Source organism: Castanea sativa, chromosome 4 (assembly GCF_040712315.1).
Source record: "Castanea sativa cultivar Marrone di Chiusa Pesio chromosome 4, ASM4071231v1".
NCBI lineage: Eukaryota > Viridiplantae > Streptophyta > Magnoliopsida > Fagales > Fagaceae > Castanea > Castanea sativa.
In genome coordinates, this window is record NC_134016.1 from 45,662,157 (window position 1) to 45,734,245 (window position 72,089).

Here is a 72,089-nt window from a genome sequence, read left to right on the forward strand (position 1 = left end):
AGTTTATAGAATCAATAGTCAATAAAATCCAATTGACACAAAATTTTACATCTGTGTTAAGAACATAAATGACATGCAATCCAACCATGGTTGTCAAAATTCCGATTTGAATCTTACGATCTTATGATTTTATGATCTCACTTGCCCAAAACAATCTGGATCTTTTAAGGATCTTTGCGATCGTTCAAAATCGGTAGGATCGTACGATTCTGACGATCCCAAACGACTTTAGTTTCTTGTAATCTTTTTTAACTTGACAGAAGGCTCAATTGGACCTAAATGAAAAATAAAATCCCAATAGATCAAGTTTTTCAACTCTAATGTAGAGAGAGTATCAGTTTGACCAAAATAAAATAAAAATCTCAATAGTGTCACATCTTGAGGTTTTTGGCCTCTTTAAATGATGCTTACAAATGGATGTAGTGATATATAGTAATTATATCAATGAATGTATACTTTATGTGATTATTTAACATACCAATGTGTGTTTTTTTGTTTTTTTCTTAAATAATGTAAAATCTTACGATCTATGATCCGATAATACGATTTATGATCCCACTCAACCTCCACGATCTTGGGTAGAATCCCGATTTTGATAACCTTGAATCCAACAATTAGATTTTTCGGAATATATAGCAATTACAGGGCCAAAATGGGCAAATGCCCTATTTGCGCAAAAAAAAAAAAAAAACAGTATTATATCACCTTTCCCAAACTAATTAGGGAAATGTCCCTCTTTTGAAACTCGATTTTCTCAAAATCGAGTTAAGCCCTATAATGGCATTTTAAGGAGCCTATAGCAGCATTTTTGAACTTAAGCACCATGAACTAGAGTTCTAGGTAAAAAAAAAAAAACTTGCATGGAACTCGAGTTACAAAATGCCGTTATAGGTCCTTAAAACGTCACTATAGGCTCCTTAAAACGCCACTATAGGGCTCCATAATTTTTTTTGAAACTCGATTTTGAGAAAATCGAGTTTGAAAAGAGGGGCATTTCACTAATTAGTTTGGGAAATGTGGCATTGGCCTTTTTTTTTTTTTTTGCGCGAAATGGGCATTTGCCCATTTTCACCGCAATTACTGTGCTTCATAATTGCTCTACCGTTTCAATCTTATAGGTTTAAATATACTATGGTTGATATATTTTCTATTGGTCCAACAGATATATTTTTATTTTGAATGCCGATAGGCATAAAAGTATTAAAAAAAATTGCTAGACTACTTATGGTTGTTGATGGTGTTAATATGTGTGCCCTTAAATTCTATTGTATAATGCTATGTATAACATTATGTTGTGATTAATAAGGTTGTTTTGTTATTATCTAAAATAATGGTAATATGAATATTTGGACATTATCATATAGTCTATGAGATGCATAGTATGTGATTTAGTCACAGAAGATATAAATCACAAGTTCTTTATAAACTCAGAATTTTAGTTTGTAATTAGTGATGAAATTGAGCATTTTATCTGCGAAGACTATAACATATCAACTAAGATGATTTGTCTTGATCATGAAAGTAGAGACTTCTAGTTGATGTGTTGATATGTTTAAAGAATTAAGACATATTGAACTAAACCTCTGTGAGATTTATTATTCTCCTAATGACTGTCTAATAAATAAAAAATCTTACGACTACTATTTACGTCAACTCTAAATCTTGAGAGAATAATGGATCTGATCATGAAGTGTAGATTACTTTGATATATCAGGAGTGAGATCTAAAGTTACAATCAAAACCTTAGTATGTTAGGTAATCGCATTTAATATTGATAGAACATATATTCTCAAGATGGAATTCGTAATCTCTTAATGAAGATATAAAATATTCTCTTGAGATAAGTTTAATGGAATTGGTTATTCAGAGTGTTAGACCTAACCATTTTAGTAAAAAGTTACTAAAGTATATATTTATGAAATTGGATTTCATAAATGTATGATGAATAACTTAAAGGATTAAACCGAGTACTCAAGGATTAAGATGTATTAATCTTCAAAGTGTCAGTCAATATTCATGACTTTGTATTGCAACAAATATTTTAATGAAGGGATTGCATATATAATAAAGTCTTGAGATATAATTTATAAATAAGGCCTAGAGTGCAATTATATTTATATAATGGTATTAAATATAATTAATGGTAACTTTAGACTTGTCAAGAGTTGACAAAAAAGCTCAAGACCCATTGGAGTTAGAGTCTTATTTGTTCCCTTTTGGTCCCACTCCAAGCCATATACTAAAACTCAATTGAAATGACCCAAAAGGTTAGCTCAATTAGATAATCAGTTGGATATAAGGGAAGAGACATACAAAATTGTAAGAGATACTATTGTGGAATGAAATGGTATGTATGTGAGTGTAAGCCACTCCCTTATTTTCCCTTGAACACATACGTGTAAACTGATTAAGAGGCCACGCTTCTTAGGCGTAAAGTGGAATTGGAGTGAAGATTAAGAGTGTTCTCAAGTACTTCTAATCTTTGGTTTTGAATTTCACCACATTAAGGTACGCTCTCTTATTTTTAAATCTTGAAATTTACATAGTACATGTTATCAATTGTAAATGAAGTAGATCCGTTAATTTTTTTCGATGCGTATGTTTTGTATAAGATACCAATCATATTTTTCCAATAAATGGATCAAGGCTAATGTACTACAGCCTCATTAGTCACTACCACTAGCCATAAGCCCCTTATATGAATTGTGGAAGCCCAACCCAAAAGCATAAAGGATTAAGAAATTAAAATCCATTCTAGTTTGGCAATGGACCAATGGTGCACCTTGTACTACCTTTCTTTTAAAGGTGGCCCGGCCTAGGCAACATCTCTAATGACGAGAAGCCCAAGCTGTATCAGATGGTGATACTAGTCCCCATGCATGTTAGCTGTTACAGGCCCAAACTGTAAGTGACTTAGTCAAACACAAATCATCACTGAACAAGGACCATCAACCTTTTGTATTAAAGCACTAGCTTAAAGTTCAACTACCTTGTGGCTGGTCCAAATTTACTCACTCCGGAAGCTATGTACCACGTGGAAAGCCCACACACTGTTTCTCAAGTACCCCCCATTGGTGGTCCAAGATAATTGTGCTTTGAAAGGCCTGCTTAGATGGTCAAAATTCAAAACACAAGTTATGTTTTGAGTTACTACTCGAGTGAAAGGTCAATCATAATGGGACTTTTTATCTATTCTATTTTTAAGCTTACACTTACCATCACATTGCCTTTACATAAAGAAAGGGTGAATTCTCCTTAATTTTGTCTTAAAACTCTAGAAAAATTTCTTAATTTTAAAAACTATACAAAAACATCTATCAAGACCTGCCAAGTACTTAAGGGTAATTTTGGTTATTTTATATGTAAAATGTACTTTGATCATTTTGAAGCTCTGAGGGATACTTTGATCATTTTGTAGGTTTTGGGATGAATTTTGGTTATTTTAGAAGTTTATGGGTATTTTAGTCATTTCTTAGCTTTAATTTGGGGGGGGGGGTTGGAGGGTGTATTTTAGTCATATTTGATGCTTTAGTAGTTATTATTGGTTATTTGGTAGTTTTTATCAATATATGAGATAATGACACGCATCCATCATGCACCAAACTCATATTCAAAGTTTGACCATTGTATTGAAAGAGTGAGGAAAGATATTGGGTTTGGCGAATTTTGAACTTAATTGGATGGTTAGATTGTGTGAATAGGGTTAATCAAAGCTTCTTTGTAAGTGGGTACAACAACACGTGGCCATCATGTAACAATTTGAGCTCCAAAATCTGACCGTTGAATTGATAGAATGTGGTGAAATATTTTTATTTGTGAAGTACAATGACAATCAGAAGGTCAGAATGTTAAAACAGAGCAATCAAATCTTATGAAACTTTGTCAAAGATGATTAAACATGGTCAATCTTTGGTCAAACTTCAAATTTGGTTCTAGGACCACTAGATTTGATCAAATTACATTGATCAGGAAGGTTTTAAGTGGGTTTTAGGTTTTGGTAAGTGTTTTAAGGTTTTCTTGATTTTCATGCTTTTATCGATTTCAAGTTTTAAAAGCATAAAACAAGGCAGTCAAAAGTCACATACAAATCCATTAGAGTCATTTTGTAGGTTTTGGGCGGTATATTTTAGACCGTTTTCTTGATTCTTAGTAATGTATATATAGTGTATAACTCTCTTGGAAGAGTATTGAATATTTTTAGTGATTGAAGTTTCACATTAGGTGGATACAACGACATGTGTCCTTGTGCCAAAATCATATTTAAAAATTAACCATTGGATTGAAAGAGTGTGATAAAATGCCGATTTTGATGAATTTTGAGCTCAATCAAATGTTGGATTATAAGAACGTGATCAATCAAAATTTCCTGGTGTGCTGGTACAATGACACACGTCCATAATTTTGTAGCCCTATATTCAAAATCTAACCATTAGATTGGAAGAATATGGTAATATATTGGTATTTGTGAAGTATGACAACAATCAGATGGTTGGATTGAGAGGAAAAGTTTACAAATCTTGGTCAAAATTGGTATATATTAGGTCAAACATGGTCAACTAAATATTTTAAACTACTCTTTGAAGTTGGGTCTAAAACCCGTTGAAAAATAGAAAAATAAGAAAAAGTCATTCTAAATATTTTAAAATATTCTTTAATTAAAAATTTAAATAAATGAATTTTAATTATGAAATAAGATCATTTTGGAAAGCAAAGGGTATGTTAGTTCACAACATTTTAAATAGTAATTTAATAAAATTGTGTCAATCAGATGTCAAGGGTGGAAAATATTTTTTCCCTTCAAATTTAGGGTGGAGTATAGTTTCTCCAAACCTCAAATTTCAAAGTGACAACAACCAAAAAGTGGGATGATTTTGCCAAGTAAAATATACAAAGTTTACAAATTGAAATTTAAACATTCAATTAGTTTCTTCAAATTTTATATAAAAAAAAGTTTCTTCAAAGTTCAAATTAAGGTTTTAAAATTTTTTATTTTTTCTGACTTTCATCGTATGTTGGAATTAAGGTTTGAAAATTGCCCAAATTAATTAACAAAATACCAAACAGATTAGAGATATAAACTTATCGATTTGAGCCGAGGCTCAGAACTTAATCCGCTGTCCTAAAGAAGCGATTTCACCCCTACTGGAATGACTCCATCAGTGTAAATGGCTCAGCCTATTGCTCTCTAGGATACAATGGTAGCTCTGTTAGTGTGCACTCACAAACAGAATTTTGAACTTGTCATTGGATGCCCAATATAAAGATTGAAGAAAGATAGAGGAAATAGTATATTAGATGAACTCTATTTTTTTCCTTCTGCTTCTCACATGTTTGGAAGAGGAATGACCCTTTGGTTATATAGAATAGCCAATGGAATATTTTCAGCAAAAGAGTTGACAAAACCCAACACAAAATTTGAAAATCTGCCTTTATATAAGCAACTCCATAATTATTCCTTTCATTTCCTTCAACATCTACTGGTATTATAGGGATTTTTGATAGGGATTTGAATTGGTTAAGGCAAGATAGGTGAAAGTAAGAAAGGAAAGTGATGATATTGTGGATGGGCTGATTTTGTTTGTGAATAAAGAGAGAAGATTGTGGGTATGGGTAATCTGATGGTGAGTTTGGCGAGTTTAATTCTCACCAACCTCATCCACTAATTTTGGTCAACAACAATCCAAGTGGCACTAAAAAGTACCCACCATTTAATAAAATTAGCTTCCTTTTAAATTTTAAAAACATACCCAACAATCTATACCACCATTGTGATCTTCTCTCAATTGGAAATCCTAAGAAAAAAAAAAAGATATTTTCCACAATAACAAACGATTACAGGCATGTTTTGGGAGTTGAAATACCACTCACGGTCCCCAAATCTCAATTCTCCCAAAATTTTATTGCCTACTTTCTTACTTTATTCTCAAGCTGCCTTCACTATAATATCTTCAATGTAAACCTACGCAATTTGTTTATTTGGGTGAGGAATTAGTAATTGCTATTTTGCTGTGACTTGCCCCTAAGATACATTAGCAATTTTAAGCTCTATCCTTTGGCCTACTGATAATTTAATCTGTCAAGGGAGGGTGAATATCGAAGGTTACTTTGAAAATGCGAGAAGTACAAGTAAAAGTGGATAGATTTTCTTTTTGTAAGAGGTATTGGTTCCGATATATAAATTTTCTAAATAGATTTGCGAATTTCGTCCTATGTTTTCACTTTCATGTTATTATTGATTGATTACTACTACCTATAGTGTTTGATGAAACCCATAAGCTGTTTGATATTTGTCTCATAGGATATTTGAATTAGCAATTGAAATGTCTCAATAGTTTTTGTGAAGAGAAACACTGATACACCTTCTTTATCTATTTTATTTTGTATGATTAACCTTCTCTTTTTTATCATATTTGTAAGACAAATTTTAGCTACAAAATGGGTTGTAGCCTTAAGCTATAACCTTACTCAATAAAATAAAAATACTAAATATTTTGAAAATTTAACTATTGAATTGTCATCAGATATTATTTATGATATAATCTATAAGCTTATATTTTATGCATAATTTTAAACTACAAAAACTTGCAATTTAAAAAATTTATTGATGATACAGCTATTGATTTTTTATTTTCTAGAAATTTTGTAAGCATGGAGGTTATAAGAAGAAGATTTAATCCAATGGTGAATTTTGATCACCTCCAATAAAAAGATATTGCGCAAGGTTATAGTCTTATGTTACAACCAATTTTATAGTTAAATTTTGTCTATATTTGCAGGTTCCCTTTTAGATCTCACTGAAAACCATTCATTAACCTTAATGCAACCACAATGAATCCACACAGAGAGACAAACAGTTTGAGATACAAGTGCCACCATCCAAAACCAACAAAGATTGTATCTACTCCTCATGGTTACGCAAATGATCCGATTCATTTTCGATCTCTAAGATTTTTTTTTAGGATGCATGCATATATTACAAAAATATATGTTTGTGTGGAACTTTTTTTTATTGCTTATATAATTTGGCGGGTGTTGGTTACTTTGAACATGTTTTGTAACTTTGTTGTTACGTACATATGAAAAAAAAAATAATAATAAAATAAAAAAAAAAAAAAAAAGAGGAAAAAAAGAGGATAGAGATGGGTGTCGCCGGAGAATCTTCTATGTGCTGAAATTAAAGAAATAGGAAAAGATAAAAGGAAAGTGAACTTCTTGTGTGTGTTTTTTGATTGGTTGGTGAGGATGTTTGGGAAATAGGGGATTCAATATTTAGTTTGTCACATTAACTTGTACATAGGTGATCCACAACTCTGCGCTCAGTTGGCATTGAAATGAGATAGAGACAAGCAAAAATAAATAAATAAATATTGTTGATGAGAAAATTTGAGAAATTAAATGATGGTTGTTTTTTTTTTTTTTTTTTTTATTAACGCAACTTAGTGATGTTGATTTTAGGTGCACCTCTTGTGAAAATATTGAATAGGTATATTTTAGAAATTTAATGCTCACGAATATTCAATTTTTGATTTCTATACTTTCAATAGTTTATCATTTGAACCACCACATATTATTTGTGCGATGGTCACTCCACAAGAACAAGTGCTTGTGAAGTAATAGAGTTTGTTGAGTATGCATTTCAACGTATCAAAGAAGAGGATATGAAGATAAAATGTCCTTGTAATAATTGTAACAATAGGTATAGAAGAACACGAGTTGAGGTTACAGGAGTCCTCATATGGAAAGGGATGATGAATGACTATACTAGATGGCATCTCCATGGAGAGGGAAATAGCAATGAGGATGAGGAAGACAGTGATCAGGAAGATACAATGTACCTAATGTAGAATTTATGTAGTAGAGAATATTTAAACAATCCTAGACTAAATACAGATTAACATGAGGTTAAGTTGCTTATTCTACAAGTACATGGAACCTATAATTAGTTTAGGTCACTTGGGCTACAATATGTTTAACATATATTAACTTGTTAAGTTTGAGAAGATTACGATTCTCATGAACTCTTTTGCTTTATAATAGACATTATTAGCATTATTGGTTAGGTTTAATCTGCAAGTTACCTCCAACAATCTTGAGACATAAAATTTTGAAAACTAATGTATCTTGTAATGCTCTGTGCATAAGCAAAGTTTTATTAGTGAAGAAATGTATCTTCAGTATCACAATTTGTTATTTTAACAACTAAATTTTTTATTTTAACAAATTGGAAAATTTTGGGAAAAAAAATATTACTACTCTACTAGAGAAAAGTAGAGAGATATCACAAATCAGCATGCAGATCCCTTCTTGCATTTAAGTGCACCCGCATTAGCTGTAAGTTTGGGAACAAGAGTAACTGCTTTTGCACTTATGTCAGAAGCGCTTAAGGAAGAACTAGATCTAGAGGAGGATGTGAAAAATGCAACATTTGAGGAATTAATAGCTCTAGAGGAGGATGTGAAAAATGCACCATTTAGAAATTCATCTCCTTCAGATTTCCAATTCCATTTCTGCCATTCACTTTTTGGTGCATCTTCGTATTTGGTCACCTGCACAAGTTCACAATAGGATAAATTTTAGTAAAAATTATGAATGCAATAATCTTGGACCAACTCGATTCAAGAATATGATATATTGTAATTGGTAGTAAAAAATAAAAGTGAGAAACCCAAGTTAAAAATGATGCATTTACTTTTGCAAAAAAGTAAGCAATTGAATAATAAATAAGGGGATTTTACCTCTTTGCTTTTTACATCATCTGGTGCTAGAAATCTGTTCCCTTGGCTAAGGATGGTAGGGGCAGCACTCCCACCTATGGCATACATTTTCCACTTGGTGTAGTCATTATTCACCACATGGACGTACCCGTGCCTAATCCTGCAAATTATTGTGAAAAAGTATATGTTAAAACATCACAATGTACCAACTAGATAACAAACAAACAAACCAAACCAATTAAATTGACAGGTTAATTTACACTTTTTTTTTTCTTTTTTCCTTTTGGCACTTTACCTTGGAATTCTTTGAGTAAGCCCTTCTCCAAAGTGATTGAAGGCAATAGTGACTTGCATGCTCTTGTCTACAGTGTTGGCATCATTGTGTCCCAATAATATAACCTTATCATGTTGTGTAAATAAACTGTTTGAAATGGTAATCAAGGATGAACCTTCAACTGCATCAATCAGACCGTCATCACAGTTTGAAAGTGTGACATGGTCTACCCAAATATGTTTACTACCAAAGATGTTTACAGCATCACCATCTGAAATACCCCTATGCCCAAAGTGACCTGGGGAACTTCTCACATTAGTATTCCCTGCTGGCTTACATTCATGTATGTTTATCCCATGAATTATAATGTTAGTTATTGACTGAATAGTAATGCATCCACCACCAGTTATGTGCACATTAGCTCCCCTACCATCAATGGTCTTATACGAGTTCATAATCAATTCCACCTTCAATTTGATCACCATATCACGTTCAAATATAATCCACAATGGTTCATCTTGGATCACAGCATGTCTTAGAGTCCCATTCTTGGGATTTACAACATCATTATCACTGGGATCTGTAACCACATAAATCTTACCATCTTTACCACCAACAGCATTCTTGCCGAACCCGACTGCACAATCAGCAAGCTTCTGCCGATTCTTATCCCATGTGGAGTCACACTTCCAACAATCATCAATTGGATTCCCAGTTAAGCAAGAGGAACCCTCCTCCAAATTTCTCCTAATCAAAGAGGCATTGATGCTCCTGCCATATAAAAAATGACACAACTTAACACTATAGAATTTAAACTGTAAAAACTAAGGTAACTAACTTTTTTTTCAAGGTAACATTGTAACATTTATGGTTTTTTACCTTTGTACTGCTTGTACTGTAATTTTGGGGTCTTTAACTGGTCTGGTGGCAATGAGGTTTGGGATTAGGAGAGAGAAGAGAATGGTGATGAGAGAGAGTGAATAATAGCTTGTCATTTCTTATTCTTTGCTAGGAAATGTGTGTGTGTGTGTGAGAGAGAGAGAGAGAGAGAGAGAGAGGGAGAGAGTAGAGAAAAACAAGTTTGATGAAACTACAAAGTCTATGCAAAAAAACTAAAAGGAGTCAAGTGGGATTTATAGAACGAGAGATAGTCGGAACTATAACATAGAACCTTTTAAATCTAAATGTAGAATTTTATCTAGAATCAAGGATTTTGAAAAAGTAGTTATGTGACTTATTTAGGTCTTCTTTCTAAGTTTAACCTATTGTATAGATTGTGATAAAAATAGTAAGTTTTTTTTTGGAAGGGGACTCAGTAATACATTTTGAAAATTAGTTACTTTCGACCATAAGATGATGCGATAATGCATGTTTATCTTTGTCTTTTCTTACATTTCAATCTATGAATTTGAACTCAGCAATGAACTTAAGCGGTATTTGACAAGGCCAAGCTACAAATAATTCTTTTTTATTGAGAAAAACAACTCGCAATGAAAATTGGTATATGATCGTTAATGGTCTGTTTGGATTGAAGGGAAGAAAGAGGAAGTAGAGTAGAGTAGATAAGAATTGACCCAAAATTAGCCTATTTTCAGTCAACTCTACTCTACCTCCCTCTACTCCCCTTCCCTCCCTGCTCAATCCAAACAAACCCTAATAGAAATATTGAACCAAAATTTATGGCCTCTTCTAGTTGGTTGCAATTACGTACAATACTTCATAATTACTCTACCATTTCCGTCATATATTTGTAAATTAACATATAGTTGATATTTTTTCTCTTGTTCCAATAGATATATTTTTATTTTGAATACCAAGAGGTATAAAAGTATAAAAATTTGCTAATTTACTAATGCCTCGTTACTACTAGCTATTAGCCCCTTATATGAGTTGTGGAAGCCCAAGCCTAAAAACCCAAGAGCCAAAGATATTAAGAAGAAGTGTAAATCCATTCTAGTTTGGCAATGGTGCACCATGCACTACCTTTCTTTTAAAATTGACCCTAGGCAATATTTCTAATAGCCAGAAACCCAAGATGTATAAGAGTGTGATACCCATGTATGTTGACCATTACAGACCCAAAATGTGAGTGAATGAGCAAACACAAAATCATCACTAAACAAGGAACACCATCTTTTTGTATTAAAGCACTAGCTTAAAGCTCAACTACCATGTCGTTGGTCCAAATTTAATCACTCTTGAAGCAAAGTAGTAAGCACCATGTCGAAAGACCAGACATGGTTTCTCAAGTACCCTCCAAATTGGTGGTCCAAAGTTACAAGATAATTGTAATTTGAAAGTGTTGAGAAATTTAGACCCCGGTTGATAGAATTAACAAGTTTTAAACCCAAGTTGTTAAGTAGATTGATTATGAATAAATCTTGTTAAAACAAACTAACATCGATATCATGTCAATATCATGCACAGCGGAAAAGTAAATAAGACAAGATATGATGACCCAAAAAAACGAATGAAACAAACTAGTTTTACAGTAAAAAACCTGGGGGGAAACTTCTCGTAAAGCAATTCACTATAGTAAAGAGAAGTTTCAGATCTAGTACAAAACCTTTGTCCCTAAACTCTACAATCCTTATAGATGAACTTACAACAGAAACCTTCTACCGCTTCAGAACCTTTGAACTCTTCAGTATATGAACGCCACCCTTTTGCACAGATCCTAATACGTGACTAACCAATGATACACGGATCCCAGTACGTGACTAACTCACCAACTTGAAGAATATGTTGGCTACAAAGTTCTTCACTTCATCAACAATGAAGATCAAGAAGCACTTGATTACAAAATTCTAAAGCGCAAAGACGCAGTAACATATTTCAGAGAGAATAAGCACTCGGTCACTTTTTGCATATGCTCTCCTTGTATTTTCTTATGTGACAGCCTTATAAATAAGCCTTATATATGTATAGAGTTGTGAGAAAAAAAACCCTACACATATATGTCAGCATGGGCCGAAAATCATATCTAGAAATTCTGATTTCGTAGATCTCGATAGATATAGCTATCGAGATATCTGTCAAGAACTCGATAGATATATCTGTCGAGACCTCGATAGATAAATCTGTCGAGCTATCTGTCGAGATTCATTAATCTTCAATAGATATTATTTATTGGTAGCTGTCGAGAATCTGTCCAGTTTTAATGAACAACTTTTCTTCACTTGTTTCTTGGTCCAATCTTCATGGCTTTAATACTTGGCTTGAACAACATGTTTCTTGAAGTACTAAACCCATCCTAGATCTACCCAATTACAAGTAAATGTGTTTTGTCAAAAGATTAGCTAATTACATAAAATATTTCCTTAACAAAAAGGCTTGTTAAGGGTCCAAAATCAAAACACAAGTTAGGTTTTGAGCTACTAGCTAGCCTACTACTCGAATGAAAGGTCAATCATAATGGGATTTCTATTTCTTCTATTTTAAGCTAAGACTTCCCTTCACATTGCTTTTACAAAAAGAAGGTGTCTATTCATATCTCCTATTAGAGATACAATTCATTGTTAGGTATTAATCAAATTTTATTCTTTATACAAAAAAAAAAAAAAAAAGAACAACACGCACACACACACATACACTTTCTTTACAAAGTTGATACTGCAAGGTTGAATTTATTCAACCATGTGTTAGTTTTATTCAACCATGTGTTAGCTTTATTCTGTGCCAAATTTGCTTGTAATTTCAGTAATTAAATACCATGTATTTAAGTGGGAATAATCTAAGAGTTGTGTGTGAGAAAGTATGAAGAAACTCAAGTGTGTGAGCATTTAGAGGATTCTCGCGACTGGATCTTACGAGTGACTTGCGACTGGCAACTCGCCAAAATGCCACACATATAAAGAATGCTGGAAGTTGAAGGGTCACAACAGCTAGAGCAATACAAAACAAAAAGTACAATCTGGCAGGACAGTTATCTCACAACTCAAACTCGCAACACGTTCCAATCGGGAGAGTGAGTCGCCAGAATGCCCTGTTTTACAAAAAAATGACTTTTCACATTCCTCTCATACCCTACTATAAATACTCTTATACCCACGAAATGTAGAAAGCTTTTAGAGAGATTTTGAGAGAGAAAACCAAGATTGACTCATCTACAATCATAGACTTTTGATTCTCCAAATTTCTCTGCTCTCACACTCTCCATTGACATACCCTTGAGATGATTATTAGCAAAATCTTTATCTCACCATACCCATATCAGTGAGGAGGTAGTTTGGCGCTTGGGAAGCAGTTTAGAGATGACCAATTCACTTGGTTGATGCAATGAGCTTATTGCATGATCTAGAAAGCTAAAGAAGACACGGTTAGGCTTAACCTTGTTAGAGCGAGAAGTTTGAAGGGCTTAGGTTGGATAGATTAGGCTTGAAGGGTCTATTATTATTCGTGTATCCCAACTTTATTCTTTAATAGATCATTTCACCGCTTGGAGGGTGGCGGAGAGGTGTTTTTCGTCGAGTTCTTTGGTTTTCTCTTTGATAACACGTGCCAGTGATATCTTTATGTTTGCATCTCTCTAACCCTTATTCTTACCTTTTAATTACTGCTATGTTGTGATTAATTATGGTATTTAACTTGTACTTATCATTCCGCACATCTATTATTTGAGTATAAGCTTGTATTGGTTAAATTTGAAATTGGGGGTCTAAACATTCATTAGCGGTTTACACACAGTGAGCTTTCAGATACTTTTTTTATTGGTTAGAAATGCTCCTACTACCACCTGAACCCCCTCTTCAATCTTCCCTACTACGTTAATACCTTTAAAACTTCTAATAGCGATACTTGGATTAAATATACTCAAAGAGAAAATGGCAACGGTATAGTTCAACTTAAGTACTGGGATAGGAAAAACTACCTATTTAGGGTTTTGATTCATTTTCAAAGATCAATATTTTCCCTCGCAAAACCTTTCGTTTAAACAGTAAACACTCCAACTCTAAAGAAATATAATTAGTATTTTAAACGTTATGTTCTCAGATTTTTTTTTTTGGACAAATATATGACATATATTTGTTACAAGTATTATACCTTAGACTCTAGACCCAATCAATTGAATTATCATGTTCAACCTTAATTCAGACAATCGAGCATCTATCACATGGAATAGAAAACCTTGCTGGTTTGTTTCTCGCGTAAACTGGATTCACACATGTGACTTAAGAATAAAGATCATGTTAGCTCTTCCTTGTCCCTTATAAACATTCTTCTTCTTTTTAACATTTTTATTTATTTTGAAGACTGAAATTGGCTTTCAGGTAATAATCAAAGAAAAAATAAAATTGCAAATTGTTGAAAATGACAATTGAGCTGAGTCAAATTAGGTTCCGTGTAACTAAAGGAATCATTGATAGCTTGCAAAGATTCCATATTTGCCAACTTACACTTGGAAAATATGGTGGTCTCATTTCATCATTTCTATAGAATGAAAAGGAATGACTCTTTCATTCAAGTAAGAAAAAAAAATGCAAAAACACCATTTTGGTCCCTACATTTTGGGGTCATAGTCAATTTGGTCCTTACATTTTGGTAGCAATCAATTTGGTCCTTGCTATTTTCAACTTGCGGTCAATTTAGTCTCTACTGTTAACTTAGTAACGGAAAATGCATACCTGGCTAACCGTATGCACAGTTGACACATTTGATACTAACGTGACAAATAAATTAATAGAAATGATGTTTAATAAATATTTTAAAATTTCATGTTGGCATTTTCCCCTAATTTTACTAAAAATAATTTTAATATTAATTTCACAATTTTAAAGATGAAAAATAAAAATAGAAATCTCAAATTTTCTTTGCATCTTCGTGTACTCTCTTGGCAACCAAACACAAAAATACAAATATTAGATTAGTACATCAACACAAACCCATTTCATTTAAGACCACCTTTAAACCCATAGTTTACCCCTCACAATCTCAATTACAAATGTAAACAACCAAGACTACAGCTAACAGACCCACTCTCTGTTATCACCAAACCAATTTTGAGACTAGAAAACCCCACACGCCAATTAGAGCCAAGATTACTAGATTAAAGAGAGATATAGCAAAAGCTTAGGGATGCGGGTTCAGGGTTCTAGGTTTGTGCCGCTGCCGTTCCTACCTTGCGCTGTCACCAACCACCAAACCCCATCGCTGAATGGAGATCTCATCACAGCCACCAAATGATCAAGTTTGTTTCCTTTTTAATGGATTTTCTTTTGGTTGTTAGGGTTTGGAAAATGGGGTTTTGAGGTTGATTTTAGATTCCCTGGGTTTGGTGTTTTGACTTGGTTTTTTGAGGTTTCAAGGGGATATTTGGTCACCAAATTATCTGGATTTTTTGTAAACAAATTTAGCTAGACTTGTCCCCATCAAAGCCATAGGATTGGACTCAACACAAAGATACCAACCTGAAATGAGAGGGTTTCCATCTGGGTTTGTTCTTGTTCTTTTTCTTTTTCTTTTTTGGTTTTTGTTTGGTTACCAAGAAAGTTTGCTGGGAATAATTTTTTGAAATTTTTTGTATTCTAAAATTCCAATTTCTTATTGGCTATTTCTAATCAGGATGTTTCTCAATTGTATAGAGGTGAGATGTTGTGGAATATATTCATGAATTCAAGGATTTAAGATAGAAAAATAAAGAAGGTGATTTTGTGTTTGGGAGCCATGAAAATTTGAGATTCCTAATTTTTTTTTCTACTGCAAAATAAAAATAAAAAATATTTTTATTAAAATTGGGAAAAATGCCAACGTGGAATTTTAAAATATTTATTAAACATTATTTTTATTAATTTGTCACGTCAGTATCAAATGTGCTTAATGTGCATACCGTTAGCCACGTATGCATTTTTCATTACTAAGTTAACGATAGTGACTAAATTGACCGCAAGTTGAAAATAGCAATGACCAAATTGACTTCTACCAAAATGTAAGAACCAAATTGACTATGACCCCAAAATGTAGGAGACCAAAATGGTGTTTTTGCCAAGAAAAGTCATTTAAATAATATAGTTTTTATAAGTGAAAATGATGTTTAGTTGAGTGACTTGTTACGCCTAAGTTATTTGTATGATACTGCATTAAGAAATTAAACTATCAAATTAGCATTAATTCCTACATTTCAGCACTAATTTTCAATTTTCAACCAGTGTAGCCTTCATCTGCTTGTTGGTAAAATAATTATAAAAACCGAAACATATAGTAAAAGATGCACAGTCTGTTTGATTGGAAGACAATGAAACTAAAATGGAGGTGCTAAACCTAACTATGATAATGCTCTATAGCCCGTGCTTTACTTCATACAACAATACCAAACGAATCTTAGTCCAATTAATGTTTTTTTTGTTGAAAGTTGATTAAAATATAGTTGCAAGTTGCAACTAAAAATAACAAGGATAGGTCTATTTCCATTGTTTCTCGGAATGTAATTTTTTTTTCTCACTATGTGCGTGGCCTGACGATGGCCTATCCTTTGTGATTGGAATGATCGATCACTATATTTTCTTTTCCTCCTTAGGTGTTATATTCAAAAGTTGGAGATGGTTTAGAGCCCTCCTTTATTTTTCATATATATATATATATATAACCTAAAAGTAATGAGGTATAAAAATAATGTACGTAAAAAAAGAATTTGAAAATTAAAAGAGAAAATAGTACCCTTCTACTTGATTTTTTTTTTTTTTGGATAAACACCTTTCTTCTAGAAAGTCGGCTACCTATTATGGAATTAGTCTTTTCCTGATTCTTGAGGGAACATTGTCTTCTAACTATTTGAATATATTAAGGACACCACTTACTTAGAAGTTAAACCATCATAACCAAAATTCTGGATAGGCTACATGTTTTCACACTACACCGCAATTTATGCTTGACTACTTTGATTGTTGCATGCATAATAGGGTAGTTAAGCACATATAACGGAGATTCACAGTTTGGACCAATGAAAAATCAGCTTTAATTAGTTATAGTTATTGTTAAAGTAGTTGTGTGTGATTGTGTAATTTGTGTGTGATAAGCGTAAGTGATTTTGCATTGCATGTCTTCACGCTTGACTGCAATCTATGCTTGACCACTTTGATTGTTGCATGCATGATAGGATAGTTAAGCACATATAACAGACGTCCACAATTTGGGCAAATGAAAATCAGGTTTAGTTACTGAAGAAGATAAAATTAGAGACGGATCGCTTCTTGAAACATGACGGTACGGTATTGACATGTGGATGGTCAACGGGTCGATATTACAAGGACACATAGTGGACGGTTGTAACATCTAGCCTCCATTTGTGTTGATTAGGCCTTAAGGATTCCTAACTGGAATCAACTTGCATCTCACGATAAATCTGATAGGGCTTTGCTTGATCTCCACGCAAACTTGAATAAGGAGAGTTCTTGCGTCACACGTTTAACCATAATCAAAAGACTCCTATAAGGAAAAGAATTCTATAAGGTATGCAGAATAGAAGAGGTGCTATCCTAAAAGAAAAGGGTTTCCTGGCCAAGGCATGGATGTTAACCCTACACTAATATAAATATCCCAAAACCCTCATAAATCAAGGTACGCATTATTGACTCAACTCTGGCACTCTAGGGTTGTGAGAAAAGTTCAAACTTGACCTTCGGAGGATTTTTGGCCGGCACCACACCAGTACTCTCTGTTAGGTCTTCTTTCTTTTTGTTTTGCAGGTGTTGTCGCGGTTCGAGAGCGCGTGTAGCTTACTGGTGATTTTTTCGGCATCATCAGTTGGCACCGTCTGTGGGGAGAAGCGACTGATCAGCCTTGGCTTTATCCCTAAGACAAAAAGTTGCATGGTACTCACCCGATCAATGGCAATAACCAACAATCAGGGCAACGAACTGCACGCCACTGCCTTGGAGAAGCAAGTCCAAACGCTCGCACAGCGGTCGAATGCCTAACTAAGCAAAATCATGATTTGGAGGAGCAGTTGCGACAAAGAAATGCGCATCTTGGCACACAAGAGGAGGACCAGGAAGGAACGAGTGCTGAAAGGAGAAATCAGGAAGGACCCGAAGGTAGCCATGCTCCGAGCAGACTGGAGAGGCAGGACACCAACCGACCATCTTTCTCGGACGCTCTCCCTCCTCACGTAGCCGCTGAGATGCGGATGATGAGGGAATGGATGGATGTGATGATGAATTCCCTCAAGGGTCGAGTATCCAACGACCTCGATGACTTGGTCAAACGAACCGATTTGCCTTTCACAGCACTTGTTAGTTCATGCCCCCTTCCCCCAAAGTTTTGCGTGCCTTAGGTGGAGAGTTATGACGGGTCCAAGGACCTCTTAGATCACCTAGAATCTTTCAAGACCATGATGCACCTTCAAGGTGTTCCGAATGAGATCATGTGCAAGGCCTTCCCCACTACACTGAAAAGACCTACGAGGTTATGGTACAGCAGACTGACACCGAATTCGATCAGCACTTTCAAGGAGTTAGGCGCTCAATTCGTTTCACACTTTATTGGAGGCCATCGATACAAGAAGTCCACAACCTGTTTGATGAGTATTAAGCAACTGAAAGACGAGACGCTAAGGTTATACATATCCTGATTCAACAAAGAGACTCTTTTAATAGACGAGGCGGACGACCGACAAGATACTGGTAGCAGCTTTCACAAATAGGATGCGGAAGGGTATGTTGTTATTCTCCTTATATAAGAATGAGCCGAAGACAATGTCAGATGTGCTCTACAGGGCAACAAAGTACATGAATGCAGAAGATGCATTGCTGGCCCGAGAAGAGAAACCTAGGAAAAGGGAAAGGCAGGAAGACGCATGATTGGATAGGAGATGAAAGATGGCTAGAACTGGAGAGCGACGGGAAGATCGAGGATCCAAACCATCCACGAGTAGGTTCATGAACTTCACCCCTCTCACTGCCCCGATCGACCAAGTATTAATGCAGATTAAAGATGAAGGAGCCCTGACGTTCCCTGGCAAGATGAAGGGAGATCCTAACAAGAGGCCAAAGGACAGATACTGCCGTTTTCATTGCGATCAAGGCCACGACACGGCGGATTGTTATGACTTAAAACAGCAAATTGAAGCCCTTATTAGGCAAGGAGGGTTGCAGAGGTTCGTAAGGAAGGAAAGAACGGACCAACCCCAGAAGCAAACCCTTCGACGGGAAAACGAGCGTCCAAGACCACCTGTAGGAGACATACAGATGATTGTAGGGGCACTACTTTTGCAGGGTCGTCTAAAAAGGCCCGAAAAACGTACTTGCAGATGGTTCAAAGCGTCCAGTTGATGGGTTCCTCACCAAAAATGGTGCGACTTGATAACCCCAGCATTGGGTTTTCGAAAGAAGATGAACGACACCTTCACCACCCACATGACGACGCACTTGTCGTCAGTATACGGGCAGGGGACTACATTATGCATCGAGTTTTGGTTGATAACGGGAGCTCGGTGGATATTCTCTACTACCCCGTGTTCCAGCAGATGGGGATTGGTAGAGAGCAACTGGTCCCAACAAATGCACCCCTCGTTAGCTTCGGAGGGACAAGAGTCTACCCTTTATGCGTCATCACATTGTCTGTAACGGTCGAGGATTACCCACAGCAAATAACCAAGGATGTGGTTTTTCTCTTGGTCGACTGCTCTTCTGCTTATAACGCCATCCTCACACGGCCCATTCTCAATGCATGGAAGGCTGTAACCTCGACCTACCATCTAATGGTCAAATTCCCCACCAAATACAGAGTTGGAGAGCTGCGCGAAAATCAGGTGGCTGCACCGGAATGCTACGTCACCATGATGGAAATAGACGACCACCTACAAGCAATGAACATCGAGGAAGAGCGAACGGTAGCAGAACTGGTGGAAAAGTTAGAAGTACACCTAGATGATTCTAGGCCCGAACAGACCACAAGAATCAGCACCTTGGCCAGCCAAACAGTCTAACAAGCGCTTGCATTATTCCTCAAGAAAAACCAAGATGTTTTTGCATGGAGTCACGAAGACATGCCGGGGATAGACTCGTTGGTCATGGTTCATAGGTTGAATGTGTCACCCTCTTTCTCTTTTATCTGACAGAAGAAACGAGTGTTCGCCCTTGAACGAGATCGAGCCATAGCAGAAGAAGTACGGAAGCTACAAGAAGCAGACTTCATACGTGAGGTGTACTACCCCGATTGGTTGGCAAATGTAGTAATGGTCAAGAAAGCCAATGGGAAGTGGAGAATGTTTGTTGACTTCACAGATCTGAATAGGGCTTGCCCTAAGGATAGTTACCCACTCCCACGTATTGACACCCTAGTAGACTCCACCGCAAGACATGAACTCTTGAGCTTTATGGATGCCTTCTCCAGCTACAACCAAATTAAATTGGATAAGGTTGATCAGGAGAAAACCTCATTCGTAACGAGTCAGGGGCTTTTCTGCTACAAAGTAATGCCTTTCGGGCTTAAAAACGCAGGAGCCACATATCAGAGATTGATGAACAAGATGTTCATGCACCAAATTGGCAGAAACGTGCAAGTTTACGTAGATGATATACTGGTAAAAAGCGTGCGGGAGTCTGATCACATAAGGGACCGCTAGGAGACTTTCGACACTCTTCGGTCATACAAAATGAAGTTGAATCCGAGCAAATGCACGTTCGGAGTAATCACAGGAAAATTCTTAGGATTCACGGTATCCCAAAGGGGCATTGAGGTCAGTCCAGAGAAGGTGAAGGCAATAATGGAACTAGCTCCTCCAAGGACGGTAAAGGAAGTACAAAGTTTGAACGACAAGATAGCAGCCCTGAATAGATTCGTATCAAGGGCGACGGACAAATGCCTCCCCTTCTTTCGCACGCTGAGAAGATCATTTGAATGGACAAACGAGTGCCAAAAGGCATTTAAAGATTTAAAGGGGTATCTCTCCGCTCCACCGTTGCTCAGCCCATCTATGCCGGGGGAAGAATTGTTCCTATACCTTTTCGTCTCTTCAGTAGCCGTCAGTGCGGCTCTTATCAGAGAAGAAGATAAGATACAAAGGCCCGTATATTTCATAAGCCGGGCACTGAGAGGAGCAGAAGAAAGGTACCCTTAGATGGAGAAACTCGCCTTCGCATTAGTGACCGCGGCACGGAAGCTCAAACCATACTTTCAAGCACATACCATAAATGTCATGACAGATAAACCCTTACAAAGAGCAATGAGTAGCCCCGAAGTTGCCAGACGAATGGCATTGTGAGCAATCCAGCTGAGTGAGTTCGACATTCGATATCAATCACGAGCGGCTGTGAAGGGACAGGTATTAGCAGATTTCGTCACTGGGTTCACTATCATTAAAGACCACGGGGCAAAGGAGACTTCCTTATGGAAAATCTATACAGACGGATCTTCCAATAGACATGTTGGAGGGGCTGGAGTGGTACTCCACACCCCGGAAGGAGATAAGATCGAATGTATGATCCGTCTGGATTTCTCTACTTCCAATAACGAGGCAAAATATGAAACCTTAATAGCAGGACTGACCTCGCGATAGCTGCAGGAGCTAAGAGTATGATCATAGACTCCGATTCTCAAGTTGTGATCAGTCAGGTTAATGGGAGCTACGAGTGCAAGAATGAAAGAATGAAGAGGTATCTCGAGGAAGTGAAGGGTCGAGCAAACAATCTCCAGATCAGGTTGGTTCAAATCCCAAGAGAAGAGAACCAAGATGCCGACCGACTCGCAAAAGCAGCTTCAGCAGAACCTATGATCATCCCCGACCAGGTATTATCCTTTGTCCAACTATCATCATTATTAGATGGCACTAGCATGCAGGAGGTAAGAAGTGAGCATTGTTGGATGGCTCCGATAACAGCGTATCTCAAGGACTGCAAACTGCTAGACAACAAAGAGGTCGCAAGAAAGTTGAATGTTAAAGCTGCCCGGTTCGTTTTGATTAAGGATGCCCTATACAAAAGAGGATTCTCCCGACCGTACCTAAGATGTCTTGACCACGACGAAGCAGACTACGTCATGAGGGAGGTCTACGAAGGAGTTTGCGGCAACCATTCTGGATCTAGGTCTTTGGTGCACAAACTACTCCGTGCAGGATACTACTGGCCAACAATGCAAAAGGATGCCAACACATACGTTAGGGCCAGCGACAAGTGTCAACGATTTGGCAATCTCATAAGGCAACCAACAGAAGAACTCACCCCTATGACGACTCCATGGCCATTCGCACAATGGGGATTTGACATCATGGGCTCGTTCCCAACAACGTTAAGGCAGTTGAAGTTCTTAGTAGTTAGCATTGATTACTACACCAAATGGGTGGAAGCAGAGGCTTTGGCCACTATCACGGAGAAGAATATCCGAAGTTTTGTATAGAGGAATATTATTTGCAGGTACGGTATTCTGAGGGTACTAGTTTCGGACAACGAAAAACAATTCGACAACGACGCATTCAGACACTTTTGTTCCCAACTTGGGATCAAGAATCACTACTCGTCACCTGCCCACCCGTAGGCCAATGGACAAGTTGAAGTCACAAACAGGTCCTTGCTCAAGATTATTAAGGCCCGGCTCGAGGGGGCAAAGGGCATATGGTCAGGCAAATTATTAAGCGTTTTATGGGCGTACAGGACAATGACGAGAACACCGATAGGGGAAACGCTGTTTCGATTGATGTATGGTAGTGAGACCGTCATACCGGCAGAAGTGCGGCTAACAAGTTACTGGGTGGAAAAATACAACGAGAATAAAAATGATGAAGCCATGCGTTTGCAGCTCGATCTTATGGACGAAGCAGGGCACAGCGAAGCAGAGACTAGAGCGATACCAGGACCTAATGGCAAAGCATTACAACTCCAAGGTCAGGCACAGGGACTTCCAGGTGGGAGATCTGGTCTTAAGAAGGATACTCGGCGCTACAAAAGATGCCTCCTAAGGGAAGCTAGGACCTAACCGGGAAGGACCATACAAGATCATTTCATGGCATAAGAAGGGAACGTACTACTTAGAGACACTAGACGAAAAAAAGCTAAGTCACCTATAAAACACGGAGTACCTGAAGAAATACTACCAGTAGGCGAAGGACAAAGATGACAGCATCGTTTACCTCCTCATTTCCAGTTTATCTTTTAGTTTTTATTTCCTACAAGGATGAAATAGTCAAATTGTGAGGTGGTCGGACCTCACAAGTGAACGATAACTCAATCGTACATACAAGTCCACATTTGGATTGACCCCTGCGACTTGATTAGAATACCTATTGCACGAGCCATAAATTAAGAAATGCATGTCGGATAAGAGCCATTCAAGGGTACAAGCAAACGGATAAAAACAAGCAAATAAGCTAGTTAAACCTTACAAGAGGGATTATGTGCATAAACAAAATACGACGGTTAAAAGCTGTCCTTAACATCTTAAAAAAAAAAATACTGCTGCTGGTGGGGAGTGCTTTCATGCTTCTGTTCGTTATCTGGTTGATGGACGATATCGTCCACAGGCTCTTCTTGATTTTGAGCAGGAGTCTGGCCTTCATCCACAAGAGGAGCATTAACAGCAAATAAGTCTTCTGTACTTTCTGAATGGACGAAATGGGCTAACGTCTGCCCTTGGACGTCTATAGAGACGTGGGAGACGTCCAGATCTGGATACAAGGCCTTAACCTGATGGAGGGCATCATCAAATCCTTCAGCAAAGGAGCTCCCAAGTTCTGCTATAAGAAGGTCGGAATCATGATACTCCCGTATCGCCTCTTCTTTGGCTTCACGGAGCTGATTCTTGGCATCCGTAACCTCCTTTTCTTTATCCATAAGATTTGTGTCAGCTGCTCCGTCTGCTTCTCTATCTCTCCTCTGACCTGCTCAGAGCAGGTAAGCTTTTTCTCCATGTTGATCTCCCAAGCCTTCAGATCATGAAGCTCGTCTTCCATCAAATTATTCTTCTTCCTGAGACGGTCCAAGGTTGTCTCATGATTCAGACAACGACCCATCAACCCCTTCATCATCAACATGGCCTGAAAGCAAAGTCAATATGAATTCGGCAAAAATGATGAATAAGGAAGGACGGGTGTAAAATACTTGAGAAATGGTAAAAAGACCCGTCTCTCCCATCGCCTCTGTAGCATGGTTACCAAGATCCTCATAGTTGTCAACAGTTATGATGGACGAGAGCTTTTCCAAGGCATACTCAGAATCTTCTCGCAGGAGGACGGGTGGTTTCTCACTAATAAGAGCTGGACCTTTCATTAAACCTTTACCCTTTCCTAGCCCCATGGGAGTGATCGTTCTTTTGGTCTCAGCTTCCAACGCTATGACGGGCTCAGGGGTTGTTTTCTGTTTCTTTTGATGACGGTCAATTTTCTCCGGTTGCTTCCGTTTGGATGAAACAAATGAACCCGTCCCCTTGATCTGTTAACTGGCCTCCTATTTTTTCTTAGCTGCTCGTTGTTTGATGAAGGCTCTTATTTTAGCATCGTCCATTTCTACAAAGAAAAGACGGATGTGCAGCATTAGAAAAGTATGAGAAAAAGAAATTAAAAGCATTTAATGACGGGCTTACGTTTGCGAACTCTAGTGTCGTAACAACGGACAGCTAAAGTAGGTTTGGGACCTTCACAATACTAGTAGAGTGTGTCGAGGGTAATAAATTTAGCCCATGTCCTCTCTTCAATCTTGGGCTTATTAAAAATCCTCTCCAAAAAGCTCCACTGCTCTAGTGAAACTTGTGGACGGTCTCAAGCTGCAAAAGAAGACGTTTAGAGTAACTTACAAAAAATAAAAGCAAGGTTTGAGCACACACGGGAATACTAAACTAAGTGCATACCCGACGGAGGCATTATGCCCCATGTTGTGTCGACAGGCATATATTTGTTATCACCTGGACGACACATCCACTCGTCCCCTTCCATGAAAAAATACCTACTCTTCCAGTCCCTATTAGAGTCGGGTGTATTACACACGAGCCTCAACAACGGGCTCCTAGCCACGAAACTATACATATCCTTTGACTTTGTAATCTCATTGGGACGGTAACAGTGAAAGAATTCTTCCACCGTCAACCTTCGTGCACCGTCAGACATGGCCCCGTACAAGACCTCCGCGTCTATAAAAACCCTCCAGGCGTTTGGGGAGATTTGTGCGACGGATAAACCAAGACACTGAAGGAGTCGACGATGGAGAGAGCTTAGAGGAAATCTGAGCCCTGCCTTTAGCAGTTGCTCATAAATCCCAACACCTTTAGCACCCTTATAGTAACATTTCTCGGATTTATAGGGGAGACGGAGACGGATGTTGTCAGGAATTTGGTACTTGGCCCTAATAGTTTTGAAATAAGATTCTTTGACCGAGGACCTAAAGTCATTGACCATCCGCAGGGGTAGCATTACGAACTCCCTAAAGCTGTCTGGACCAATAACAGATTGGACGGGAGATCAACGCCGTCTAGGCCATCACTTGAAGCCTCCTCTGAACTATTCAACTCCAAACTTTCATCATCTAAGGAAGGAGAAGTAGTGGACGAATTCCTTTCTTCACTTGTTGAGTCCCACAAAAATTTATTGCAGAGCAGGTTTACAGAACCGCAATTTTGCCTACCCGCGTTGTCTCTCTCTCCTCTTCACACCCTTTCCACAACTTCAACACTCTGTCCACAACTTCAACACTCTCTGACCTCAGCAGAGTCTCTACTCTCTGACCAACACATTTTACACTTCATAAATTAATGAACTACGTTAAAACACAGATCAGTGAATATATATTTGGTGTTAGAAATTACACTTCATAAATTAGACTTCATATATATTTGTTAGAAAAATAAACTATAAAAGAGCCATTGTTGTACCTTGCAAGGGAGAGAAGCTGAAGGAATGTAGAAGATCGGTGAATATGAAGCAGATCTGAAAAATATAACCAACAGCAAAGGGTAAAAAATATTTGTTAGCAATTTGCTTATGTGAAGTAGTAGAGAGAGATATGATCAACTTATAAAATGAGAACCAGATTCGGCAAAGAAAAAAAATATTTATATATAAAACCGGACCCAGATGCGTGAGGTACAGCAATATGAGCAAACTTCTCTCACCTTCGGGTACGAGAACAGAGCAAATGTTAAGAGATATAGTTTGATTTTCTTCCATTTGTGTCTGTGAGAGAGAGAGAGAGAGAAGAATCGTTGTTGGGAAGAGAGAGAGAGAGAGAGAGAGAATATGAGAAATGAAATGAGCGTGGGTTGGGAGGCTGTGGTTGTTGTTGTTGCTTATATTTATAGACAGCGGAATGAGAAGGAAGTAAGAAGTAAAGAAGTGAAAAAGGTTAAATTGACTAATGCCCGAATGTTTCGCCGAATCCTCTCTGCCACGCACGCGCTTTCATCACTGTCTTTATTTCATTTTGTATTATTATTTTTTTTTTTTATGAGATTTCATTTTGTATTCTGATTTTTGTGAGTACAGTTGTTTCTATTCTTTTTCTTTTTCTTTTTTATTATTTTTTGGGTAAGGAAAAGTGGAGTACAGTTTAGTTCTTTTGTTGTTGTTGTTGATATTCAGAGTAGAGTTTTAGTTCAGGTGATAAAGTGGAAATCCCATAAGTTTCAAAATTTTTCTTATGGGAAAATTTTACCCATTTATTAAAAAATAAAATAAATAAATCTCGTGTCATACACTTTTAATTTTTTTTTTGAAAGTTGCACTAACCTCCATTAAGATGTATTGGAGTGAAATTTGAAATTTCCTTAAACTTTTGTATTAATGATACTTTTAAATGAAACAAATTAGCCTATCTTTCATTAAAAAAAAAAAAAAAAAAAGCCTAGACTCTCTTAGGTATAATATTACTTCTCTAATAGAATGTTATGTTTAAGAAAAAAAAAATCCAAAACTTATTGGAGAGAAGTGTCATTTTGCTCATAGTTAGGGTAGAAATATTATTTTTAATAAATATTTTGTTGACAAAAGTTAGGCATAGATTTAAGGATAAGTGTTATTTATACAAATGTTTGGAGAGTGTCATTTCAATAATCTCAAGGGATGATAGTGTGTAATTGACATTTTTTTGTAGTCAGTATGTAATAAAAGTAGTGTCAATGATGCATTCAAAAATATATATAAATATTATTCCAATCATAAATTATTACTTTAAAAGGCATACTATAAGAAGTAAAAAAATTGTGTCTCTAATATTGCTCTAATGCATTTGACTATGACATGGTGATGAATCTTTTGGGGTGTTTGAAGTTAGGTAGGTTGGTTGTGTTGTCATCCCCAATCAAGACATAAGAGAAAAAAAGAAAAGGAAAAACAAAGGATAGCAATGATTTGCAGGTATATTGAGTTTGAATAAATAGACAAATAGATGAAACTTGTGTGGTCCTTGTAAGTACACAATTGCACCTGGACCCAAAGACAATTATGGGCTCAGGCCCAATGAGCCTTAAACAATGAAATTTATAGAGTATGGACTTGAAATCTAAGTTAGAGGTACTGAGAACTTGATGACAGGCTAAGGTGTGAAAACACTTGTAAATAATAGATGATAATTGCAAATGGACCTCCTCGGACGTGAGCCGAGGACCACTTCTGTATTAATTCTCTTTCTCTCTTAAAAGTTACAATTTTTAATTTCTTTCTTTGTTACTGACTGATCCCCCCCCCTTTTCTTTGGCCTTCACCTCCTTTAAATACTTCTTCTCTTGATACTTTATCCACGTGTTGCTCAAATCCCCTCCCCTCTAGATATTTCTTCTCTTAGTGCCTTTCAATAGTAACCAAAAGTCTCAGTTCTACTGTTCAGGGGTCACTTCCCCATTAATGCGGCCAGGGAGATAGGTGCAAAGTCTTTAATGTGGAGGTGGCAGCCTTTACTCATGATATTTTTCTAACACCGGTGTATCTAAAAGGTTTAAGGTTTCCCCCTCTTAACCAACAATCTTTTCGGAATTCTGTCTTGACCTTCGTAGTGAATCTCCGAGTTCTCTTGGGTCTGTCCGAGGAGAAACTCACTTTCGGATGTGCCCTCGGACCCTCGGCGTATAGGCCGATTTGCAGTACTAACAGGTTCTTTAATTTTAGAGCAGGTCGGCCCTCCTTGCTAGAGCCCAAAGGCCCAAATGCCTGCTTGGGTCCTTTTACTCCCCACAGTCCTTGTTTGGATAAGAAAGTTAACAATGTTTTGTCAAGCCAATTAATTCATTGAAGAGGGTTTCCCTTTTTTTTTTTCTTGTCCCTTTTTGCTTTTTTTAGGCAATTCGAGATTCTAGTTCTTTTTTTTTTTAAAAGATTTTTAAGGGATCAAATAAGCTAATATATTTATGCAGTAGTTAATATAAATATTCATATTTTTGTTAAATAATAAAGTGACTCCATTTTATAGATTATTATATATTTAAATTCCCAAATACGTTATCAACAACTATACAATAAAACATGCAGTTTTAGTGTTGGCATGTAAGTGTATTCACGTATGTCATTTCATTTCCTTATATATACGTGTGTGTGTGTGTTTCTCAAAAAAAAAAAAACTATACCATAAAAAAAAGTCCAATTTCATTCAATTATTTCGGGGAAAAAAAAAAGTCTAACTAATTAAAAAATTGGCTTAAAAATTAAAAAGTGATTAAAAAATTACTATCACAAACAGTAACGCTTTAAAGCTTAGAAAAGGTATCAATTTCCATTATCATTCTTGACCATGATATGTTTTAATGATGAAAAATATGTTTTTATATGTGATTAATATTTTTTAGGAATTGTTGTCACTATTCATCAACCAGAACCATTAAAAAAAATCACATTATATATGCAAAGTGTAGAATTTATTGTCAGATACGCATCACATATAAATTAATCCGTTGAAGAGTGTTTCCTTTTTGTCTTGGGCCTCTTGGCAATTCGAGAATTTTTTTTTTTTTTTTTGGAGACTCGGCAATTCAAGGTTCTAGTTCATCTTTTAAAGATTAGAAGGGGATCAAATTAATGAGCTAATATCTCTCTCTTAAAAAAAATTAATGAGCTAATCTATTTATGCAGTATTTAATTAAATCTTCTTATTTTTGTCAAATACTAAAGTAACTTGGGTTTTGAATTATATATTTAAATTTCCAAATACATCATCAATAAGTTATAAAATATAGAAAACTCCAATTTCATTCCATTCTTACCATTTGATCAACTCATGATTATCAAAGTCTATGTGCTTACAAAAATTGCTATCACCTCTAAGTGGTTAAAAATTACTATATAACCGAAGGTAACGTTCAAAAGCTTAGAAAGTATTCATTTCCATTGCCATTATTGACCATAATATGTTTTAATAGTGGAAATATTTTTAAGAATAGTTGTCTCTAATTCTCAACCGCACCCTTTTAAAAATAACTCACAATAATTATGAAATTTCAAAGTCTAAATTAATTGTCATATACGCATCACATATAAAATAGAATCAATAGATCCATATGTAATTTAATGTGGCATCTTGATCGCTAACAAATGTTAGATCGTGAACCATTGGAGAATAGCCATGGCATTTACACATTTTATATTTTTTATTCATTTTTTTTTTTGTGTGGAATAAATGACCCAAAAAAATAAGCTATCGCTCTTTTTTCTTTTCTTTTCTTTTTTCCTTAAAATTACATATATCACTTGATTAGCAATGTGTTTGGTAAACTGTCAAGTTAATTACAATCCTAAACTTAATTTAAAATTGCGGCACTCTAAATGTGCCGCCATAGGTCAAGGTTTGTAGCAATGCTTGTAAAAAATGCCATCATAGCAAGGGAATCAATCTCGTAGCCGAGGTTGTACTGGTTTGACCAGTGGAACGATATATTTCGATACCGGTCAATACTGGTGTACCGTTTCGAGTTTACCATTATTTTTTATATTTATAAATATATATATATATATATATATATATATATATATATGTATGTGTGTGTGTGTGTGTGTGTGTGTGTGTGTGTGTGTGTGTTATAAATTATATAAAAGTTTACCATAAAACATTTTCTAAATTTAGAACAAATTATTCATGATTTTAGACTTGAGTATCAATTAAAAGAAAAAAAAAACACAATATAAAAAATAGAAAACTTAAAAGTTACCATTGCATACTAAGAAAACAAATAATACTAATAAGTTAATGCAAATAAGTTACTATTTTGTCTTAACAAAAATTCAAAAATTACAAAACTTAAATAAATAAATAAAAAATTCTGTACCGGTCGGTATTGCCCGAAATTGACCGGTATAGCCAATATTTGAACTGGTATGAAACGTTGATGTTTTGATATCGCTATATATACCAGCATGGTACATACGGGCTAGTACGGTCAGTACTGGTACAGATGTGCGGTATTGACTACCTTGCATCATAACCAAAAAATGCTGCCACAAAAACGTTAGGTTAGGCCTGCTTTTTAGTAGTGATTCATTTCCATCAAATCAAATATACTTATTATCACAAATAATTCGAAAGTTTCTAAGAGAAAAGTCATAAGGCTTTTTAAGGACAATACCTTCAATTTGATAAAAATACATAATGACATACTTGAAGGTGGGTAAAACTATGGACTGAATTAGTCATAAGGATTTCAATTGGCACAATGTTGAGACGTTTAAAATTCAACAATGAAAGGGCCTGCATAACAAGGCCATATAACCAATCGGTGGAATTGGTCGAGTTTCAAAAATGAAGCTAATTCATAAAATAAGCTCAAGTAAAAATGACCAAAGTCTTTAAGATAGTGGAGTACACTCCTTTCTCCATTCTTTTCCATGCAATAAGGAAATTCTGGGCATCACAGTATCACACCACTCCCTATGATTCTTAAAAAGGGAATTTGCCTTGGCTATGGCCACATATATGATATATCCCCCATGGTTGCAGGTGGAAAGTCTCGTCATTGTCATGTTGTATTACATGCGAGCTGTGTTGGTGAGGCACTGAGTAATGTGGGATTTGAAGGGAGGTGGCCTTCTACATAGCCTCATTTTTGGGCATATTCGACTGCCTTAACCGAAAAAACTATTCTCAAGATCTCAATTGGTCAAGTGGCCCTAAGCTCAAGAGAATGCCTTTAAATTGGTCGAACATTGTAATTTTGAACCTTCATTGTTGAATTTGGTTAACAAGGTTATACTTACTGGGATTAAAACCCTTAGATCAACTCACTTACTTGCCCATCCTTAAAACTGTAAATAAACTAAGTTATTTATGAAAAACTCATACTAAGTATAGGAAAAACTTGTTTATACAAATTATACTATGAATTTATCTAGCAAATGAGTCAAAGTCAAGCTTAAATTTATACTCAACTATCAAACAAATCAAGCTCAAGCATAATAACACTATTTATAAACAAGTTTCAGAGTATGGTGCTCGCTTTAAAAATACATTTTATGTGTACTCATGTATAAAAAATATACTTATAACTTGAATATGTAATATACTTTGGTCCGATGAGTTGGAACTCAACTTCTATTTGAAATAAAATTAAATTCAAGTTTTAATGATTCTTTTGAATTCTTTTACACCCATTTTAATCTTGTGCAGTTTAGTAATTTACCCCTTGAGTACTCTATGTAATTGAAAGGATTAATTACCCATTTTTTAAAGTCATGGGGGGCGTGGCGAACATTCATCATTTCCAATGGAGTAAACAAAGTTCCCCACATATTCCTTCTCAAAAAAAAAGAAAAAAAAGTTCCCCACATATTCCCATTGCCTTCATGGAAAGTTGCTTTAAAAAAAAATGTATTATCTCAGAGACTCAGACGACGTGGATGAACATTATGAATCTGACGTGGACCAGTGGATGGATAATACACGACCTTATCATCCAAAATTTAAAATAAAAATAGATTAAAATAATAACTTTTGGTGAACACAAGAGTTTGACTCATTCTGACCTGGCTTGTAACACTCGTTCTCATCCATTTCCACATGTGAATTCGTCCATTTGTAGCAGCCAAGTAACGTAGGGCCTGTTTGTTTTCATGGTATATTCATTTTTCATTTTCTTTATTGTATATTATTTGAATATAAAAAAGCACTTAGTTTTACATTTAGCAGTATTTGACAAGTTACTCTGAATATATAATTTGAGTATAAAATGCATTGTACTCAGGTTTGGTTATCATTTTTTTTTTTAAGTAACTTTTCTCATTTACACACATCACATCACTAAAAAAAATTAATTTTTTCTAAAATTCGAATATGTTATTGTATTTGTATTTATAGAAAACAATAACACTAAAAAGTTATATTTATTTTTTGTATTCAAATCAAACTTTTAATGAAAACTAAATACAAATATTAAAATCAAACTAGTTTTTTTTAGCAGTAAGACCCACTAAAAACTAAAAGAAAATAAAAAACGGTTCTTTTTTGGGCTAACCAAACATGCCCATAGTTTATCTATTCTTGCCACGTGTTGAATACCCAGATGCTCAACTACCTCATACACTGTTCCAGGCTAGTTTGTGACCAAAGAATTTAACCAATTAGTTGTGAACACGTTGAAACGTGTTGTTGATGAGGTGAACAAGCTGACGCGTTTAATGTCTTACATGGGCCCACCCCACCTCTAAACTAAAAGCTAGATTTTGATTGGCGGTGATCTAATTTGGAGTTTCAAAAACTTGTGTCGGAGCGCCGTCAGGTCTACCATGTTGTTCTGCGGTACCAAATAAATTTTTTTTTTTTTTTGATAATCCAAATAAAATATTTTATATTAAACTCAAGAATATGTTTATTAGTGTTTGATTACATCCGTTAACGGAGGTGGCGTTTGGATACAGATTAAAGTTTTTTGCGTTTTTACATTTTGTTTTTTTTTTTTGCAGCTGAGGGGGATATATGTGCAGTGCGAGCACTATTTACGTACTTTTTTATTAATCTTTTATTAAAAATGGTTCCCGCATTACTATTTATATATTTAAAAATCATTTTGCTATAGTGTTTTCAGTTTTCAGTTTTCAGTTTTGAATTTTCAGCAATAAGTTCTATCTAAACAGACCCGAAGAATCGAACTAGCTCTAAGTAATAGTAAAATTTAATGAACATTCTTTAATTGGAAGTTTGACTCTTAAAAAAGAGTTGATTGTGTGTGTATATAGCTTTAATTTATAGATTCTATTTCTACCTCAAAAATCTATTTAGTATCTTGATTTGATGATTGATTTATAATTTTACACTAAAAATCCAAGAGTCTCGATGATTAATTTTTATTATTAAATCAAGATACTAATTGAGAATCGAATCTCAAATATTTTATGTAATACATTCTTTCTTTGATTGAAAGTTGATTCTTAAAAAAAAGGTAGATTGTTTTTAAGAAATAGCTTCAATCTATAGTATAGAGTCTATTTATGATGATTGCTTTTTGTATTTTTAGTGTAATCGAAGATCTAACCTTAGATTTCTTGTTTAATAACAAAAAAATTTCCGCTAATTAGAACCCACAAATTATTTCAATCTTCTTGACCGATGCATTTGGAAACTTTTTAAGCAAACCCATAATAAACTGATACATACACCTTTGAACATTCCATGTTTTATTTATTTATCAGGGTTTACTTTATCCTAATTTTATTGAGGTATGGTTGTCATGCACACTTGTTTAATTTCACCTTGATATTATATGATTTTGGTATGGTTGGCGTGGTTGGATTTTTTCTTTTCAACCACTTGGAAAAAAACATTAGATAATGTTGGTATTTATTTTAGCCAAAGTGGATGGTGTTGATTCAAGTGGGATTATTTTGAACTATTCTGACCCAGTGGGCATTAAAAATTAAATTTAAAAAAAAAAAAAAAAAAAAACTAGTGCAACCGTGTGAACGGTCATTTCCTAGAAGAAACATGCTATGGCCAGCTACTATTTTCTTATCATAACGTATAATAAGAGCATAGCACGATGCTCAAGCTTATGAGTGCGTAACTGTCGTGATTGAAAGTGTGAAACAAGAACCACGAGTATGGAAACTCATAGTCCCTCTAGATCATTGTGCTTTTAGCCTAGTCATTTCGATTACTTTTTAAAGTTTGATTTGGCATTGAAACACAGATTCTGTTTGATCATTGAATTATTGGATGTAAATTTTAACAAATCTATCATTAGATTACATTTTCTTTTTATATTTTTAATGATATATGTCATCAATCAAAATGTTTAAACTTTATGTTTTTGTAGTATAAAATTATGCATAAAAAATTAGTTTATAGAATCAATAGTCAATAAAATCCAATTGACACAAAATTTTACATCTGTGTTAAGAACATAAATGACATGCAATCCAACCATGGTTGTCAAAATTCCGATTTGAATCTTACGATCTTATGATTTTATGATCTCACTTGCCCAAAACAATCTGGATCTTTTAAGGATCTTTGCGATCGTTCAAAATCGGTAGGATCGTACGATTCTGACGATCCCAAACGACTTTAGTTTCTTGTAATCTTTTTTAACTTGACAGAAGGCTCAATTGGACCTAAATGAAAAATAAAATCTCAATAGATCAAGTTTTTCAACTCTAATGTAGAGAGAGTATCAGTTTGACCCAAAAAAAAAATCTCAATAGTGTCACATCTTGAGGTTTTTGGCCTCTTTAAATGATGCTTACAAATGGATGTAGTGATATATAGTAATTATATCAATGAATGTATACTTTATGTGATTATTTAACATACCAATGTGTGTTTTTTTGTTTTTTTCTTAAATAATGTAAAATCTTACGATCCATGATCCGATCATACGATTTATGATCCCACTTACCTCTCACGATCCTGGGTAGAATCCCGATTTTGATAACCTTGAATCCAACAATTAGATTTTTCGGAATATATAGCAATTACAGGGCCAAAATGGGCAAATGCCCTATTTGCACCAAAAAAAAAAACAGTATTATATCACCTTTCCCAAACTAATTAGGGAAATGTCTCTCTTTTGAAACTCGATTTTATCAAAGTCGAGTTAAGCCCTATAATGGCATTTTAAGGAGCCTATAGCAACATTTTTGAACTTAAGCTCCATGAACTAGAGTTCTAGGTAAAAAAAAAAAAAAAAAAACTTGCATGGAACTCGAGTTACAAAACGCCGCTATAGGACCTTAAAACGTCACTATAGGCTCCTTAAAACGTCACTATAGGCTCCTTAAAACGCCACTATAGGGCTCCATAATTTTTTTTGAAACTCGATTTTGAGAAAATCGAGTTTTAAAAGAGGGGCATTTCACTAATTAGTTTGGGAAATGTGGCATTGGCCTTTTTTTTTTTTTTGCACGAAATGGGCATTTGCCCATTTTCACCGCAATTACTGTGCTTCATAATTGCTCTACCGTTTCAATCCTATAGGTTTAAATATACTATGGTTGATATATTTTCTATTGGTCCAACAGATATATTTTTATTTTGAATGCCGATAGGCATAAAAGTATTAAAAAAAATTGCTAGACTACTTGTGGGTGTTGATGGTGTTAATATGTGTGCCCTTAAATTCTATTGTATAATACTATATATGACATTATGTTGTGATTAATAAGGTTGTTTTGTTATTATCTAAAATAATGGTAATATGAATATTTGGACATTATCATATAGTCTATGAGATGCATAGTATGTGATTTAGTCACAGAAGATATAAATCACAAGTTCTTTATAAACTCAGAATTTTAGTTTGTAATTAGTGATGAAATTGGGCATTTTATCTGCGAAGACTATAACATATCAACTAAGATGATTTGTCTTGATCATGAAAGTAGAGACTTCTAGTTGATGTGTTGATATGTTTAAAGAATTAAGACATATTGAACTAAACCTCTGTGAGATTTATTATTCTCCTAATGGCTGTCTAATAAATAAAAAATCTCACGACTTCTATTTACATCAACTCTAAATCTTAAGAGAATAATGGATCCGATCATGAAGTGTAGATTGCTTTGATATATCAGAAGTGAGATCTAAAGTCACAATCAAAACCTTAGTATGTTAGGTAGTCGCATTTAATGTTGATAGAACATATATTCTCAAGATGGAATTCGTAATCTCTTAATGGGGATATAAAATATTCTCTTGAGATAAGTTTAATGGAATTGGTTATTCAGAGTGTTAGACCTAACCACTTTAGTAAAAAGTTACTAAAGTATATATTTATGAAATTAGATTTCATAAATGTATGATAAATAACTTAAAAGATTAAACCGGGTATTCAAGGATTAAGATGTAGTAATCTTCAAAGTGTCAGTCAATATTCATGACTTTGTATTGCTACAAATATTTTAATGAAGGGATTGCATATATAATAAAGTCTTGGGATATAATTTATAAATAAGGCCTAGAGTGCAATTATATTTATATGGTGGTATTAAGTATAATTAATGGTAACTTTGGACTTGTCAAGAGTTGACAAAAAAGCTCAAGACCCATTGGAGTTAGAGTCTTATTTGTTCCCTTTTGGTCCCACTCCAAGCCATATACTAAAACTCAATTGAAATGACCCAAAAGGTTAGCTCAATTAGATAATCAGTTGGATATAAGGGAAGAGACATACAAAATTGTAAGAGATACTATTGTGGAATGAAATGGTATGTATGTGAGTGTAAGCCACTCCCTTATTTTCCCTTGAACACATACGTGTAAACTGATTAAGATGCCACGCTTCTTAGGCGTAAAGTGGAATTGGAGTGAAGATTAAGAGTGTTCTCAAGTACTTCTAATATTTGGTTTTGAATTTCACCACATTAAGGTATGCTCTCTTATTTTTAAATCCTGAAATTTACATAGTACATATTATCAATTGTAAATAAAGTAAATCCGTTAATTTTTTCGATGCGTATGTTTTGTATAAGATACAAATCATATTTTTCCAATAAATAGATCAAGGCTAATGTACTACAGCCTCATTAGTCACTACTACTAGCCATAAGCCCCTTAACTGAATTGTGGAAGCCCAACCCAAAAGCATAAAGGATTAAGAAATTAAAATCCATTCTAGTTTGGCAATGGACCAATGGTGCACCTTGTACTACCTTTCTTTTAAAGGTGGCCCGGCCTAGGCAACATCTCTAATGACGAGAAGCCCAAGCTGTATCAGATGGTGATACTAGTCCCCATGCATGTTGGCTGTTACAGGCCCAAACTGTAAGTGACTTAGTCAAACACAAATCATCACTGAACAAGGACCATCAACCTTTTGTATTAAAGCACTAGCTTAAAGTTCAACTACCTTGTGGCTGGTCCAAATTTACTCACTCCGGAAGCTATGTACCACGTGGAAAGCCCACATACTGATTCTCAAGTACTCCCCATTGGTGGTCCAAGATAATTGTGCTTTGAAAGGCCTGCTTAGATGGTCAAAATTCAAAACACAAGTTATGTTTTGAGCTACTACTCGAGTGAAAGGTCAATCATAATGGGACTTTTTATCTATTCTATTTTTAAGCTTACACTTACCATCACATTGCTTTTACATAAAGAAAGGGTGAATTCTCCTTAATTTTGTCTTAAAACTCTAGAAAATTTTCTTAATTTTAAAAACTATACAAAAACATCTATCAAGACCTGCCAAGTACTTAAGGGTAATTTTGGTTATTTTATATGTAAAATGTACTTTGATCATTTTGAAGCTCTGAGGGATACTTTGATCATTTTGTAGGTTTTGGGATGATTTTTGGTTATTTTAGAAGTTTATGGGTATTTTAGTCATTTCTTAGCTTTAATTGGGGTGGGGGGGGGGGGGTGGAGGGTGTATTTTAGTCATATTTGATGCTTTAGTAGTTATTATTGGTAATTTGGTACTTTTTATCAATATATGAGATAATGACACGCATCCATCATGCACCAAACTCATATTCAAAGTTTGACCATTGTATAGAAAGAGTGAGGAAAGATATTGGGTTTGGCGAATTTTGAACTTAATTGGACGGTTAGATTGTGTGAATAGGGTTAATCAAAGCTTCTTAGTAAGTGGGTACAACAACATGTGGCCATCATGTAACAATTTGAGCTCCAAAATTTGACCCTTGAATTGATAGAATGTGGTGAAATATTTTTATTTGTGAAGTACAATGACAATCAAAAGGTCAGAATGTTAAAACAGAGCAATCAAATCTTATGAAACTTTGTCAAAGATGATTAAACATGGTCAATCTTTGGTCAAACTTCAAATTTGGTTCTAGGACCACTAGATTTGATCAAATTACATTGATCAGGAAGGTTTTAAGTGGGTTTTAGGTTTTGTAAGTGTTTTAAGGTTTTCTTGATTTTCATGCTTTTATCGATTTCAAGTTTTAAAAGTATAAAACAAGGCAGTCAAAAGTCACATACAAATCCATTAGAGTCATTTTGTAGGTTTTGGGTGGTATATTTTAGACCGTTTTCTTGATTCTTAGTAATGTATATATAGTGTATAATTCTCTTGGAAAAGTATTGAATATTTTTAGTGATTGAAGTTTCACATTAGGTGGATACAACGACATGTGTCCTTGTGCCAAAATCAGATTTAAAAATTAACCATTGGATTGAAAGAGTGTGATAAAATGCCGATTTTGATGAATTTTGAGCTCAATCAAATGTTGGATTATAAGAACGTGATCAATCAAAATTTCCTGGTGTGCTGGTACAATGACACACGTCCATAATTTTGTAGCCCTATATTCAAAATCTAACCATTTGATTGGAAGAATATGGTAATATATTGGTATTTGTGAAGTATGACAACAATCAGATGGTTGGATTGAGAGGAAAAGTTTACAAATCTTGGTCAAAATTGGTAAATATTAGGTCAAACATGGTCAACTAAATATTTTAAACTACTCTTTGAAGTTGGGTCTAAAACCCGTTGAAAAATAGAAAAATAAGAAAAAGTCATTCTAAATATTTTAAAATATTCTTTAATTAAAAATTTAAATAAATGAATTTTAATTATGAAATAAGATCATTTTGGAAAGCAAAGGGTATGTTAGTTCACAACATTTTAAATAGTAATTTAATAAAATTGTGTCAATCAGATGTCAAGGGTGGAAAATATTTTTTCCCTTCAAATTTAGGGTGGAGTATAGTTTCTCCAAACCTCAAATTTCAAAGTGACAACAACCAAAAAGTGGGATGATTTTGCCAAGTAAAATATACAAAGTTTATTTTTAAAAAATATTGAGGTTAATTATATTGCTATAAAAGAAACCAACCTACACAATATAATTTTTTTAAAAATTTTAAATAAGGGCAAGACTTAGATACAATATTTAGGTGCTGTTCTTTAGGTTTCCCTCTTAAAATTCTGCCATGTGTCTTTTTCTCATGAGATAAAAGTGTATTTTTTAGTTTAGTGATCACATGGTAGAATTTTAAGAGGAGAACCTAAAGAACAACACCTAAGATACCGTACATAAGTTTTTTCCTTTAAATAAATCCCCACAATTAGTAATTTTCAATTTCAGAGAGATATTTTCCCGCTTAAATGTTTTCACGTATCTCTTTCTCTCTTACTTTACCAGCCAACCAAGTCGTCGAAGACCGCTGCACATCTATCCTCTGCTGCATTATATATCTCTTTCTAGGTCCGTGCATGTGTTGTGTTCAATTTTATGTTTTTTTTTGTGGTAAATAGGAGCAATTCATTAACTAAGAAATAGAGACAAAGGAACAGTTATGCTCATACAAGGTTCCCACAGCATCAAGGCTAGCCAAAAAAGCAACATCAGTTGGGGGAACGAAAAATTACAAAATCTTGAGAAAGTACAATGCCTTTTCTAGCAAGAGCATCAGCACACTTATTTGCTTCCTTATAGCAGTGCTAGATTCGGACTCTCGAGATCTTCTACAGCCCATCATTGCAATCAGCAATAATTACATCGTTCAGCCAACACAAGCTTCGCATCTTTCATTAGCAAATCAATCACAAGCTTCGCATCCAGTTCAGCCAACACATTAGCCAAATTTTATGTTTTATTATTTTATAGTTTGTATTTTTATGAGTTTGATTGTTCTTTGTCTATAAAGTTACAAGTGGGGACAAACATAGGTTATAATTATTTCTATATATTAAGAGGATTCGAAAAGTCAGTTATTTCTTTGTAAATTGGCAAAAATACCCCTAACTTTATTAAATAGTTTTAGTAAAATAAGAAATAAGGCTAAAATGGTAATTCAACTAAATGAAAAAAATTTAGGAGACAACTCCCCCATCTTCCCACTAAAATTAAATTAAAAAAAAAACTACCCACTTCCCCACTTACATACTTCCCCTTAAAAAAACCCAATAAAACAATTGTACACTCTCATCAATTTACAAATTGAAATTTAAACATTCAATTAGTTTCTTCAAATTTTATATAAAAAAAAGTTTCTTCAAAGTTCAAATTAAGGTTTTAAAATTTTTTATTTTTTCTAACTTTCATCGTATGTTGGAAACAAGGTTTGAAAATTGCCCAAATTAATTAACAAAATACCAAACAGATTAGAGATATAAACTTATCGATTCGAGCCGAGGCTCAGAACTTAATCCGTTGTCCTAAAGAAGTGATTTCACCCCTACTGGAATGACTCCATCAGTGTAAATGGCTCAGCCAATTGCTCTCCAGGATACAATGGTAGCTCTGTTAGTGTGCACTCACAAACAGAATTTTGAACTTGTCATTGGATGCCCAATATAAAGATTGAAGAAAGATAGAGGAAATAGTATATTAGATGAACTCTACTTTTTTCCTTCTGCTTCTCACATGTTTGGAAGAGGAATGACCCTTTGGTTATATAGAATAGCCAATGGAATATTTTCAGCAAAAGAGTTGACAAAACCCAACACAAAATTTGAAAATCTGCCTTTATATAAGCAACTCCATAATTATTCCTTTCATTTCCTTCAACATCTACTGGTATTATAGGGATTTTTGATAGGGATTTGAATTGGTTAAGGCAAGATAGGTGAAAGTAAGAAAGGACAGTGATGATATTGTGGAGGGGCTGATTTTGTTTGTGAATAAAGAGAGAAGATTGTGGGTATGGGGTAATCCGATGGTGAGTTTGGTGAGTTTAATTCTCACCAACCTCATCCACTAATTTTGGTCAACAACAATCCAAGTGGCACTAAAAAGTACCCACCATTTAATAAAATTAGCTTCCTTTTAAATTTTAAAAACATACCCAACAATCTATACCACCATTGTGATCTTCTCTCAATTGGAAATCCTAAGAAAAAAAAAAAGATATTTTCCACAATAACAAACGATTACAGGCATGTTTTGGGAGTTGAAATACCACTCACGGTCCCCAAATCTCAATTCTCCCAAAATTTTATTGCCTACTTTCTTACTTTATTCTCAAGCAGCCTTCACTATTATATCTTCAATGTAAACCTACGCAATTTGTTTATTTGGGTGAGGAATTAGTAATTGCTGTTTTGCTGTGACTTGCCCCTAAGATACATTTGCAATTTTGAGCTCTATCCTTTGGCCTACTGATAATTTAATCTGTCAAGGGAGGGTGAATATCGAAGGTTACTTTGAAAATGCGGAGAAGTACAAGTAAAAGTGGATAGATTTTCTTTTTGTAAGAGGTATTGGTTCCGATATATAAATTTTCTAAATAGATTTGTGAATTTCGTCCTATGTTTTCACTTTCATGTTATTATTGATTGATTACTACTACCTATAGTGTTTGATGAAACCCATAAGCTGTTTGATATATGTCTCATAGGATATTTGAATTAGCAATTGAAATGTCTCAATAGTTTTTGTGAAGAGAAACATTGATACACCTTCTTTATCTATTTTATTTTGTATGATTAACCTTTTTTTTATTTATCATATTTGTAAGACAAATTTTAGCTACAAAATGGGTTGTAGCCTTAAGCTATAACCTTACTCAATAAAATAAAAATTACTAAATATTTTGAAAATCTAACTGTTGAATTGTCAATCGGATATTATTTATGATATAATCTATAAGTTTTTATTTTATGCATAATTTTAAACTACAAAAACTTGCAATTTAAAAAATTTATTAATGATATAGCTATTGATTTTTAATTTTCTAGAAATTTTGCAAGCATGGAGGTTATAAGAAGAAGGTTTAATCCAATAGTGAATTTATCAAAATTCACCTCCAATAAAAAGATATTGCGCAAGGTTATAGTCTTATGTTACAACCAATTTTATAGTTAAATTTTGTCTATATTTGCAGGTTCCCTTTTAGATCTCACTGAAAACCATTCATTAACCTTAATGCAACCACAATGAATGCACACAGAGAGACAAACAGTTTGAGATACAAGTGCCACCATCCAAAATTGACAAAGATTGTATCTACTCCTCATGGTTACGCATATGATCCGATTCATTTTCAATCTCTAAGATTTTTTTTAGGATGCATGCATATATTACAAAAATATATGTTTGTGTGGAACTTTTTTTTTATTGCTTATAAGATTTGGCGGGTGTTGGTTACTTTGAACATGTTTTGTAACTTTGTTGTTATGTACATATGAGAGAATGAAAAAAAAAAAAAAAAAAAAAAGAGGAAAAAAAGAGGATAGAGATGGGTGTCGCCGGAGAATCTTCTATGTGCTGAAATTAAAGAAATAGGAAAAGATAAAAGGAAAGTGAACTTATAGTACTTGTGTGTGTTTTTTGATTGGTTGGTGAGGATGTATGGGAAATAGGGGATTCAATATTTAGTTTGTCACATTAATTTGTACATAGGTGATCCACAACTCTGCGCTCAGTTGGCATTGAAATGAGATAGAGACAAGCAAAAATAAATAAATAAATATTGTTGATGAGAAAATTTGAGAAATAAAATGATGGTTTTTTTTTTTTTAATTTATTTATTAACGCAACTTAGTGACGTTGATTTTAGGTGCACCTCTTGTGAAAATATTGAATAGGTATATTTTAGAAATTTAATGCTCATGAATATTCAATTTTTGATTTCTATACTTTCAATAGTTTATCATTTGAACCACCACATACCATTTGTGCGATGGTCACTCCACAAGTACAAGTGCTTGTGAAGTAATAGAATTTGTTGAGTATGCATTTCAACGTATCAAAGAAGAGGATATGAAGATAAAATGTCCTTGTAATGATTGTAACAATACGTATAGAAGAACACGAGTTGAGGTTATAGGAGTCCTCATATGGAAAGGGATGACGAATGACTATACTAGATGGCATCTCCATGGAGAGGGAAATAGCGATGAGGATGAGGAAGATAGTGATCGGGAAGATACAACGTACCTAATGTAGAATTTATGTAGTAGAGAATATTTAAACAATCCTAGACTAAATATAGATTAACATGAGGTTAAGTTGCTTATTCTACAAGTACATGGACCCTATAATTAGTTTAGGTCACTTGGGCTACAATATGTTTAACGTATATTAACTTATTAAGTTTGAGAAGATTACGATTCTCATGAACTCTTTTGCTTTATAATAGACATTATTAGCATTATTGGTTTGGTTTAATCTTCAAGTTACCTCCAACAATCTTGAGACATAAAATTTTGAAAACTAATGTATCTTGTAATGCTTTGTGCATAAGCAAAGTTTTATTAGTGAAGAAATGTATCTTCAGTATCACAATTTGTTATTTTAACAACTAAATTTTCTATTTTAACAAATTGGGAAATTTTGGGGAAAAAAAATTACTATTCTACTAGAGAAAAGTAGAGAGATATCACAAATCAGCATGCAAATCCCTTCTTGCATTTAAGTGCACCCGCATTAGCTGTAAGTTTGGGAACAAGAGTAACTGCTTTTGCACTTATGTCGGAAGCGCTTGAGGAAGAACTAGATCTAGAGGAGGATGTGAAAAATGCAGCATTTGAGGAATTAATAACTCTAGAGGAGGATGTGAAAAATGCACCATTTAGAAATTCATCTCCTTCAGATTTCCAATTCCATTTCTGCCATTCACTTTTTGGTGCATTTTCATATTTGGTCGCCTGCACAAGTTCACAATAGGATAAATTTTAGTAAAAATTATGAATGCAATAATCTTGGACCAACTCGATTCAAGAATATGATATATTGTAATTGGTAGTAAAAAATAAAAGTGAGAAACCCAAGTTAAAAATGATGCATTTACTTTTGTGAAAAAGTAAGCAATTGAATAATAAATAAGGGATTTTACCTCTTTGCTTTTTTCATCATCTGGTGCAAGAAATCTATTCCCTTGGCTAAGGATGGTAGGGGCAGCACTCCCACCCATGGCATACATTTTCCACTTGGTGTAGTCATTATTCACCACATGGACATACCCGTGCCTAATCCTGCAAATTATTGTGAAAAAGTATATGTTAAAACATCACAATGTACCAACTAGATAACAAACAAACAAATCGAACCAATTAAATTGACAGGTTAATTTACACTTTTTTTTTCTTTTTTCCTTTTGGTACTTTACCTTGGAATTCTTTGAGTAAGCCCTTCTCCAAAGTGATTGAAGGCAATAGTGACTTGCATGCTCTTGTCTGCAGTGTAGGCATCATTGTGTCCCAATAACATAACCTTATCTTGTTGTGTAAATAAACTGTTTGAAATGGTAATCAAGGATGAACCTTCAACTGCATCAATCAGACCGTCATCACAGTTTGAAAGTGTGACATGGTCTACCCAAATATGTTTACTACCAAAGATGTTTACAGCATCACCATCTGAAATACCCCTATGCCCAAAGTGACCTGGGGAACTTCTCACATTAGTATTCCCTGCTGGCTTACATTCATGTATGTTTATCCCATGAATTATAATGTTAGTTATTGACTGAATAGTAATGCATCCACCACCAGTTATGTGCACATTAGCTCCCCTACCATCAATGGTCTTATACGAGTTCATAATCAATTCCACCTTCAATTTGATCACCATATCACGTTCAAATATAATCCACAATGGTTCATCTTGGATCACAGCATGTCTTAGAGTCCCATTCTTGGGATTTACAACATCATTATCACTGGAATCTGTAACCACATAAATCTTACCATCTTTTCCACCAGTAGCATTCTTGCCGAACCCGACTGCACAATCAGCAAGCTTCTGCCGATTCTTATCCCATTTGGAGTCACACTTCCAACAATCATCAATTGGATTCCCAGTTAAGCAAGAGGAACCCTCCTCCAAATTTCTCCTAATCAAAGAGGCATTGATGCTCCTGCCATATAAAAAATGACACAATTTAACACTATAGAATTTAAACTGTAAAAACTAAGGTAACTAACTTTTTTTTCAAGGTATCATTGTAGCATTTATGGGTTTTTACCTTTGTACTGCTTGTACTATAATTTCGGGGTCTTTAACTGGTCTGGTGGCAATGAGGTTTGGGATTAGGAGAGAGAAGAGAATGGTGATGAGAGAGAGTGAATAATAGCTTGTCATTTCTTATTCTTTGCTAGGAAATGTGTGTGTGTGTGTGTGTGTGTGTGTGTGTGTGTGTGTGAGAGAGAGAGAGAGAGAGAGAGAGTAGAGAAAAACAAATTTGATGAAACTACAAAGTCTATGCAAAAAAACTAAAAGGAGTCAAGTGGGATTTATAGAACGGGAGATAGTCAGAACTATAACATAGAACCTTTTAAATCTAAATGTAGAATTTTATCTAGAATCAAGGATTTTGAAAAAGTAGTTATGTGACTTATTTAGGTCTTCTTTCTAAGTTTAACCTATTGTATAGATTGTGATAAAAATAGTAGGGTTTTTTTTGGGGGAGGGGGGACTCAGTAATACATTTTGAAAATTAGTTACTTTCGACCACAAGATGATGCGATAATGTATGTTTATCTTTGTCTTTTCTTACATTTCAATCTATGAATTTGAACTCAGCAATGAACTTAAGCGGTATTTGACAAGGCCAAGCTACAAATAATTCTTTTTTATTGAGAAAAACAACTCGCAATGAAAATTGGTATATGATCATTAATGGTCTGTTTGGCCCAAAATTAGCCTATTTTCAGTCAACTCTACTCTACCTCCCTCCACTCCCCCTCCCTCCCTGCTCAATCCAAACAGACCCTAATAGAAATATTGAACCAAAATTTATGGCCTCTTCTAGTTGGTTGCAATTACGTACAATACTTCATAATTACTCTACCATTTCAGTCATATATTTGTAAATTAACATATAGTCGATATTTTTTCTCTTGTTCCAATAGATATATTTTTATTTTGAATACCAAGAGGTATAAAAATATAAAAATTTGCTAATTTACTAATGCCTCGTTACTACTAGCTATAAGCCCCTTATATGAGTTGTGGAAGCCCAAGCCTAAAAACCCAAGAGCCAAAGATATTAAGAAGAAGTGTAAATCCATTCTAGTTTGGCAATGGTGCACCATGCACTACCTTTCTTTTAAAATTGACCCTAGGCAATATTTCTAATAGCCAGCAACCCAAGACGTATAAGAGTGTGTTACCCATGTATGTTGACCATTACAGACCCAAAATGTGAGTGAATGAGCAAACACAAAATCATCACTGAACAAGGAACACCATCCTTTTGTATTAAAGCACTAGCTTAAAGCTCAACTACCATGTCGCTGGTCCAAATTTAATCACTCTTGAAGCAAAGTAGTAAGCACCATGTCGAAAGACCAGACATGGTTTCTCAAGTACCCTCCAAATTGGTGGTCCAAAGTTACAAGATAATTGTAATTTGAAAGTGTTGGGAAATTTAGACCTCAGTTGATAGAATTAACAAGTTTTAAACCCAAGTTGTTAATTAGATTGATTATAAATAAATCTTGTTAAAACAAACTAACATTGATATCATGTCAATATCATGCACAGTGGAAAAGTAAATAAGACAAGATATGATGACCCAGGAAAATCAATGAAACAAACTAGTTTCACAGTAAAAAACTTGGGGAGAAACTTCTCGAAAAGCAATTCACTATAGTAAAGAGAAGTTTCAGATCTAGTACAAAACCTTTTGTCCCTAAACTCTACAATCCTCGCAGATGAACTTACAGCAGAAACCTTCTACCGCTTCAGAACCTCTGAACTCTTCAGTATATGAACGTCACCCTTTTGCACAGATCCTAATACATGACTAACCAATGATGCACGGCTCCCAGTACGTGACTAACTCATCAACTTGAAGAATATGTTGGCTACAAAGTTCTTCACTTCATCAACAATGAAGATCAAGAAGCACTTGATTACAAAATCCTAAAGTGCAAAGACGCAGTAACATTTTTCAGAGAGAATAAGCACTCGGTCACTTTTTGCATATGCTCTCCTTGTATTCTCTTATGTGACAGCTTTTAAAATAAGCCTTATATATGTCTAGGGTTGTGAGAAAAGAAACCCTACACATACATGTCAGCATGGGCCGAAAATCATATCTAGAAATTATGATTTCGTAGATCTCGATAGATATAGCTATCGAGATATCTGTTGAAAACTCGATAGATATATCTGTCAAGACATCGATAGATATATCTGTCGAGCTATTTGTCGAGATTCATTAATCTTCAATAGTTATTATTTATCAGCAGCTGTCGAGAATCTGTTCAATTTTAATGAACAACTTTTCTTCACTTGTTTCTTGGTCCAATCTTCATGGCTTTAATACTTGGCTTGAACAACATGTTTCTTGAAGTACTAAACCCATCCTAGATCTACCTAATTACAAGTAAATGTGTTTTGTCAAAAGATTAGCCAATTACATAAAATATTTCCTTAACAAAAAGGCTTGTTAAGGGTCCAAAATCAAAACACAAGTTAGGTTTTGAGCTACTAGCTAGCCTACTACTTGAATGAAAGGTCAATCATAATGGGATTTTTATTTCTTCTATTTTAAGCTAAGACTTCCCTTCACATTGCTTTTACAAAAAGAAGAAGGTGTCTATTCATATCTCCTATTGGAGATACAATTCATTGTTAGGCATTAATCAAATTTTATTCTTTATACAAAAAAAAAGAAAAAAAAAAAAGAACAACACACACACACACACACTTTCTTTACAAAGTTGATACTGTAAGGTTGAATTTATTCAACCATGTGTTAGCTTTATTCTGTGCCAAATTTGCTTATAATTTCAGCAATTAAATACCATGTATTTAAGTGGGAATAATGTAAGAGTTGTGTGTGAGAAAGTATGAAGAAACTCAAGTGTGTGAGCATTTAGAGGATTCTCGCGACTGGATCTTGCAAGTGACTTGCGACTGGCAACTCGCCAAAATGCTACACATATAAAGCATGCTGGAAGTTGAAGGGTCACGACAGCTGGAGTACTACAAGACAAAAAGTACAATCTAGCGTGACAGTTATCTCACAACTCAAACTCGCAACACGTTCCAGTCGCGAGAGTGAGTTGCCAGAATGCCCTGTTTTGCAAAAAAATGACTTTTCACATTCGTCTCGTACCCTACTATAAATATTCTTATACCCACGAAATGTAGAAAGCTTTTAGAGAGAATTTTGAGAGAGAAAACCAAGATTGACTCATCTACAATCTTAGACTTTTGATTCTCCAAATTCCTCTGCTCTCACACTCTCCATTGACATACCCTTGAGATGATTATTAGCAAAATCCTTATCTCACCATACCCATATCAGTGAGGAGGTAGTTTGGCGCTTGGGAAGCAGTTTAGAGATGACCAATTCACTTGGTTGATGCAATGAGCTTATTGCATGATCCAAAAAGCTAAAGAAGACACGGTTAGGCTTAACCTTGTTGGAGCGAGAAGTTTGAAAGGCTTAGGTTGGATAGATTAGGCTTAAAGGGTCTATTGTTATTCGTGTATCCCAAATTTATTCTTTAATAGATCATTTCACCGCTTGGAGGGCGGCGGAGAGGTGTTTTTCGTCGAATTCTTTGGTTTTCTCTTTGATAACACGTGCCAATGATATCTTTATGTTTGCATCTCTCTAACCCTTATTCTTACCTTTTAATTGCTGCGATGTTGTGATTAATTATGATATTTAACTTGTACTTATCATTCTGCACATCTATTGTTTGAGTATAAGCTTGTATTGGTTAAATTTGACATTGGGGGTCTAAACATTCATTAGCGTTTTACACACAGTGAGCTTTCAAATACTTTTTTTATTGGTTAGAAATGCTCCTACTACCACCTGAACCCCCTCTTCAATCTTCCCTACTACGTTAATACCTTTAAAACTTCTAATAGCGATACTTGGATTAAATATACTCAAAGAGAAAACTGGTAACGGTATAGTTCAACTTAAGTAATGGGATAGGAAAAACTACCTATTTAGGGTTTTGATTCATTTTCAAAGATCAATACTTTCCCTCGCAAAACCTTTCGTTTAAACAGTAAACACTTCAACTCTAAAGAAATATAATTAGTATTTTAAACGTTATGTTCTCAGATTTTTTTTTTTTGACAAATATATGACATATATTTGTTACAAGTATTATACCTTAGACTCTAGACCCAATCAATTGAATTATCATGTTCAACCTTAATTCAGACAATCGAGCATCTATCACATGGAATAGAAAACCTTACTGGTTTGTTTCTCGCGTAAACTAGATTCACACAAGTGACTTAAGAATAAAGATCATGTTAGCTCTTCCTTGTCCCTTATAAACATTCTTCTTCTTTTTAACATTTTTTATTTATTTTGAAGACTGAAATTGGCTTTCAGGTAATAATCAAAGAAAAAATAAATTTGCAAATCGTTGAAAATGACAATTGAGCTGAGTCAAATTAGGTTCAGTGTAACTAAAGGAATCATTGATAGCTTGCAAAGATTCCATATTTGCCAACTTACACTTGGAAAATATGGTGGTCTCATTTCATCATTTCTATAGAATGAAAAAAAATGACTATTTCATTCAAGTAAGAAAAAAATGCGAAAACACCATTTTGGTCCCTACATTTTGGGGTCATAGTCAATTTGGTCTCTACATTTTGGTAGCAATCAATTTGGTCCTTGCTATTTTCAACTTGCGGTCAATTTAGTCTCTACTTTTAACTTAGTAACGGAAAATGCATATCTGGCTAACAGTATGCACAGTTGACACATTTGATACTAACGTGGCAAATAAATTAATAGAAATGATGTTTAATAAATATTTTAAAACTCCACATTGGCATTTTCCCCTAATTTTACTAAAAATAATTTTAATTTTAATTTCACAATTTTAAAGATGAAAAATAAAAATAGAAGTCTCAAATTTTCTTTGCATCTTCGTGTACTCTCTTGGCAACCAAACACAAAAATGCAAATATTAGATTAGTACATCAACACAAACCCATTTCATTTAAGACCACCTTTAAACCCGTAGTTTACCCCTCACAATCTCAATTACAAATGTAAACAACCAAGACTACAGCCAACAGACCCACTCTCTGTTATCACCAAACCAATTTTGAGACTAGAAAACCCCACACGCCAATTAGAGCCAAGGTTACCAGATTAAAGAGGGATATAGCAAAAGCTTAGGGATGCGGGTTCAGGGTTCTGGGTTTGTGCCGCTGCCGTTCCTACCTTGCGCTGTCACCAACCACCAAACCCCATCGCTAAATGGAGATCTCATCACAGCCACCAAATGATCAAGTTTGTTTCCTTTTTAATGGATTTTCTTTTGGTTGTTAGGGTTTGGAAAATGGGGTTTTGAGGTTGATTTTAGATTCCCTGGGTTTGGTGTTTTGATTTGGTTTTTTGAGGTTTCAAAGGGATATTTGGCCACCAAATTATCTGGATTTTTTGTAAACAAATTTAGCTAGACTTGTCTCCATCAAAGCCATAGGATTGGACTCAACACAAAGATACCAACCTGAAATGAGAGGTTTTCCATCTGGGTTTGTTCTTGTTCTTTTTCTTTTTCTTTTTTGGTTTCTGTTTGGTTACCAAGAAAGTTTGTTGGGAATAATTTTTTGAAATTTTTTGTATTCTAAAATTCCAATTTCTTATTGGCTATTTCTAATCAGGATGTTTCTCTATTGTATAGAGGTGAGATGTTGTGGAATATATTCATGAATTCAAGGATTTAAGATAGAAAAATAAAGAAGGTGATTTTGTGTTTGGGAGCCATGAAAATCTAAGATTCCTAATTTTTTTTTTCTACTGCAAAATAAAAATAAAAATAAAAATAAAAATTATTTTTATTAAAATTGGGGGAAAATGCCAACGTAGAATTTTAAAATATTTATTAAACATTATTTTTATTAATTTATTTGTCACGTCAATATCAAATGTGCTTAATGTGCACACTGTTAGCCACGTATGCATTTTTCGTTACTAAGTTAACGATAGGGACTAAATTGACTGCAAGTTGAAAATAGCAATGACCAAATTGACTTCTACCAAAATGTAAGAACCAAATTAACTATGACCCCAAAATGTAGGAGACCAGAATGGTGTTTTCGCCAAGAAAAGTCATTTAAATAATATAGTTTTTATAAGTGAAAATGATGTTTAGTTGAGTGACTTGTTAAGCCTAAGTTATTTGTATGATACTGCATTAAGAAATTAAACTATCAAATTAGCATTAATTCCTACATTTCAGCACTAATTTTCAATTTTCAACCAGTGTAGCCTTCATCTGCTTGTTGGTAAAATAATTATAAAAACCGAAACATATAGTAAAAGATGCACAGTCTGTTTGATTGGAAGACAATGAAACTAAAATGGAGGTGCTAAACCTAACTATGATAATGCTCTATAGCCCGTGCTTTACTTCATACAACAATACCAAACGAATCTTAAGTCCAATTAATGTTTTTTTTGCTGAAAGTTGATTAAAATATAGTTGCAAGTTGCAACTAAAAATAACAAGGATAGGTCTATTTCCATTGTTTCTCGGAATGTAATTTTTTTTTTCTCACTATGTGCGTGGCCTGACGATGGCCTATCCTTTGTGATTGGAATGATCGATCACTATATTTTCTTTTCCTCCTTAGGTGTTATATTCAAAAGTTGGAGATGGTTTAGAGCCCTCCTTTATTTTTCATATATATATATATATATATATATATATATATATATATATATATATATAACCTAAAAGTAATGAGGTATAAAAATAATGTACGTAAAAAAAGAATTTGAAAAATTAAAAGAGAAAATAGTACCCTTCTTCTAGATTTTTTTTTTTTTTTTTGGATAAACACCTTTCTTCTAGAAAGTCGGCTACCTATTATGGAATTAGTCTTTTCCTGATTCTTGAGGGAACATTGGCTCCTAACTATTTGAATATATTAAGGACACCACTTGTACTTAGAAGTTAAACCATCATAACCAAAATTCTGGATAGGCAGTGATTTTGCGCTACATGTTTTCACACTACACCGCAATTTATGCTTGACTACTTTGATTGTTGCATGCATAATAGGGTAGTTAAGCACATATAACGGACATTCACAGTTTGGGCAAATGAAAAATCAGCTTTAATTAGTTATAGTTATTGTTAAAGTAGCTGTTTGTGATTGTGTAATTTGTGTGTGATACTTGAATGATAAGCGGCAGTGATTTCGCATTGCTGGTCTTCACGCTTGACCTCAATCTATGCTTGACCACTTTGATTGTTGCATGCATGATAGGGTAGTTAAGCACATATAACAGACATCCACAATTTGGGCAAATGAAAATCAGGTTTAGTTATTGAAGAGGATAAAATAGGAGACGGATCGCTTCTTGAAACATGACGGTACGGTATTGACATGTGGATGGTCGACAGGTTGATGTTACAAGGACACATAGTAGACGGTTGTAACATCTGACCTCTGTTTGTGTTGATTAGGCTTTAAGGATTCCTAACTGGAATCAACTTGCATCTCATGATAAATCTAATAGGGCTTTGCTTGATCTCCACGCAAACGTGAATAAGGAGAGTTCTTGTGTCACACGTTTAACCATAATCAAAAGACTCCTATAAGGAAAAGAACTCTATAAGGTATGCAGAATCGAAGAGGTGCTATCCTAAAAGGAAAGGGCTTCCTGGCCAAGGCATGGATGTTAACCCTACACTAATATAAATACCCCAAAACCCTCATAAATCAAGGTACACATTATTGACTCAACTCTGGTACTTTAGGGTTGTGAGAAAAGTTCTAACTTGACCTTCGGAGGGTTTTTGGCCGGCACCACACCGGTGCTCTCTGTTAGGTCTTCTCTCTTTTTGTTTTGCAGGTGTTGTCGCGGTTCAAGAGTACGTGTAGCTTACTGGTGATTTTTTCGGCATCATCAGTTGGCGCCGTCTGTGGGGAGAAGCGATTGATCAACCTTGGCTTTATCCCTAAGACAAAAAATTGCATGGTACTCACCCGATCAATGGCAACAGCCAACAATCAGGGCGACGAACTGCACGCCACTGCCTTGGAGAAGCAAGTCCAAACGCTCGCAGCAACGGTCGAACACCTAACCAAGCAAAATCATGATTTGGAGGAGCAGTTGCGACAAAGGAATGCACATCTTGGCACAAAAGAGGAGGACCAGGAAGGAACGAGTGCCGAAAGGAGAAATCAGGAAGGACCCGAAGGTAGCCATGCTCCGAGCAGACCGGAGAGGCAAGACACCAACCGACCATCTTTCTCGGACGCTCTCCCTCCTCACGTAGCCGCTGAGATGCAGATGATGAGGGAACGGATGGATGTGATGATGAATGCCCTCAAGGGTCAAGTATCCAGCGACCTCGATGACTTGGTCCAACGAACCGATTCGCCTTTCACAGCACTTGTTAGTTCATGCCCCCTTCCCCCAAAGTTTCGTATGCCTTAGGTGGAGAGTTATGACGGGTCCAAGGACCTCTTAGATCACCTAGAATCTTTCAAGACCATGATACACCTTCAAGGTGTGCCGGATGAGATCATGTGCAAGGCCTTCCCCACTACACTGAAAGGACCTACGAGGTTATGGTACAGCAAACTGACGCCGAATTCGATCAACACTTTCAAGGAGTTAGGCGCTCAATTCGTTTCACACTTTATTGGAGGCCACCGATACATGAAGTCCACAGCCTGTTTGATGAGTATTAAGCAACGGGAAGACGAGACGCTAAGGTCATACATATCCCGATTCAACAAAGAGGCTCTCTCGATAGACAAGGCGGACGACAAGATACTGGTAGCAGCTTTCACAAACGGGACGCGAAAAGTTCTTATTCTCCTTATATAAGAATGAGCCGAAGGCAATGTTAGATGTGCTCTATAGGGCAACAAAGTACATGAACGCAGAAGATGCATTGCTTGCCCGAGAAGAAAAACCTAGGAAAAGGGAAAGGCAGGAAGACGCACGATCAGATAGAGGACGAAAGATGGCTATAACTGGAGAGCGACAGGAAGATCGAGGATCCAAACCACCCACAGGTAGGTTCACGAACTTCACCCCTCTCACTGCCCCGATCGACCAAGTATTAATGCAAATTAAAGATGAAGGAGCCCTGACGTTCCCTGGCAAGATGAAGGGAGATCCTAACAAGAGGCCAAAGGACAGATACTGCCATTTTCATCGCGATCATGGCCACGACACGGCGGATTTTTATGACTTAAAACAGCAAATTGAAGTCCTTATTAGGCAAGGAAGGTTGCAGAGGTTCGTAAGGAAGGAAAGAATAGACCAACCCCAGGAGCAAGCCCCCTGACGGGAAAACAAGCGTTCAAGACCACTTGTAGGAGACATACGGATGATTGTAGGGGGCACTACTTCTGTAGGGTTGTCCAAAAAGGCCCGAAAAACATACTTGCGGATGGTTCAAAGCGTCCAGTTGACAGGTTCCTCACCAAAAATGGCGCGACTCGATAACCCTAGCATCGGGTTTTCGGAAGAAGATGAACGACGCCTTCACCACCCACATGACGACGCACTTGTCGTTAGTATACGGGCAGGGGACTACAATATGCATCAAGTTTTGGTTGATAACAGCAGCTCGGCGGATATTCTCCACTACCCTGCATTCCAGCAGATGGGGATTGGTAGAGAGCAACTGGTCCCAAAAAATGCACCCCTCGTTGGCTTCGGAGGGACAAGAGTCTACCCTTTAGGCGTCATCACGTTGTCTGAAACGGTCGAGGATTACCCACAGCAAATAACCAAGGATGTGGTTTTTCTTGTGGTCAACTGCTCTTCTGCCTATAACGCCATCCTTGCACGGCCCACTCTCAATGCATGGAAGGCTGTAACCTCGACCTACCATCTAATGGTCTAATTCCCCACTGAATATGGAGTTGGAGAGCTGCGCGGAAATTAGGTGGCTGCACGGGAATGCTACGTCGCCATGATGGAAATGGACGACCACTTACAAGCAATGAATATCGAGGAATAGCGAACGGTAGCAGAACCAGTGAAAAAGTTAGAAGAAGTACACCTAGATGATTCTAGGCCCAAACGGACCACAAGAATCGGCACCTTGGCCAGCCAAACAGTCCGACAAGCGCTTGCATTATTCCTAAAGGAAAACCAAGATGTTTTTGCATGGAGTCACGAGGACATGCCGAGGATAGACTCGTCGATCATGGTTCACAGGTTGAATGTGTCACCCTCTTTCTCTCCTGTCCGACAGAAGAAACGAGTGTTCGCCCCTGAGCGAGATCGAGCCATAGCAGAAGAAGTACGGAAGCTACAAGAAGCAGACTTCATACGTGAGGTGTACTACCCCGATTGGTTGGAAAATGTAGTAATGGTCAAGAAAGCCAATGGGAAGTGGAGAATGTGTGTTGACTTCACAGATCTGAATAGGGCCTGCCCTAAGGATAGTTACCCACTCCCACGTATTGACACCCTAGTAGACTCCACCGCAAGACATGAACTCTTGAGCTTTATGGATGCCTTCTCCAGCTACAACCAAATTAAATTGGATAAGGTTAATCAGGAGAAAACCTCGTTCGTAATGAGTCAGGGGCTTTTCTGCTACAAAGTAATGCCTTTCGGGCTTAAAACGCAGGAGCCACATATCAGAGATTGATGAACAAGATGTTCACGCACCAAATTGGCAGAAACGTGTAGGTTTACATAGATGATATGCTGGTAAAAAGCGTGCGGGAGTCCGATCACATGAGGGACCTCTAGGAGACTTTCGACACTTTTCGATCATACAAAATGAAGTTGAATCCGAGTAAATGTACGTTCAGAGTAACTGTAGGAAAATTCTTAGGATTCATGGTATCCCAAAGGGACACTGAGATCAACCTAGAGAAGGTGAAGGCGATAATGGAACTAGCTCCTCCAAGGACGGTAAAAGAAGTACAAAGTTTGAATGACAAGATAGCAGCTGTGAATAGATTCATATCAAGGGCGACGGACAAATGCCTCCCCTTCTTTCGCACGCTGAGAAGATCATTTGAATGGACAAACGAGTGCCAAAAGGCATTTGAAGATTTAAAGGGGTATCTCTTCGCTCCACCACTGCTCAGCCCATCTATGTCGGGGGAAGAATTGTTCCTATACCTTGCCGTCTCTTCAGCAGCCGTCAATGCGGATCTTATTAGAGAAGAAGATAAGATACAAAGGTCCGTATATGTCACAAGCCGGGTACTGAAAGGAGCAAAAGAAAGGTACCCTCAGATGGAGAAACTCGCCTTCGCATTAGTAACCGCGGCACGGAAGCTCAAACCATACTTTCAAGCACATACCATAAATGTCATGACAGATAAACCCTTATGAAGAGCAATGAATTGCCCCGAAGCTGCCGGACGGATGGCATTGTGGGCAATTGAGCTGAGTCAGTTCGACATTCGGTATCAACCACGAGCGGTTGTGAAGGGACAGGTATTAGCAGATTTCATCGCTGAGTTCACCATCATAAAAAATCACGGGGCAAAGGAGACTCCCTTATGGAAAATCTATACGAACGGATCTTCCAATAGACATGTTGGAGGGGCCGGAGTGGTACTTCACACCCCGGAAGGAGATAAGATCGAATGTATGATCCGTCTAGATTTCTCTACCACCAATAACGAGGCAGAATATGAAACCTTAATAGCAGGACTGGACCTCGCGATAGCCGCAGGAGCTAAGGGTATGATCATATACTCTGATTCTCAAGTTGTGATCAGTCAGGTTGATGGGAGCTACGAGTGCAAGAATGAAAGAATGAAGAGGTATCTCGAGGAAGTGAAGGGTCGAGCAAACAATCTCCAGATCAAGTTGGTTCAAATCCCAAGATAAGAGAACAAAGATGCCGACCGACTCGTAAAAGTAGCTTCAGCAGAACCTATGATCATCCCCGACCAAGTATTATCTTTTGTCCAACTATCATCATTATTAGATGGCACTCGCATGCCGGAGGTAAGTAGTGAGCATTGTTGGATGGCTCCGATAATGGCGTATCTCAAGGACTGCAAACTGCTAAACAACAAAGAGGTCGCAAGAAAGTTGAAGGTTAAAGCTGCCCGGTTCGTTTTAATTAAGGATGTCCTATACAAAAGAGGATTCTCCCGACCTTACCTAAGATGCCTCGACCACGACGAAGCAGACTACGTCATGAGGGAAGTCCATGAAGGAGTTTACGGAAACCATTCTGGATTTAGGTCTTTGGTGCACAAGCTACTCCGTGCAGGATATTACTGACCAACAATGCAGAAGGATGCCAACACATACGTCAGGGCCTGCGACAAGTGCCAATGATTTGGCAATCTCATAAGGCAACTAACGGAAGAGCTCACCCCTATGACGGCTCCATGGCCATTCGCACAATGGGGATTAGACATCATGGGCCCGTTCCCAACAGCGGTAAAGCAGTTGAAGTTCTTAGTAGTTGGCATTGATTACTTCACCAAATGGGTGGAAGCAGAGACTTTGGCCACTATCATGGAGAAGAATATCCGAAGTTTTGTATGGAGAAATATTATTTGCAGGTATGGTATTCCGAGGGTACTGGTTTCGGACAACGGAAAACAATTCGACAACGACGCATTTAGAGACTTTTGTTCCCAGCTTGGGATCAAGAATCACTACTCGTCACCTGCCCACCCGCAGGCCAATGGACAGGTTGAAGTCACGAACCGGTCCTTGCTCAAGATTATCAAGGCCAAGCTCAAGGGGGCAAAGGCATATGGTCGGACGAATTACCAAGCATTTTATGGGCGTACAGGACAACGGCGAGAACACTGACAGGGGAAACACCGTTTCGATTGGCGTATGGTAGTGAGGCCGTCATACCGGCAGAAGTGGGGCTAACAAGTTACGGGGTGGAAAACTACGACGAGAACAAAAATGACGAAGCCATGCATTTGCAGCTCGATCTTATGGACGAAGTCAGGGCCACAGCGGAGTAGAGACTAGCGCGATACCAGGACCTGATGGCAAAGCATTACAACTCCAAGGTCAGGCACAGGGACTCCCAGGTGAGAGATCTGGTTTTAAGAAAGGTACTCGGCGCTACAAAAGATGCCTCCCAAAGGAAGCTAGGACCTAACTGGGAAGGACCATATAGGATCATTTCATGGCATAGGAAGTGAACGTACTACTTAGAGACACTAGACAGAAAAAAGCTAAGTCACCTATGGAACACGGAGCACCTGAAGAAATACCACCAGTAGGCGAAACACAAAGACGACAGCATCATTTACCTCCTCATTTCCAGTTTATCTTTTAGTTTTTATTTCCTACAAGTACTTTTAGAGCCAAATGGCGTTTTTCTTTTTCTTTTTTTTTATGAACAATATTCTACCTATCCATTATAACAAGAGGAGTTTATTCAGAGCATATGGAATATATTTGCTCAAAATCTACCAAGTCCACACAGTGGACGGATCATCCAAGAAAGATGAAAGTTTAACAAGTCCACACAGTGGACGGATCATCCAAGAAGGATGAAAATATATGGTCCACACATTGGACGGATCATCCAAGAAGGATGAAAATTTATCAAGTCCACATAGTGGACAGAACATCCAAGAAGGATGAAAGTCTACAATGTCCATGATGTGGATGGATCATCCCAGGATGGATAAAAATTTATCAAGTCCACATAATGGACGGCTCATCCAAGAGGGATAAAAACCTGCCAAGTCCATGATTTGGACGGGTCATCCCAAGAGGGATGAAAACCTACCAAGTCCACACAGTGGACGGGTCATCCTCTCAAGGACGAAATGTACAAGTCCACAAAATGGACAGATCATCCTCTCAAGGATGAATATGTGAGTCCAAAAAGTGGACGGATCATCCTCTCAAGGATGAAATAGTTAAATTATGAGGCGGACGGACCTCACAAGTGAACGATAACTCAATTGTACATACAAGTCCACATTTGGACGGACCCCTGCGACTTGATTAGAATACTTATTGCATGAGCCATAAATTAAGAAATGCACGTCGGATAAGAGCCATTCAAGGGTAGAAGCAAACGGATAAAAAAAAGCAAATAAGCTAGTTAAACCCTACAAGAGGGATTATGTCCACAAACAAAATACGACGGTTAAAAGATGTACTTAACATCTTAAAAAAAAAAAACTACTGTTGCTGGTGGGGAGTGCTTTCACGCTTCTGTTCGTTATCTGGTTGATGGATGATATTGTCCACAGGCTCTTATTGATTTTGAGCAGGAATCTGGCCTTCATTCACAAGAGGAGCATTAACAGCAAATAAGTCTTATGTACTTTCTGAATGGACGGAGTGGGCTAACGTCTGCCCTTGGACGTCTATAGAGACGTGGGACACGTCCAGATCTGGATATGAGGCCTTAACCTGACGGAGGGCATCATCAAATCCTTCAGCAAAGGAGCTCCCAAGTTCTGCTATAAGAAGGTCGGAATCACGATACTCCCGTATCGCCTCCTCTTTGGCTTCACGGAGCTGATTCTTGGCGTCTGTAACCTCCTTTTCTTTATCCTTTAAGATTTGTGGCAGCTGCTCCGTCTGCTTCTCTATCTCTCCTCTGACCTGCTTAGAGTAGGTAAGCTTTTTCTCCATGTTAATCTTCCAAGTCTTCAGATCATGAAGCTCGTCTTCCATCAACTTATTCTTCTTCCTGAGACGGTCTAAGGTTGTCTCATGATTCAAACAACGACCCATCAGCCCCTTCATCATTAACATGGCCTGAAAGCAAAGTCAATATGAATACGGAAAAAATGATGAATAAGGAAGGACAAGTGTAAAATACCTGAGCAATGGTAAAAAGACCCATCTCTCCCATCGCCTCTATAGCATGGTTACCAAGATCCTCATAGTCGTCAACAGTCATGATGGACGAAAGCTTTTCCAAGGCATACTCAGAATCTTCTCGCAGGAGGACAGGTGGTTTCTCACTAACAGGAGCTGGACCTTTCATCAAACCTTTACCCTTTCCTGGCCTCATGGGAGTGACCGTTCTTTTGGTCTCAGCTTCCAACGCTACGACGAGCTCAGGGGTTGTTTTCTGTTTCTTTTGATGACGGTCAATTTTCTCTGGTTGCTTCCGTTTGAACGGAACGGATGAACCCGTCCCCTTGATCTGTTGACTGGGTTCCTGTTTATTCTTAGCTGCTTGCTGTTTGATGAAGGCTCTTCTTTTAGCACCGTCCATTTCTACAAAGAAAATACGGATGTGCAGCATTTCAAAAGTATGAGCAAAAGAAATTAAAAGCATTTAATGACGGGCTTACGTTTACGAACTCTAGTGTCATATCGACGGGCAGCTGAAGTAGGTTCGTGACCTTCACAATACTAGTAGAGTGTGTCGAGGGTAACAAATTTAGCCCATGTCCTCTCTTCAAGCTTGGTCTTATTAAAAATCCTCTCCAAAAAGCTCCACTGCTCCAGTGAAACTTGTGGACGGTCTCGAGCTGCAAAAGAAGATGTTTAGAGTAACTTACAAAAAATAAAAGCAAGGTTTAAGCACACACGGGAATACTAAACTAAGTGCATACCCGACGGAGGCATTATGCCCCATGTTGTGTCGACGGGCATATATTTGTTATCACCTGGACGACACATCCACTTGTCCCCTTCCATGAAAAAATACCTACTCTTCCAGTCCCTATTAGATTCGGGTGTATCATGCACGAGCCTCAACAACAGGCTCCGAGCCTCAACAACAGGCTCCGAGCCTCAACAACGGGCTCCTAGCCACGAAACTATACATACCCTTTGACTTTGTAATCTCAGTGGGACGGTAACAGTGAAAGAATTCTTCCACCGTCAGCCTTCGTGCACCATCAGACATGGCCCCGTACAAGACCTCCACGCCTATGAAAACCCTCCAGGCGTTTGGGGAGATTTGTGCGACGGATAAACCAAGATACTAATGGAGTCGATGATGGAGAGAACTTAGAGGAAATCTGAGCCCTGCCTTTAGCATTTGCTCATAAACCCTAACACCTTCAGCACCCTTATAGTAACATTTCTCGGATTTATAGGGGAGACGGAGACGGATGTTGTCAAGAATTTGGTACTTGGCCCTAATAGTTTTGAAATGAGATCCTTTGACCGAGGACCTAAAGTCATTGACCGTCCACAGGGGTAGCATTACAAACTCCCTAAAGCCATCTGGACCAATTACAGATTGGACGGGGGGATCAACGCCGTCTAGGCCATCACTTGAAGCCTCCTCTGAACTATTCGACTCCAAACCTTTGTCATCTAAGGAAGGAGAAGTAGCGGACAAATTCCTTTCTTCACTTGAAGCGTCAGGGTCTTTTTGACCTGACGGGAATCCTTCATCGTAGCCCGCCCCATTGCAGACAAACGAATGATTACTCGACGCACTAGGCATTACCTACATGTGACGGTAAAACCTAAAACCCTGACGGATCTACAGAAAGTGCGGGGATTCGTAAAAGAAAAAGTTCAGTGAAAGGAGTACATACCGGATTGAAATCAAGCAGTATGAGACAACGAATAGATTAGCAGGACGGTACAAGCGCGCAAAGTAAACGACGGTGGCGCTCCGATTGTAAAATTTCTATAAGAAGTTGAGAATGAAGGAAGAGAAGGCAAGCTTTTATAGAGAAAGGGCACAGAATAAGAAAGGACGCCTCGCTTAGGGTGAATAGCTAATAGATGAAAGTCACGTGTCCCTTATCATAAATAACCCTAGCTAGCCTGTCATGATAGGTTACCACGAGAAAGGAAGACTGTCACTCCATGGGTCTGTCTAGTTTGTAGTGACAGACTCAAGGAGTGAGGGGGCAACTGAAGAGGATAAAATAGGAGACGGATCGCTTCTTGAAACATGACGGTACGGTATTGACATGTGGATGGTCGACGGGTCGATGTTACAAGGACACATAGTGGACGATTGTAACATCTGGCCTCCATTTGTGTTGATTAGGCTTTAAGGATTCCTAACTGGAATCAACTTGCATCTCATGATAAATCTGATAAGGCTTTGCTTGATCTCCACACAAACGTGAATAAGGAGAGTTCTTGCGTCACACGTTTAACTATAATCAAAAGACTCCTATAAGGAAAAGAACTCTATAAGGTATGTAGAATCGAAGAGGTGTTATCCTAAAAGGAAAGGGCTTCCTGGCCAAGGTATGGATGTTAACCCTACACTAATATAAATACCCCAAAACCTTCATAAATCAAGGTACGCATTATTGACTCAACTCTGGCACTCTAGGGTTGTGAGAAAAGTTGTAACTTAACCTTCGGAGGGTTTTTGGCTGGCACCACACCGGTGCTCTTTGTTAGGTCTTCTCTCTTTTTGTTTTGCAGGTGTTGTCACGGTTTGAGAGTGCATGTAGCTTACTAGTGATTTTTTCGACATCATCAGTTACTTATAATTATTGTAAAAGTTATTCTGCGATTGTGTAATTTGTGTGATAATTGAATGATAAGCGTCAATGATTTCGCGCTGCATGTCTTCATGCTTGACCGCAATCTATGCTTTACCACTTTGATTGTTGCATGCATGATAGGATAGTTAAGCACATATAACAGACATTCACAGTTTGGGCAAATGAAAATCAGGTTTAGTTACTTATAATTATTGTTAAAGTTGTTGTACAATTGTGTAATTTGTGTGTGATGATTTAATGATATGCAAAAGCATGAAAGAAAGAGCATACATGAAGGTTTAGGTAGTTTGGCTTAACAGTTTATGTTCACAGTATGAAAGTCCTTAACGACTATATATTTTACTCAGCAATTGTATTACAATGAACTCAATGCAAAATTTACATGTTAAAGAATATTTGACTAACCCTAAACTAAACATATACTAATCCAAGATTTACTTGTTCTTTCAGTACATGGACCTAAGTTAGTTTGGGTCACTTACGCCATAATATATCTAACATATATTAACTTATTGAGTTTGGGAAGATTACTATTCTCATCAACTCTCTTGCTTCTCTGTATAGACATTAGTATTGGTTTCGTTTAATCTCGAAGTTGATTACCTCCAACAAGTCTACAGACATAAAATTTTAAAAACTAATGTATCTTGTGATGCTTGGTGCATAATCAAAGGTTTATTAGTGAAGAAATGTTACCTTTAATCACAAAAGATGTGAAAAAAAAAACTCTAGTATTTCTTAGTTGCATTGGGTCCTGGATTTGGTTATGTATTATGTGGTTCTCAACTGATATACTTTCGTGTACAAGTACCTGTCTCTTCTTCATAGTCGTATTCCAATTAGGTCCATTTCGACTAATTTGGACTAATTGTCTGCCACATGTGTTTGGACCCACCCACATGTTTATCCAAGAATAAACCAGTTCGTTTCCTTACCTTTTTTTACATATCTTGAGAATGTGCCACTCTTTGTCCAAACTTAGACTTAAAAAACTCTCCCATTTTTCTTTCTTAGTGTGATACAGCATCATTCCAATTCTTATCATCAATCGTCGCAAGAGTTGAGCCATCAGAGACCATTTGCACTGTCTATAATTCTAGTTCACTCGTATTCTTTTAATCACATATGGCATATGCAATGTTTCTCACCAACATGGATGGACATCGACTCTTCCAATTGCAACTACTAGGACAAAAGTCACATGGAATATCCTTGTGACTTTTTGGAAGGTTTATATTGTGATTTTCATATATTGATAAAATCATCATATATTTGAAAAGTTTAAGTTGATAAGTATGAGTGAATTTAATCACTTTGTAGTTAATACTCTACTGCTTATTTTATGTATGGGGTCAAACTCCCTCTTAATAAAAGTTATTGTATGTTTAACTTGAATGAAAGATATAATAGAAAGTTTCAAATTTAGAACCACATATTAATTTGAATACAACGTTGAATTACTAGTTATTTCTAAAGATTAAAATGATTAGGAAAATGTATTTAATTATTTAGTGTTGTATATCATACATGTCACACAGAAATCCTCTTTTTATTTTTTTTTATTTTTTATTTTAAAAGGAAATCACACAGAAGTCTTTGTTCATTTACTTTCCTGCTAGAGCATTCATTATAGTCACTAACAATTGAAGAGTGCAATGCATGGACCTGAGGATACAGAGGCCGTGACAGTGACAGTAAGACACGCTCAATATGCCTCTTGTGAATGGATGAGCTGCTCATGCCTTGAATTTATCCAGCCCCTTTTGTGAACTGAGGTGTGAAGGGCCCATCAATTCTGGGCAAAGTTTGGACCGCACCACACCTTCTTATTATGTCTTAATAATACCGTGATTGGCTGTGGAAGAGAAAGAAGAAAAGAGGAGTAATGGCCAGTCTGGAAGGAGAAAGAATAGACTAGAGTTGGCGTGGCCCTTTATCCAAATTAGCCATAAGGAAAAAGAAATAGAAAAATAAGGACAATGTTTATTTACAAAATTGGTTGTAGTATAATGTTACAATTTTACTTAATAAAATAAATATTATTATATATTTTGAAAATCTAACTATTAAGTTGCATGTTCTTTACACTCTTAATACACATGTAAATTTTTGCATCAATCGGATGTTATTTACTATATGATCTATAATTTTATATTTTATGCATAATTTTAAATTACAAAAACTTGCAATTCAAACAATTTATTGATGACATAACTATTAATCTTTAATTTTCTAAAAATTTTGCAAACATGAAAGATATAAGAAGAAAAAGTAAGCCAACAATAAATTTGTCAAAATTTATATCAAATAAAAAGATATTAAATAATGATGTAGTCTTATTCTACAACAAATTTTGTATCTAAACTTTTTTCAAAAAAGAAAATGTACCCTAATATATGTTTGGAATGGGGAGAAAATGTGAAAATAAAAGAGAAAAATATGCTCCTCTTTCCTCTGTTTAGTTTGCAGAGAGGAGAATTGGAATGAATATAAGTGTTTTTTCTTAAAATTTATTTTTGCGTTTATACCCAAATGAGGTAAAGAGAAGTATAAAAACTTATGGGCAAAAATGTAATTTACCAGCAATTAAAAGTCCAAAATTGCTGCTATTTAAAAAAAAAAAATCAGCTTTCTCCTCATTTTCGCCAAAATTGGATAAATCACAAAATGTGGGCTGCGGAAGAATTTTTTGCGGAAGAATAGAAGAATTTTTTTTGGTCACCATTACGTATTTTTTTCCTTTCTTTTATGTCAGATAAATTAAGGAAATTTAAGAATTTTCATTCCCTTTTCCATATATTTTTTTCACTCGTTCCAAACACCTTGTGTCCATGTTAGTGCCTACCTAACATTTTTTGTTATTATTGGCATGATTTATTGTACTCAGTGCATAATAAAATTAGTGTTAGTGTGTAGAAAAATTATCTTATGAGACCATCTTATAAAGTGTCCCTCCCACATTTAATAGACCCCATACACTTATGAGATATTCATATTACTAGAGAGACTCTATGAGCCGGACTTATGAAATACTTTCTCTCGCGCAATAGCTAGATTTAAGTAAAAATAATATTATTTAACCGCAACAAACCAATTCAATAATAAAATTAAAAAACGAAAAAAAAACAATAGTGTAAAATATTATGACCCTATCATTATTCATATCTTATCACATGCATGTGCTAGTTTGGTAATGTGATCCCAAATCATACTTTGTCAATCTAAAGTATTTTTTTTTAAAAAAACATTTCATGTTTTTAAAGTACAATATTTTAAACGACCTCCCTTAAAAAAAATGTTTTTATTAATGGGTGTCTTTTTGCATTAGTTAGAAAGTTAATAAATAAATAATAATGCCTACTATACTGATAGATTAGTTTCTTGAATCCCTCTAGAAAGGCAATATTATAAGACACTAAAAAAAGTTACAGTTGGTAGTTGGTGCCATGAGCCTAGAGCACCCAAGCTTTTTGACTAGTGTCAGGTGGCTTAAGTCTTCAAAGATATGATGACTACCCTGTGTAACAATGTGCAAGACTCACTTTTTCTCATTACCCCCACAGACAAAAAACGAAAAAGAAAAAAGCTTCACTTGGGACTAGCTCGGCCAAGCTAAAATTCGAACATGGGTACATGAAACTTGAGAGATGGGAAATGGATTAAAAAGCTGCAGAACTAAAGCACGTACAGAGATAGTAACTAGTCAGCATCAATGTGGGAACTGGAAGCTAGATAGGTCAATTTAAGCACATATATATGAGGGGTTGAGAGTTGAGACTGAGAGAGACGCAATATATCCTATCCTACGCTTCAACGTGCATGTGCCTCTGCTGCATCATGGTTAGCACTATTCGATACCCACAAAATTCAAGAAAAGGACCCCATAATATGTGCAACTTTGTCAAACCTGTTGTAGTTGCAAACCAATCTTTAGTCCACAACAAACAGTTCCATCAAAAGAAGGTCCAATCAATAAGGCATGCATGTGCTTTCTCTTCCATTTGTACTCACAACTATTATATTTACCAAATTTGACACCAAAGTGGGTCCTTATGCACAAGCACAACAACCTAAGGGGATTGGGAGAGAGATTTTTTTTTTTTTTCCAATTTTTTTGGAGGGAAATTGATTTGTTATAGGGTTTAATTCAAAATGATAAAACGGAGAGAATCTCATCTTGTGAGTAATTTGTAACAATCTTTATAATGTAATGTTACTTTGGTTTGTGCATGATATGCAAAATGATCTATTTTTTTTTTTTTTTTTTAATTATGTGATATTAGCTATGTTATATTTTTAAATTCAAAAAATAAAATTTTAAATGTAAAATCAAAATGAACCTATTCCCCTATTTGTAGGGAATGATTTGCCGTGATCTTCGCAATGCAATGTTACTTTTAAATTTTTAATTTGTGGAATATATGTAAAGTGGTTTAAGTTCTTTGTTTTTTGAGGCTACTTGGAATGGACGGGTTGGATTTATCTAGATACACTTGTATTGATTCCTTTTTCTCTTCAAGACTTTCAAGTACCAATAGGAATAACAAATGACGTTCTAGTTGGCTAATTTTCTCGTTGTACAGCTAATTCGGTGACAGTTATAGCGGTTGTTGAACTTTCTTAATCACTTAAATTACTAAGACTGGTAACTGGTATGGATTGGAACATTTTTCCTGTGTCTTACTTGCATTTTTTCTTTCTCTTTGTCTTTTGGTTCCGATTTTCTATTTACAAAATTCTTGGCTCTCTTTTTCTTAATATTGGACTCGTTCAAGGCTCATTGAGTTGTGTGAGAGAGAGAAGAGAGAGAGAGAGAGACAAAGAGAGAGAAATTTAATATTAAACCTATAATTGGATAATTTAGTTTTTCAACACTTCTGCACTTGTTTTCTCAATTGCCATTGAGATTCCCACATAGAATCCCCAAATGGTTCTAAGAGTAAAACAGGCCGCGGTTGTACATTGTAATCATGAAACCCTTGGTCAAAAGAAAAGAAAAAGAAGATATAGAGTAGAAATAATGGCTAAAGAGAAAGGAAAAAATTACAGTGGAAAGGTAAAGTAGAGAAAAGTAATTGACCCTAATAGGCTTCTCTCTTGCCTTCCCCGCAATTTCTTTTTTTACTTTCCTTCACTTTCTACTCAAATTTCAAAGATTTAATCGCTTGTATGCAATGCTGTTTGAGAGATTTATATCACAAATCAGCATTTAGAACCCTTCCGGCAACTAAGTGAACCAGCATTAGCAGTAAGAGTAGCAACAAGAGAAGATGGTCTTGCACCTAAGCTCGAAGCCTTAGCATAGCTTGAGGAAGCCCCAGCTCCAGATGGTGTGAAAAATGCACCATTTAGCAATAGGTCTCCTTCAGATCTCCAATTCCAGCCCTTCCATTGACTTTCTGGTGCATCCTCATGTTTGGTCACCTGCACAAGTTCACAATTTGATAAATTACTCGATTCAATAATATGATATGTTGTAATTGGTAGTATATAATAAAAGTGATACTAGTAATAGACCAATTAAAATTGATGCAATTACTCTTCTCTGTTTCTCTTTAAAACAAAAAAGGTGAGTTGTTGAATAAGAAATGGGCTTTTTACCTCTTTGCTGTTTCTATCATCTGGTGCAAGAAATCTGTTCCCTTGACTATTGATGGTAGGGGAAGCACTCCCACCAATGGCATACATTTCCCAATGGGTGTAGTCATTGTTCACCACATGGAAGTACCCATGCCTACACCTACAAATTAATGTGAAAAAGTGTACATTAAAACACCATAATGACCCAACTAGATAACAAACAAACCAAACCAATTAAATTGAGAAGTTAATTTACACTTTTTCTTTTTCTTTTTCCTTTTGGTACTTTACCTTGGCATTCTTTGAACAAGCCCTTCTCCAAAGTGATTGAAGGCAATAGTAACTTGCATGCCCTTGTCTTGAGTGTAGGAATCACTATGTCCCAATAACATAACCTTATCATGGTGTGTCATGTAATTGTTTGAAACGGTAATCATGGAAGACCCATGAATTGCATCAATCAAACCATCAGCACAGTTTGACAATGAGACATGGTCCACCCAAACATGGGTACCACCAAAGATGGATACACCATCACCATCTGATATGGTCCTCCACCCATAGTGATTTGGGGAATCTCTCACCATAGCATTCCCTCCTTGCTTACAATCATGTATGTTTATCCCATGGATTATAATGTTAGTCACATACTGAATAGTAATGCATGGACCCCCAGCTATGTGCACACTAGCTCCCCTACCATCAATTGTCTTAAACGAGTTCATAATCAATTCCTCCTTCAATTTGATCACCATATCACGTGCAAAAATAATCCACAATGGCTCATCTTGGATCACAGCATATCTTAGAGTCCCTGGCTTCGGAGTTACAGCATCATCATCACTAGAATCTGTGACCACATAAATCTTTCCATCTCTGCCACCAACAGCATTCTTGCCAAACCCAATTGCACAATCAGCCAGCTTCTGCCTATTCTTTTCCCAATTGGAATCACACCTCCAACAATCATCAATTGGGTTCCCAGTTGAGCATGAGAAATACCCCAACTTTCTCCTAGTCATAGACGCATTGATGCTCCTGCCATATCAAAAAAAATGTGACACATTTTTAATACCACAGAATCTAAACTGTAATAACTAAAGTAACTAACTTTTTCAGGTAACATTTATAGCTTCTTACCTTTGTACTTCTTGTACTACATACTCTGGGTCTTGAGCTGGGGTTGAGGCAATGAGGCTTGGGATTAAGAAAGAGAAGAGAATGGTGATGAAAGACAATGAAGAAGAGCTTGCCATTTTCTTATTCTCTGCTAGGAAATGTGAGTGAGTGAGAGAGAGAGAGAGAGAGAGTGATATGAAGAGAAGGAGGGAAAGAAGGTGTTGTATATAAAGACATTAAAGCCGGGCTAACTGGCGTGATTAAACTAAACAAGTGGGGTCCAATGTTCTTCGTGATTTCTGATTTTATGGGATTCCCTTTGGGCAGTTTTGGCCGTTAAGCAAGCCCTGAATGATGGTCCTGAGAGAAAAACAGAGTGAAAGAAAAGAAAAAATAAAATTTTAAAAAGGAAATTTCTCTATATTTTTGCTTTTTCCAAATCTACACGCTCACTCGGGTGCATTATAGGGTACATTGAGTGGTACTACCTTGTGGGGCATATATTGTGTTACTTTTTTTTCTTTCTCTATTTTTTTTTTATGAACCTTATGATTTGTGAAGGTTCTTTTTTTGTTTTTATTTTTAGGGGCAGAATGAGATCATTGTTTTGAGTCTTTTGACAATATGGTAGTGAATTCAAAAACACGATTATATTCCTTACATAATTAACAATTGAAATGGTTCAAAAGCACAATATACTTATCATATATATACACCTTCTTGGATAATGAATTCAAAATAAAAATATATTCATTATCTGAATTGGATAACTTTAAGTTGTAATTGGTTCAATTGTTCTAAAACACTAATAAATATTCTTTTTGGCTGAGGCTCTTATATTAATATTCTCAAATTTAAAACCCAATTGTTGGTTGCTTACTTGCTTCAATATGACAAATTTGAATTGTAAATAATGGTATAATATAAAACCAAAAATAAGGATTCATAGATCATACCCTTTTTATTATATGCCAATATTATTCAAACTCTCCTTTGTTACATTTTTAGGATTCCCTCTTGTATACTTTCCCACACAAGAGAAGCTCCTCCTTTTCTAAGGTAGTTATACTTTCTTATATATATACAATTAAAAGTTCACATTTTTACTAAATTCTAATGAAAAATGTTAAAATTACTATTAATTTTACTTCTTAAAAAAAGCTTACAAACTAATATAATAATGAATATAATTAGCGTCACCTCAACAATATAATGAATAAATATTTAATTTTTTTTTTTTGTGTGATTAATGATATGTTTTGTAAGATTAGTAACTTTTGGCTACTCAACAATGTGATAAGCTGATAATCTATGTTTATCTTTCTCTTTTCTTACCATTTCCATCTATGAACACATCCTTATCCTTATCATAGACAAAAAGGTATTTGACAAGGCCAGACTACAAAAAATTGAACTCTCCTTTGTATATTTTTAGGATTCCCTCTTGTACACTTTCCCACACAAGAGAAGCTCCTCCTTTTCTAAGGTAGTTTATACAGTTTTTCCATATATATACAATTAAAAGTTCACATTTTTACTAAATTGTCATGAAAAATGTTTAAATTACTACTAATTTTACTTTTTTTTATAATAAAAAAAAACTTATAAACTAATGTAATAATAAATGTGATTAACGTCACCTCAACAATATAATGAATAAATATTCAATTTTTGCTCTCTTTTTGCGATCAGTGATACATTTTGTAAGATTAGTAACTTTTGGCTACTCGACAATGCGATAATGCATGTTTATCTTTCTCTTTTCTTACCATTTCCAACTATGAACACATCATTATCCTTATCATACACAGAAAGGTAATTGACAAGGCCAGACTACCAAAAAAATTCTATTTTCCTGAGAAAAACTCACTACTAAAATTGGAATATGATCAATAACAGAAATATTGGACCATCTGCGTTTTGCATTTGATTTGCACATATTAATTATCAGACAATTGGATACATAACCAAAACATAATTAGAAAGACACCGACACTTACGATGTTGCTATCCAGATGTTGATGAAAAAAAACAAAATTTTACATTTTCGTTTTTTATCGTTATTTCCACACCAACAGCATCATGCTTCCTATCTATTTGGCCTAGTTTAGCTGTTAAGAGTAGATATACTAGGTTGTTCTTTAAGATGACATTATTGAAGGTAATCCTGTACATTTGTATTCTTACCTTGTATTTGTCGCATTTAACATTGGTATTGATATGGACAAAGAGAAAGACTTGAATGGTTCTTAAAATAAAGAATAAAAAGATGATAACGAAGGAGAAGAAATAAAATAAAAAATAAAAAAGATCGGAAGGTGCAAATCATATATGACAGGCATAACAATCATATATAGAATAAACTAATAAAGTAAATGTCATGTTATTTAGTGTTATTCTTTGTTTGTTAAAGTTAGTCCACTAATCTTGCTCATGGTTTTTTTTTTTTTTTTATTTATCATTTGATGGTTACTGGTTACAATCGGGAGATAAATTTGAATCCTAAATGTTTTAAAAACACCAAAAATTATTAATAAATTGAGTTATAAAACTCTTGGTAATCAGAGTATATATTTATTGAATACGTTAGTGATTTAATATATCCGTTAGAAAAGAGACTTTTTTTCCAAAAGGTAAGGTTTATTATTCTTTTCTTTTCTTTTTTTGAAATTGAGTTTATTATTCATTAGTTTAAAGCTTGCATTGTTTTTTCAATTATTACTGCTTCGCTTATCATCCACTTGACTTTTTTGCAATGCCAAACAATTATTGCATATATATTTATACCCTCATAGCAAAAATACAAAGAGTTTACGTATATTTAGTGGAG

At 35.8% G+C, this 72,089-nt stretch overlaps 6 protein-coding genes across 10 annotated transcripts; 2 read left to right on the plus strand and 4 right to left on the minus strand.

The window, feature by feature from the left end:
* Positions 1-8,147: 8,147 nt before the first annotated feature.
* Positions 8,148-9,983, minus strand: LOC142631871 (putative pectate lyase 5). Its single transcript, XM_075806199.1, has 4 exons — positions 9,868-9,983; positions 9,010-9,759; positions 8,736-8,874; positions 8,148-8,546 (listed from the first exon to the last, which is right to left on the minus strand). The coding sequence occupies exons 1-4, from the start codon at positions 9,981-9,983 to the stop codon at positions 8,286-8,288; spliced, it is 1,266 nt and encodes a 421-aa protein (XP_075662314.1). The 3' UTR covers positions 8,148-8,285.
* A 13,071-nt stretch (positions 9,984-23,054) lies between these two features.
* Positions 23,055-26,138, minus strand: LOC142631769 (uncharacterized). 5 transcript variants are annotated; one of them, XM_075806081.1, is made up of 4 exons: positions 26,017-26,138; positions 25,777-25,831; positions 24,015-24,418; positions 23,055-23,950 (listed from the first exon to the last, which is right to left on the minus strand). In XM_075806081.1, the coding sequence occupies exons 3-4, from the start codon at positions 24,207-24,209 to the stop codon at positions 23,651-23,653; spliced, it is 495 nt and encodes a 164-aa protein (XP_075662196.1). In that variant the 5' UTR covers positions 24,210-24,418; positions 25,777-25,831; positions 26,017-26,138; the 3' UTR covers positions 23,055-23,650. The 5 variants fall into 5 exon arrangements, 1 of the variants encoding a protein (XP_075662196.1); XR_012843658.1 differs by lacking the exons at positions 23,055-23,950; positions 24,015-24,418 and adding an exon at positions 25,343-25,625; XR_012843657.1 differs by lacking the exons at positions 23,055-23,950; positions 24,015-24,418 and adding an exon at positions 25,343-25,644.
* Positions 26,139-43,611: 17,473 nt separating this feature from the next.
* On the minus strand, positions 43,612-45,307 carry LOC142631921 (putative pectate lyase 5). The gene is made up of 4 exons (XM_075806279.1): positions 45,192-45,307; positions 44,334-45,083; positions 44,061-44,199; positions 43,612-43,872 (listed from the first exon to the last, which is right to left on the minus strand). Exons 1-4 carry the CDS (start codon positions 45,305-45,307, stop codon positions 43,612-43,614), a joined length of 1,266 nt encoding a protein of 421 aa, XP_075662394.1.
* Positions 45,308-54,624: 9,317 nt separating this feature from the next.
* Positions 54,625-55,044, plus strand: LOC142633005 (uncharacterized). Its single transcript, XM_075807300.1, has one exon. The coding sequence runs from the start codon at positions 54,625-54,627 to the stop codon at positions 55,042-55,044; it is 420 nt and encodes a 139-aa protein (XP_075663415.1).
* A 2,459-nt stretch (positions 55,045-57,503) lies between these two features.
* On the plus strand, positions 57,504-58,111 carry LOC142633007 (uncharacterized). The gene is made up of 2 exons (XM_075807301.1): positions 57,504-57,691; positions 57,928-58,111. The coding sequence occupies exons 1-2, from the start codon at positions 57,504-57,506 to the stop codon at positions 58,109-58,111; spliced, it is 372 nt and encodes a 123-aa protein (XP_075663416.1).
* Positions 58,112-67,388: 9,277 nt separating this feature from the next.
* Positions 67,389-69,454, minus strand: LOC142631219 (putative pectate lyase 5). The gene is made up of 4 exons (XM_075805335.1): positions 69,281-69,454; positions 68,432-69,178; positions 68,162-68,300; positions 67,389-67,984 (listed from the first exon to the last, which is right to left on the minus strand). Exons 1-4 carry the CDS (start codon positions 69,394-69,396, stop codon positions 67,763-67,765), a joined length of 1,224 nt encoding a protein of 407 aa, XP_075661450.1. The 5' UTR covers positions 69,397-69,454; the 3' UTR covers positions 67,389-67,762.
* Positions 69,455-72,089: the final 2,635 nt, after the last annotated feature.

Excerpts from the sequence above, each read along its gene's own strand:
- LOC142631871 (XM_075806199.1), bottom strand. The coding sequence starts at position 9,983 with ATGACAAGCTATTATTCACTCTCTCTCATCACCATTCTCTTCTCTCTC. Across the intron at positions 9,760-9,867 it reads ACAGTACAAGCAGTACAAAG|GAGCATCAATGCCTCTTTGA; the intron begins GTAAAAAACCAT and ends TTTATATGGCAG. Across the intron at positions 8,547-8,735 it reads ATGATGTAAAAAGCAAAGAG|GTGACCAAATACGAAGATGC; the intron begins GTAAAATCCCCT and ends GAACTTGTGCAG.
- LOC142631769 (XM_075806081.1), bottom strand. The coding sequence starts at position 24,209 with ATGGGGCTAGGAAAGGGTAAAGGTTTAATGAAAGGTCCAGCTCTTATT. Across the intron at positions 23,951-24,014 it reads GTCTTTTTACCATTTCTCAA|GCCATGTTGATGATGAAGGG; the intron begins GTATTTTACACC and ends CTTTGCTTTCAG.
- LOC142631921 (XM_075806279.1), bottom strand. The coding sequence starts at position 45,307 with ATGACAAGCTATTATTCACTCTCTCTCATCACCATTCTCTTCTCTCTC. Across the intron at positions 45,084-45,191 it reads ATAGTACAAGCAGTACAAAG|GAGCATCAATGCCTCTTTGA; the intron begins GTAAAAACCCAT and ends TTTATATGGCAG. Across the intron at positions 44,200-44,333 it reads CTTACTCAAAGAATTCCAAG|GATTAGGCACGGGTATGTCC; the intron begins GTAAAGTACCAA and ends AATAATTTGCAG.
- LOC142633005 (XM_075807300.1), top strand. The coding sequence starts at position 54,625 with ATGGCGCGACTCGATAACCCTAGCATCGGGTTTTCGGAAGAAGATGAA.
- LOC142633007 (XM_075807301.1), top strand. The coding sequence starts at position 57,504 with ATGACGGCTCCATGGCCATTCGCACAATGGGGATTAGACATCATGGGC. Across the intron at positions 57,692-57,927 it reads TGGAGAAATATTATTTGCAG|GACAACGGCGAGAACACTGA; the intron begins GTATGGTATTCC and ends ATGGGCGTACAG.
- LOC142631219 (XM_075805335.1), bottom strand. The coding sequence starts at position 69,396 with ATGGCAAGCTCTTCTTCATTGTCTTTCATCACCATTCTCTTCTCTTTC. Across the intron at positions 68,301-68,431 it reads CTTGTTCAAAGAATGCCAAG|GTGTAGGCATGGGTACTTCC; the intron begins GTAAAGTACCAA and ends ATTAATTTGTAG. Across the intron at positions 67,985-68,161 it reads ATGATAGAAACAGCAAAGAG|GTGACCAAACATGAGGATGC; the intron begins GTAAAAAGCCCA and ends GAACTTGTGCAG.